We start from the raw sequence: 72,089 nt of genomic DNA, 5'->3' as shown, positions 1-72,089 counted from the left end.
TTTCTCGTGAATTGTGGGTTTATCTTAAATTCGCGGTAGCAATTTCTACACAGGGAAAGTTCGTTTATAAGGGATTATAAATTTAGTTGAGAAAAGGCAAGATGTCACCATTGTTACGAGGGACAAATTTTGTTTGAACAAATCTTTATAACATCAGCTGCCTTTTGATGGTAAACACTTTCATTAACAGTTTTGCCATTACAATGTACAGTACTGTACTGTAGTTATTCGCGATTCAAAGCCGGTTGTCGGTGTCGATGTTGTTGAAAATCTAACTTTTAAGTTATTTCACATGCAAATTGTATTTCCGACGCACTATTCATAACAAAGAACTATTTAAGTTCTATATCACCTTACATTACAGGTATCAGTAATTGATTTCAATTACTACTTGATCAAAATTTGTAATTAATACTCATGTTTGAGCTCGTATTATTTAGAGAACGACGGTTCGGATAAAGCTTCAAACAAACAAAAAGAGAAAATCGCAATATTACGAAAAATGTACACACTAGTGTGCGTAATGACTTGTAATAGGTGTGGAACTTAATTACGCATAACTAAGATAAAAACCTGACCTGGGGTCATTTTTGTATTACAGTAATAGGGATTAGCATACGTTTTCATTTCCACGGTTTAAAACGTGTTTTTAAACACGTGTTAGAATGCAAAACAACAACAAAAACATTTAAAACCCTCTACCGGACTTTCCCCGTCGGCTTGTTTGTCGTTCTCCGTGCTGTAAGAAGATGAATCCACTCACAGCAGTGACCGAATCGCGCATCAGTGGGGGACCTGTGTGTCTAAACCGGGTCAGACACAAGACCCCCAGTTTGACCTCGCAGCGGGTCCGGTTCAGCAGCGTTAATGACTGACCACAAACACACACGGGGCTGCCTCCTGACAACTCTAGTTTACAGAATACTGTAACCAAGGGAAATTAATGTTATTCCTGGGGCTCTTTGAAAAAAAAACCTCATTTTGACAAACTCATTTTTTATTTAAATACAAAAATACATATACTCTTTCCATAATGTATCCAGCTTTACCGACGTCCCGGCGAAAATGTAAATATGTTTTTAAAAACCTTAAAAACAGCTTTTATAGCAGTTCTGAAAATCTTACAGTTGTCTACATAATTTGTAATTGGACAGCCTGGATCCTCTCTGTTTACCTCCAATATGATAATGATGAAGGTTAAAAATATTTTAAAAGCATTTCCATGTTTTTGACTAAGTGCACAGGAACATAACTTATTGCACACCTGACGTTAAGACACCAAGCACAGTATTTACCCAGTAGGTTACATAAGAAGACATCTTCTGCGAACACTCTGCAACAAAATAATACAATATTAATATACGCTTAGTACCAATTCTCAACTGGCTAGGGTTTCACTTCACACTTAAATTTTCATTTAAATTTGTAATAACACAATAAAACCATGCATAGCCTTGTTAGAGACGGTATAAATCATAAATTAACTCCAAAGGTAATTCCGAATGGTTTATGCAGCTAAAACACTCTTCTAAATTTGCATCCTTCACGGTTCACGTATTCCGTGCGATGCCGAGTTATACTAAAGAGACGTTTTAAAACTGTATCTGACCACATTTGTATGTGGTTTCTTGAGAAGTACCGTGTACATGATTGCACTCCCCGCACCGGCCAACCCGAATCGCTGAGCGGTTTGTAAAACTGTGCCATATGCTTAGAGACAACCTATTGATTTTGGTTTGAACTTCATCGCAACCAAAAGGCTAAGACATGGCTACAATATGGCTTTTATCTTGACAGCTATAGAGTTTTTTTTTATATTTACCTATCTTTTATTATGGAATATCCGACACTTGAATTGAATTTAATTCGTATGCTCGTATATACTGTACAGTATATGTTGAACATTACAATAGGGTGCCCTGACGATATCGTGCGTCCATTCCTCCGCGTTGTAATCGCTTAATCCGATACCTGGTCTTGGGGGACCTGGGCAAGCAACGGGGTCAAAGCGGGGGGTACACCTTGGAGGGGACCGGTGTACTGGAAGGTCCATCACAGATACAAACACTCACCGCCATGGCTTTGAACTAGTGTGAGAGGAAAGCCTCCCACAACGAACAAGGGGAAAACACACAGACTCCACGCAGACAGCACCCCAGGTACAGAATTGTACCCAGCGCTGCGAGGCAGCAATGCTAACCACTGCACCGTGCTGCCGCACAGTGTAATTAGATAAGGTGTAATCATGCTGAATTTCTTCACCGACAACCAAGCTTTAATTTGTTGGAAAGTCTTTAAGAACTGAAATAAATGGAAATCGAGATATAAAAGAAATGTTTTTTTTTCGGCTGAGGATGAAGAGTTCTTCGTCCTGTTGAATGTTCTTGTAATTTACCTAACTTCCACTGACTGTGTAACAGCAATAGTTGTAGCAGCTTTTGGGGATTTTTTAAATCGTTTAAAATTGATTAAATACACGACTTGTATTCAAAACTACTCACGAGCGGCCCTTTCTTTGCGTGAAAGATGACGGGTCCGCTTGCCCTCGACGCACAGATTGTTAAAGATTGCAAGCAAGAGTTACAATTTATAGAGGATTCTTTAAAAAGATATCTCTTGCTGTGTAACACCTGGCAGTGCCATAATTTGCCGCCCTGTGATTGGCGACCTTCTTTTACCCTTATTTCAATGGAAGATTTTATTGTAATGTTTCGCTGTCAATCCGCGCCTTGCGCCCTCCCCGTCTTTCCAAATATGGCGCGTACAGCTGTCTTCTGGCACAAGCCTGCCAGTGTTTTCGTCGGTGAGCGCTGAGCACGCAGAAGGACAGCGATGTGTATAGCTTTGCAAACATTTCAAGTTGACGATGGAGCCTTTTAAACCGCTTGCGCTGGTCCTTTGGATTTTAATACTGGAAAGGAGGCGATACGGCAGCGCTGAGGAAGGTTGGTGTTTTTTGTTGTTGTTGTTTATGTCTAGAGTTGACCGGTTGTCCGCGGGAACTGTGGGATTCTGTCCAGCTGCAGGTGCACTGAGACAAGAGTTAAAATGGTTGGCTTTTATGGAAATAAAAAAAGTTAGAAACGTTACACGTGAAATCCCTTTGAGCGCTCGGCGTTTCCAAGTCCCTTCCAAAGAACTGCCTTCATACCAAGTGTGATAAACCGGCCATGTGAACCGAACGCCTTGATGCTCAAAGTTAGTGATTACGGTTGCTGTTAGCTTATAATACGCGTGGTTTACAATGGCAAAAAGTGGTTTAAGGCAAAAGTCTCGCGTAGAAGTGCACTAGTAGTAATAATGAAAGTATTAGATCATTTCAGGATTTAGTAAATTTTATACGACGAGCGGTTGATTTATACCTTCTGGAATGCATAGTATCTTCTGCACTCGTGAGGCATAAATTTGAGAAAAATCTTTTTCGAGCGATTTCACAGAGATTAGAGCACTTTACGCATCCTTATTGTAACAGAATTTGTTATCAGATATTTGATGTTAACATGGGATTTAATAAACGTAATCTGTAAACTATCACGAATGCACATACAATTGTATTGGTGATTTACAGATTCGTATAATGAACTCGTGTGTGTACTGGCTGGATAATCGAATTTTTAAATCGCCGTACTAATGTTGCAGGAGTGGTTAGAGACTATACTTGCAGTACAGAATGTGATGGCCATAAATGTAGCAATGACTAGAATTTAAATTGCAGCGTAGATCTTGAACATACACTATGAGTATGTACTAATATCATTACAATATATCATAGAATTATATTCCAGTACGTAATCGATATTCTGGGGCAAGCGCTGAGGATGAGTGAACAGAAGTTTGTAGTTCACCGTGAAGTCAGAAACGCCAGTCTGACGAAAACTTCTAAGGATACAGCACGCAATTTCCATTTTCAGTTACTGTTGACTGCCTGTATTCGTTATTCAGACATAAGCCTCATAAATACAGAGTCCATAAACTGTTGAAGGTCTAAGGGTGCATAATTATGTTGATTTAAATGTACACTGAAGCTGCTATGAAAGTTCAGTAGTTCTTGCGTCGAGGTCTGGCTTCTAGGAAGACTGGTGACTCCAGGTGAGAATCCACCAAAATACGCAAATAAAGGATGAATGGACTGAATTATTTTAACCCGTTTTCTGCGAATTCGATAATAGCGTTGTTTTTCCTGGAGGCTCTAAACCTATATAGTCTGTCCGATTGATCAGTAGTGAACAATGATCGGCATCTACAAAGTAAACCGAAACTTAAATAGTCTTGCATCTTTGTAACTTTTCCTTGTGCCCCATTCCCAAGAGAAAGTGTCGCAATACCGAATTTATTTAAACGCCGTGGGCACCGTATAGTGTACACCCCACTGCTCAATATTCACTATGGCTTTAATTCCTGTTTCCCCCGGAGGGTAATTTTGTAGGTCGACTTATTTAAAACACACCGGGAAGCACAAGTGTGTATACTGTACATATTGGGTTTTCCCGGATGAGAGGGGAGGAATCGAGCTGGTTTGGTAAATAAGACCGCTTAAGTTCAATGCTGCAACAGTAATCATTTAACAGTTAACATTGTTGTGAAAGATACGTACTGTAGACGATGAACGGACGACAGAGTACTTTAATAAATAAATCCGTGACTGTTTTCTTCTGGGTATAGAATGTTTTCTCTCTGAACATGGCGTTCTTGAGCATTTGGTGTAGACTCGCGGGGATCGGGGACACCACCACACCGCAGCCTAATCCTCTTTTCGCTGACTTCAATACATTTGGACGTTTAAAGAACAAAATGTCAGTTTAAAGCATGACTGTGAAGCTAATGCATTGCACCTACAGTATACAGATCAAAAGAGTACTTTGTACTGTATTAGAAAAAGGACAAGACCACTTTCCTTTTCTAATAGAAACTTGAACAAAAACACTTTTACTGTACATGTTCACGGAATTCTGAAAATGTGCAGTTTGTTCATTCTTTTTCCTTGTATATTTGAAAAAAGTCTTTCCCCAACCTCTAAATTCGTTCTTTCAACTCTTCATTGCTATCGGTATATTCCTAAAGTCGCTTCTAATCCGAACAATATTCATATCCAGTATTGAAACACTGTAGTCTTACGCGCAGTGGCCTGATAATCATGTCTAGATCCGTGTTAATTATGCGCCGTTATGACACTTTTTTCAACTACGTGGTTCAGAGGCTTGCGCACATACATGTAAATGTACGAGACAACCTGTGGTTGGCGCAGGAAACGACAGATGATAGTTCTGCTTGTCTGTAAAATCTGACATACTGTAGGCGCCTTATCCGACGACTGCATTGTGGTGGTGACTGGCTCAGAACAAATTGCTGTGTCAAATAATAGTTGCATGTTAAGAAAAAAAAATATCAACCTTGTCATTCCTCATACGATTTAGAGAAAACCTTTTTAGAGAAAATAATTTCTGTGGTACTGCCTACCTGAACAATGCCGATTTACGCAAGGATGAGTATATTGTGTTTAAATGTAGACATCTTGATAAACATAGATTGTAATTTAGTTACAATTTTACATTTTACATTTTTAAAGCATGCCACTTGATTTTTGTGTCAATGTGCAATCTTGAATGGTCCCTTCACTTCTTATTTTATTGAAATATCTCACCCGAAAAAGTAGTTAAAGCTGGAGATACATTACTTTAAAATTGAACTTCTTTAAATGCTGTACAGTTGAGCTAGCAGGATGATACAATGCAAAAAGGGTGACTGCAGGTGTTGTAATTTCTAGTTTATAATAAAATTTTATTAAAAACAAATTATGTATAAATATGTTTATAAATTATATATCAAAAGCCATCTTGCGTATCTATTTTACCATCAAGATTAAGTGTATTTTGACAGGAGAACATGCATTTATTCATCTCCAAATTAAAGTCTACAAAATGTACTTGTGATGTGAAAATATTAAACTATGCCATATGAAACATGTTAATTCATTTTGAGGAACAGTACTGCCATTCCATTCATTAATCATTGAAAGATTATTTTAAATATCAGGGATAAGAGTGACATTCATGCCCTTTATTTCTTATTTGGCTATCGCAGTATCTGAGAGTCAGAAAGTGATAGCTGTCCTATTTGTATAACAATGATTAAATTAATTTACGTTAACTGACGTAGACTAGTACAATTAAGATACTATCAAAAGGTATTGAGCATTTAATTAGATTTCTGTACTTAGGAGAAACTGGCTAATACTGGCAGATGGTAAGGGGCTCGATTTTCTTTCTTTTTGCATTCACCAGTGCCTGTTATGGGAGCTCCAAAATCTCTTTGGCTGAATCCACCATCATTTTTATTCTCAATGGGAGTGGAGCTAAGAGCCAATCCAGTCAGTGGTGGTCTGCTGCTGTTCTTCCTGTACGGTGTGTTGCACATAATTTTGCTCTCCTGAGACCAGCATTAAATAGCTGATATCAATCATTGCCCTCCATCCAGAATCACTCAGTCTGAAGACAGGGTTACTGATGCACAGATAACCTTGTGCTGGAGTGCACAGGAGAGCAGAATTCAGTCTTTAGATATTGCTTCCTATACATAAAAAAGGAACAGAGCTGTTTCTTGTACTTAGTTGTTAAAGGTAAGGCAGAGATCTGGCTTTGTCATTGTTGATAAAAAGGGACATCTCCTGAAATTATTTACAGGCACAGAGAAACAGAAGTAGTCATGATGGGGATATAGACGATTCAAGTGTTTCGGAGGTAATTGAGAAAGGCTTTGTCTCAGAACATCTTTGTATTTACTAGCAAGTTGCTTTCATAGCTGAAAAATATATATGTACTGTAGTATTCACAGCTGTTTTAAGGGACCACAAATAAAAGTCATGCTTCATTTAGAATTTGTATTTATTGTACAGTACACAATGTGAAAATAACCATTCATCCTTCGTTTTTTTTTCTTTATCAGTTTACCTTGTTTATAGTCCCAATTTAAACGACAGGTGGAGGGCATTGCTAGGAACTTTCCCGTTTGTAATAAAGTGGAACAACGAATCATTTTGCTCTATTCACGCATGTGCTGTGGATTCTGCATATAGATCAAATAGTCTCACCATTATTTTGATTAATTGATCATTCATATCTGATGCACTCAAGGGAAGTAGACTTTATATAAGCACTAAATCACTAATTAGTGAGAGAAAGTTGGTTGGGCACAGATAATGAGCTGATACAACCTTGAATGTCAAGCCTGGGCAAAATCAAGAAAGAAAAACACAGAGTGGAACCAGTAAGCCCTACTTATCAAGGGGCTGAGTCACATCACTTTTCTACGATAGATGGGAAGAGTTACAGGTAAGTGTGATGGTATAAGAGTGTCCAGTCACTACAGAACTCCATTTGTTGTGATGAATTGCTACCTCATTTGCTGCCCTCCCTCTCGATTTGGCTAATTTATATTATCATGAAAAGTCCAGGATCTTTGTTATATCAAATATTGTGACATTTTATTGAACGGATATGACGCAGATGAATTCGTTATGCTGCGTAAAATTTCTCATCAAGGGGGCTGATCAACAGGTTGTCTGTGGTGAAAGTCACAGGCTGTGTGAGAAGTAATCCAAACTGTAGTTTGTGCTACTATGTGCACTAGTTTGCAGATTTTTGTCTTGTGGGTTTCTGTCCCATTCCTCATGTTCATTTGTCTCTGAGCACCTGAAGCAAGTCAGTGTGTCCAAGGTCATACACAAAATGTTCATCGGGCCTTCAATTTAGTGAGAAGGGCATTCACAGCATAACTGTCACATTTTCATCTTACAAGACTGTTGTAACCGATGCAGCACGAGGACATGCATTGTCTTGATTTAGTCTTGTCACATTAGAGTGAGCCTGCAGGAAAGACGGTCACTGAGGTCCCAGGACTTGATCAGTGTCATATCATACAGTCAGGCTGGTTATCAAGCACTATGAATGGGAGTTCTGTAGTTACACTCCTGCCCAGACCTCAGATGAACTGGGACGTCTTTATTGATTGGTTGCACATTACAGTTAGCATAGCACTCTGCATGTCTGTGCTACATTTTCTGACACCCGTGAGCGCGATCCCAACAAAATCTTGCTGCATTGCTAAAGAGTGCTTAGTTGCAGTGCTGGCACTCGGGTGACGCTCGCACCACACCACATCTTTATGTTTCACCAATGGACACCGTGTGGTCATTTGTCCTGCAGAAGTCTGTTCAGCCGCCTTCCTACAATATAGCTGCTGATGCATGGGTTGTTATGACCTGGCATTTCTGATGCAGCAGCTGGCTTTGTGAAAGCAGTCAGGAGGACCGGGCGTGAGGCTATCCGTAACGTTGAGACACAGTGGCCTGTGCCCGTCCTGGATTGTGGAGTGTGTCTGTTTGTCACATATTGTTGCAATAGGGGGCTGTGATAAAAATCTAAATAGCAAAGTTATTTAATAAAAATCAGGTGCTGACCCCTGCTTGCACACTTTTTCTTTTATTCTCTGGCACAACGTTGATAATGTAGTAACAATCTGTCCAAAACTAATACAAGAAAATAAAAACAATTACACATTATGGGGACAAAAACATAACAAAAGGCTATAGGGTAGCCCCGTGGCCTAAAAAATAAATTTTGCCAAGGACTAAATCTCCCTCTTTAAGGCAAGGATGCCCACAAGTGAATGGGAACCACTCTCCCAATTCCAACAATCAGTAAATCATATATAAATATAGTGTACTTAGCCTGGGGTTACACAATATAGGAAATCTATCCTAATTACAATAAGACCGCAAGCTGTCTTGTAATAATGCCTCAGAGTCCAGCACCCTTTTCAGTGTTCAGATGATCTGATTCTGATTGGCAAGAACAGCTCTGGCTCAGCACACAGCTGAGGAAGAGGAGGATGAGGGCTGATGATGTGTGATGGAGTGTTCTCTCTTCTGATCCTGTGCTTGCAGTATGCCTTGATCCATTCCTACAGAGGCCAGATGAATGACCGCACTACGAATGGCCTGGTTGCTGTGAAATGCTTATTCCTTAATAGTGGTCTTTGTGATTTACAATGAAGTTATTAAAGTTAAGTAAATTAATACGAATATACAGTATGTTGATCATCAGTGGAACTGCAAAAACATTGCTAACCTTCCTGAAAGCCCTGGTTCCCCCTTCATAAACAATGATATGAAAATTGTAGGTGTGACTGCTTCAGACAGTGCACAACCGTTTAGATCAGGGGTATTGTTCTGTGGGTAAAAAGAGCATATTGCTTCCTTTCTGTATTTATTTTCTTGATTTAACCTGTTGAATGTCAAGACCGGTAGCAATCACTTTAACACCTGTGCTCATTCAACTTGCTCAATAATGAGGTGATTTCGTGCTAATGTAACAAAGTAACTCAAGTGTATCATGGTTAGTCATAAACGATCAATTAACACAAATGATGCCAAAAACAACTCAACAGTATCCAAAATCTTTATACTTTATTTTTCTCAAAACAAATAGTGCATACTTAATTAGAGTGCTGCTTCTATTAATGTTCATTATGCATGTGTTCTTAGATGTATATAGGAATTGCAAGGTACTATTTAACTATTCCTCTCCTATAAATACATATTTTGAACATTGAAGTGAATATACTGTAGATAAAGGTGCAAAACACCATTTTGTGAATCTCCTTGTGAGCTGCATGTAGGGTCTCCTGGAGCATCAGTGTCAAATTGTGACAAGTCCAGTCAAGTTCATACATATGTGAAGAAAAGCAGAGCACAGTAATATAGTAAAAATGTTAGGAAATCTCTTTTCCTCTATATGTATCATGTACTGTACATGCTGTATACTGTATAGGGCTCTGGCAAGAAGATATGAGCATTTTAAATTAGAGTGCTATATGTTTGCTTGCATTGCTCTGGTCATTTAACCAGCATACCATTATTTTCTTAATTCACCACATTTTTAGCTTTTTTTATAATAAAAAACCTCCATTGTCAAGAGTTTGGCTGGGACTCTGGACCGTAACCATAAGTCTTTTGGTTCATATTCCAAGTGGGACACTGCTTTTATCCCCATTGAGCACAGTTATTTCAGTTAGATGGCTCCTTTGATGGTCGTTTTAACTGATAATTCTTCCTTAGATTTACATGGATAAATAAAGGATTATTATCTTGAAGTGAGCTTTCTCTGTGGAGTGCGGAGTTTTTCCCACTCGGTATTTAAATTTAATCACTTCTTGAAGAACAATAAAAAAACGCCCACTCGCACACTAGTCGCTTGGGTTGAGAACTGCTTCTCAAAGTGTAGCACATTGATACCCACCCAGCTGATATCCCAGGAAAGAGAATTATATTGTTTCTAGAGAGTTCATGTGTTCCTCTACATTAGAAAAGACATTTTTTTAAACAGAGATGATTAGACTTCAGTTGTAAAAATCATGGCAATATCTGGGGAAGTACTCTCCAGAATCTCTTTCTTTCTGTTCAACACTGACAGGAAAAACACAACAACTTAGCTGCTCAGCCAGTCTGAAAAGTCTAATTACAAAAAATCAAATACGTACCATAAACAATTGTATACGACTTCATGCAAGAAATTCCAATAAATCCCTGCGAATAGCGTTTGACCTTTCAAACCCATTAAAACTCTGCAAGGATCGTGCTATAGTTATTGAACTCCTTTGCCCACCACCAATCTAGCCTTTGCGGAATAATGTAAATGAAGTTTATTCATTGGCCTTCAATGAGTGGCTCGTCCAGTGACCCAGCAAATTACTCAACCTTTTAATATGCTACTGCGCTGATCACAAATTGACAGTTAAATGCTGACCTTCAGCACCACTATCTTCCTTTCAGCAAATATATTTCTCTTTGTTGGACTGATATACAGTAGGCATGTTTTAGAGGAGTGCCTAAAATAAAAATGTGTGTGTTAAAAATCAAATGTCTTTGTTTTGTATGACTTGCTCTGTGTCCTTTCCCTTTGGTGTGGTTGTTGTGATTTTTATTAGGACGCTGCTAATTGTAGCACAGAAGTGAAATAGTGGGCTGTTCTTTTATTGCTTATCATAGTTTAGTTTTAGGTTTTTACATTAGATGAATTAAAATAGTCTTTGGTCCTGGAATTTATTTGTGGTCACCCATAGGGATTTCTTTTTCATTTGTCCCATCGTTTGTTTTCCTGACTTTGTTTTTATCTTCTCACTTGTAAAATGTGTAAACATTAGCAGGTCAGAAATAATAAAAAACCCCAGATATTCTTAATTCCCATAGCTGGGTTTAACGCTTTTGGTTTTGAAAAACAAAAAAGTCTGCCATGTGATGAACATTTAGATTTTAATTTAAAAACATTGCTGTATTTTTCGTGAGCCCTGTATTTAGAAATTGGAGTATCATATTAAACTTGTCACACCCTAGGAAAGTAGTCTTCTTTTTTGCCTTGTAAGGATTTTTAATAAGTTAAAGGTTCTTGATTAACAGATAAAAAGCAATAACAGTGCGAGATGTGTTTGTATCGGTGTATATTTTGCAGAATTATCTCTTTTCCAGTGGACGTTTTATCTCTGAACACTATAAGATTGTTAAGCACCTAGAGTTCAAGATCCTGAACTGTCTTCAACTCCTCTGCATTTCAGCAGAGTCGCAGGAACTAGTCAACACACATTACAGGGGGATTGTGTGCCCTCAGTACCAGCAGTGGCTACTGGATGACTGTAAGCTGCAGCCGCAGGGAAGGGCAGCACATTGCAGCACATTGCTGTCCCAGCATTTCCTTAACTTTCCAACCGTATTCAGGCTTGGCTGGAACCAGATCCAGGTACTGATGGGCCTGGAGAAACTGGGAGCACTGATGGGCCCTAGGATGAGTCTCCTGCTCCCAGTGAATGGGAGGGGGTGGTAGTGAGGGCCTCAGTTTTTAGTGTAGTGTGCACGAGCAGTAAGGAGTCTCTTAGGGTGTGTTGCAGACCTTTCCAAGAGCAAGCGCACAAGAAGTAGAGGATTGGGTTATGGGGCATTTAGGGTCTTTTGGAAACAAAAAGGACCTGTATGGTTTTGAAGAAGCGATGGGTTGTACTTGTACCAGAGGGGAAATGTAAGGCAGTGTGTTGACTACACGGCAGTTCTGGTGGGATCAGAAATGCCAAGGGCATAAAATAAAAAAAGCTTAAAATTTAAACTGTCCATTCTTATTTTCTTCTATTCTATTTTATAAGGAAAAAACTGCAAGAACCCCGGGCTACTGCATTAACAGGGAGCTATAGCATTATAGGAGTCTCTTGAACAAGGCTACAGGACGATGATGGGGACAAATGGTAAACTAATTGTTATGCATTTTCGCTAGAACGATAGTTCAGAAGGGGTGGTGGTGTGGGATTATACAGTATATCAAAATTAACCTGCAAGCTAGAGAACTGAAGCAGGACGGTATCGATACTTTAGAATCTCTACGGCCTTGAAAAAGTATGTAAACCTTTGCACAGTTTTCACGTTGTGTTGCTTTAAAAAGCTTGCTTTCATGACACTTTGAAGTAGCAATTGATATGTGTTGTTCAAGCAACCTGCTGCATACATTCAAAGCAAAAAATAATCAATAAGCAATCTTTTTTCTTTCGTTAATGTAAAGTCAAGCCTTTTACTGTAGCAAAGCTACATTAATTTGGTTGCACAAATTTACCTTAAAGAGCCACACAATTAGTTGAGTGGCCTCTGTGTACAATAATAATGGTTCAAATGTTTTTAAAATAAATGCATCTGTCTGTGTAAGGTCCTTCAGTCAGGTAGTGAGCTTCAAAGAAAGATTTAACCAGGCAAAACAAGTAGCTTTCAAAATAACTCGGGGATAAAGCTGAAAAAGGGCTTAGATCAAGAGAAGGGTATAAAAACTTTTCAAAGACCATTAATATCTCTTTGATCATGCTGCAGTTCATCGTTAAGAACTCAAAAGCACTCAGACACTGCCTGGCTCGGGCTGTCTCTGCAGACTGAGCAACCAGGCAAGGAGGAAACTGGTCAGGGATGCCTCTCTGAGGTCAGCAGTTACTTTGAAAGAGAGAGTTCAGTGGTTGAATTGGGGAAAAACTGTCTATGTGTACATGAATCAACAATATCCCAATCAATTCACAAAGGGGGCTTGTATGGAACAGACAGAAAAATTATCTTTTAGATTCCAAAAATCTCAGATTGTCAGATAAGGTTTGCAGAAAAACACCTAAATGATACTGTGAACATGCAGTATCAGGTTTTGTGGTCAAACAAGACAAAATGGAACTTTTGGGTATAACTGCTAAGCGTTACATCTGACACAAACCCAACATAGTGCATCACTGAGTCAAAAACTTGAGAGAATGTGGGCAAATCTGAAATCTGCCAAAAAGAAGGAGTAAAAAATTGCACCAATCCAGTGTGCAAAGTTAGCAGAGACTTGCCTAAAAGGATTTGAGACTCTAAGTACTGTTAGTGGTGCTTTCACCAATATTGATTCCATTGATCTGAATACTTATTCAATCAGCATACTGTATTTCATTTTTTTTCTATTTACTTTTTGCTGACATTTACTATAAGTTAGGTGACACTTGGAAATCTTCATTTTTTAGCATTCAGGTTTTGAGTAAAAATAGAACCTGAATAATTTTGCAAGGCTGTAAATTTTTCAAACTGGAAAATAAAGGTTTTAAGGGCTGAATGCTTAAATGAAGCTATAGGTAATCTAATGTAGCTTGATCATTTATGCACAAGTACATTACTGAATAATAAAATTAGGATGGTACAGTATTAACAAAACCAATATATTGCTAGAATATTACAACCTTTATACAGATCAATTGGGATTTACTAGTTGGAATACCAAGGGTGAATTTGAGATGTTTCAAATCTTTAATGATTGCTTCTTCATACAGTTTGTAAAGATAAAGAGAAGATGGTGATATATAAATGTGATACAAAATATTTTATCATAATGTGGTGCCTTGTGAAGTATATGCTAAAATTGCATAAAAGCCAAAAAGGTTAAGTATAAAACAACAGTATATAGTTTTAGGAAAGTAGACTATGAAGGAATAAAATAGGTTCGTGTACTGGGAATGAATAGGTACAGATTCATCAGACGAAGGATGGCCATGTTTCAAAAACATAATGTAAAGAGCTCAAAACCTGTTCATCCTCGAAACAATGATGTAGAGATCTCGCAAAATATGGCCTAAATGGTTTGATGCAGATATAAAGACGCATCAGAAGGAAGAGAGCATTCTATGGTCTGTGTGAAAGTTTGACCGTTTCCAAGATTCGAAGATTTAAGTTGAGTATACCAAGTTATGAGTGTAACTCATATACATTATGATTTACAGGTAAAATACATTAACACAGTACATAATACATTTAACACAATACAAACCTATTAACAATTAAGAAACATACACATAAGATGAGAAAAACAAGTTAGCAGCTTTAAGTAATCCTTGCAAGTTCGAAAGACAAAGAAGTTGGGTCATCAGTGTGTGAGACAGATATAAAGGATATACATGCCTGATGGAAAAAATAAAATGAGTAGTCATGGGAATAAAGGATAATGTATTTCTATTGCACTTAAATGTAGGTTTTGTAAATCCATGCCCAGATGGAAGGAGCTCAAATTAGCTCTGCAAGGGGTGGTCATGACTGTCGGTGATTATATTGGCCTTCTTCACTATTTGTTTGATGTAGATGTCTAGCAGCTGTAGCTGTTGTGCATCAGTAACTTTGCTGGCTTCCTTCATAGTCTTGCTCAGTCTGTCTTTATCACATGTATTCAGGTTACTAAACCAGGCTACTGCAGTGAATGTTAGAACGGATTCAATAAAAGTTCTATGGAATAAAGTCATCATTGTACTACACACAATAAAAGAGTGCAGCTTTCTCAGTAAGAACAATGGCTGTTGGCTCTTCTTACATAGGCATCCTTATTGTCCTCTAATGATGAGCTTTTTATAATCAATAACCGTCACTTTAGTTTTTGACACATGAAGTTGAAGGAAGGAGGAGTTATGCCATTCAACAAAATAATCTGCCACAGTCCAATGATCAGTGTCTACACGACTGCGTAACTGACTAATGCATGAGAGGGATTTACTGTAGGTCTTTATCAGTGAGTTTCCATTTGTTACAGTGCTCTTCTACAACACATTCACCACGACATTTTACAAGTCATGAGCACGAAACAAGTACAATGATGCTGCCCATGAGGTGTTGGACATGTATATTAGAGCAGGTGAGAACTCATGATCATCATGAGTTCATTAAAATAAAAGTGGAATAGAAATAACAATAATAATGGCATTTAAGATAAGATTAGACAAGAAAGAGAGACACATTGGATTTTTGAAGATAATACAGTAGATCTCTGGGGATGCAAGGTTAATGGTGAGTCTCCTCTCCAGGCTACGGGAGAGAGCTTTGTTGATTTTATACTGTATGAGGATTCTTTGGTTTTGATTTTAAGACAATGTGGAGAAGCAAGAAAAAAAGCAAACAATCTGTGGGTATGATGCAATAAAGTGCAAAATTCCATGGAAGCTATTCTCAAGCTTTACTATGCATTGCTAAGTCCTAATTTTAAGGACTGTGTTAAAATTGGTCATAACACATAAAGAATATTATGGCCTTAAAAAGAGTGCAAGAAGAGGAATCAGGATGATTCCTGGTTTCAGGGCACGGGCATTTGCAGACAAGATATGGGAGTTAAATCTCTTTGGTCTAGAATAAGAGATTCAGAGGGAATTTATTCAAAAAATGGGAAAAGACGCATATACAACATTCTAGATTTGCTTAGCTACTAAAGTTTCAAAACTACAAAATGAACGAGATAGGCAAAATGGCCTGCTTTATTTTGTTCTGGACATTTTACCAAGCAAATTTTGAATATTAACCACAGGTTAATAAAGTAAAAGCAAAGGTGATTTTCAAAAGCTGGAAGCATAGCTAAAAACTGAATTGAGAACTAAAGAACTGTGCATTGATGCCATGCTGATTGTTTACCAAGAACCTAGTATAAAGAGCAATTAAAATATAAAACGCTAATTAAACTTGAAATGAACTTTTTATTGTGGTGCCATCTGTTTTGATCTAAAGTAGAATGAATCATGTCCCACAGGTGATTTTTTTTACCTAAACGATGTTTTTTGGTTCAAGCACAAGGGAGCAGTCTCCATATCTGTGCTCTTAATCATTTTATCCCAAACTGCAATTACAGCACTTACAGTATCTGTGTGCAATCAGGATTCATAGAGCACGGGAAATGATTTAAGGCCAATAAAAAGAAATCATTAGGCTGAAGCGAAAGTTTTTATTTGATGACTGCTTTTTTTCTTTTTTGTAAAGAAGGTAATTCATTAAGGAAATGGCTCATTTAGTACAAAGCAATAAATTTTTGTGATACTAATGTCTGCAGTTTTTACACACTTGCATGGCTCCTGTGTCTGCATACTTGAATGATGTTTAGGCAATCATTAAAAGATGAGAAAGGATTCTTTTCCTTTCTCAAGAAAAGACTTCTTGATGTCCTGCAATCTCCAACATTCCCAGTGGATTCAGCATAGTGTTGTATGTTATGATGAAAGTGAAGTTTGATAAGGTATCTGTGTATTAAGGATGAATAACTAATGTCACTTTTGTTTAAATATTTCTATAACATTTAGATAAATCTATGCAGAAGCTGTTGAATTCAGATTCTTAGGTCTCCATTTCTCTCATCCAGTGCAGCGCAGGGGTTGGTGTGGCGCAAGTTTTGTTGTAACAGTAAATTGCGTGAGTTTAGTTTGGCTGTTTGAAATCAGTAGAATAACAAGGAGTCTGCACACAGATTAATAGCACACAGGACAAATCTATTGATACATAAAAGGTGTACATAAAAGCATTCAAAGGAAATAAGTAAAAACACTATACAGTAAGTGAGATCGGTAATGTGGAATATTGAACTATACTCATCCACAATTGTGCATTTGCAACGTCTGTGCAGGAGGATAAGGGAACAGCTGATGGGGTCAGCCTTGTCCAGTCCATGCTCTGCATCCACTCCTGGTGCAGCTCGAGGTATTGGGGAGAGAGAGAAATCCTGCTTTCCTGCTGTGGGAGCTGGGCAATGAGATTTGTAGGCTCAGCATCACAATGGCGAAATATAGAACGTGCAGTAACTGGAATGTCTGGAATATCAATGGCTGCAGCAGATTGAGGGCTCCAGTTGTATTGGTCCCCACGCCATCAGATCAAGGTCATGTATGTTCTATCCTCATATGTTTGAAAGCTGGTGCCCAACAAGTTCTTCCCAATAAAAGGCATCATGCAGAGGCATTTTTAATGCCCACCACATCAAACAAGACATTGGCTAATGATGATGGGGACAGAATAGTGATGTCATACCATCTGGCATGGAAGCTGTTATAACAAGAGGGTTGTTGAGCACTGAGTTTGAAGCAGAGGTCAATTTCATCTCGCCTCTTTTGGGTGTAAGGCTTGATTTGCCATCAAGAATGAAATAACCAATCAAATTCATTCACAAGTTCACCATTAGAATCAATGAGTGACCTGTTCTCACAAAGTAGCAGTGAACCATTACTGTATATGTTATTCATGTATAATCCTACGCTATATTCAAATTACAGAACTGTGGAAGTTTTCTATGTTGAGCTTCAAATTATTTTTCAGTAACACAGGAGAGACGTATTCTGCTTGAAACTAATGGCAGTGGAAGGATTTGGAAATCTCAACTCTGGTGGCATTTTTCTACATACCAAATCCCCAGAGCATAGGTTTAGATTTATATAGCTTATTATATTAATTGTATTATAGTATTATGTGAAATAGGCACAAATCGGCAACATCTTTATTCCAAACAGGTTTTACTTTATCTTTGCCCAGAATTATACAATATCATTGAAACAATGAGAAGAGTTCTTGTCTGCTGGACTCATCACACCTGATCAGTTTTATTATGTTGATTTGAACTGACTTTCCCGCATTGCTTGCAGAAAAAAGTAATATCCATAAATAATCGCCAATGAAGTACTGAAAAATCCAAACAAAAGTATTTGATATTTTTGAGTATTTTTCAAAAATGCATTATTCAGAAGATGTCGAGTCTCAACCAAGAACACAAGAAAAGTGTTGAAGACCCAAATATCATGACCGATATCACCAACATCTGAAAGTAGATGCATGGATTTTAGAAAAGGAAACGGTAGAACTGGTTTCATTAAAAATGACTGAAGCACCAATGAACTTATTGATGTGTACGAGACCTTCTATACTTGCCAGAGAGACCCATACTCCAAGCAACAGATGGTGACCCACCAAAAGACAAAAGCAGAGGATCACAGCTAAATGTATGACAAAAAGTACAGATATTGGATAGACCAGAAATTCAACAACATGCTGTTAATCCTTGATGTGTGGGTATCATTTCTGTTTCTTTGCCTGAGTACCCAAGAACCAGCCCTTTAGAGACTTATGGAATGGGGAGACCTGATTTTTTTTAACAACAGTATATTCAGTGTTATTCCACAGAACCTTTCTACAGATGGTGTGGAAATATCAACAGCTACTGGAAGGATATGATGAAATCCATCACACTTTCATTACAATAAATCACACAAATGAAGAACATCAAAGTAGCAGGAATCCCTGAATAATGTTTTAAGCATGGTGGACAAGTCTACATCTCCACACTACCATTTTTCAGATTTGCGAAGAGAATTCTCAAGAATCATTTCATTCCTTTTCCTGATTAATTTCTCCCAGAATCCCATTGTGGGTTCAGATATCAGGAGGCTTGGCTGACATGTGTAGAGGCTGTCAATTACAGGAAAAATGTCAGGAGTAACAGCATCCACTCTACTTGGTAAAGATGTTTAACATTGTGTGGGCACCTGGGTATACCCTCCTGAAGTATTTACAGTACGTCAGCATCCATCACATACCTCATGATGATATGAATGCTGTAGTGCTGCATAATGGATATGTTGTGTAACCCATGAAAACTGAATAGGAGCCAAAGAAGTCATCACTTTCGCTCTATTTTCATTATTGTTGAGTGCCATGCTCCTTTTTGGCAACAGACAGTCTCCGTGCTAGAGTGCAGCTGATTTACCGGATGAACTGTAATTATTTAACCTCCAAACACTCCAGTTCAAAACTGAACCCACTCTTACTTCAGCTATCAGATTCCAGTAAGTTGATTCTGAAGTATGTACTTTGACAGAATTGGATTTTCAGACATTGGTCACCTTATTTACTGGGGTAAATAAATACATGGCACTTAGATATAACATTCAGAAGATGAAAAGTTCTAAATGCACAAGGCCTTAGTGCTGTTGATACAGATTCAAGATGAGTGTCTGAAGAATGTTCAGCACTTCCCATATTTCCCACACAAGACCAATAGCTTTTTAGCTACAACCGCTAATGCTCAAATGTACTACGAGACCCATCTTGCATTTACATTTATTCATTTGGCACACAATTTTATCTTAAACAACATCTGGTCAAAATGCAAAGGGTTTATGTAACAGTAGTGCTAGGATGTTTCAGTACTACTTGACAGACAGGAAGTAGTAACATAAGGGCATAGTTAGTCAGTGAGGGTTAGTCACGGGCCACTGGGGAGAGGTATATTTTGAACAGATGAGTTTATAGTTTCTTCCAGAGGATTGCAAATGAGTCTGTGATTCTTACTGCAGCGGGTAGGTTGTTCATCACTGGGAGTCCAGCACAGAGAGCAGTTGGGGCTGGGACTTGCATGTGGTCAGCATTGGCATTGCCAGTTAGCCTAAGGCACTGGACCACAGTGCCCTAGTAGAACCCTAGGGCCTGACCGTGGTCTAGGGCTGAGCCTGGAAGCCAATATATTGCGAGACAACGTGGGGAAGAAACATGAGATTATTTCAAGAGATTGAAGACCAGGTGGGATACAGTGTTCTGTATGAGTTGATCGGTTGAATGAGCTGGGAGTCCTGCCAGAACAGAGCTGCAGTAGTTCTGTCATGAGAGCTGCGATCTCCAACGTGTTGAGGTTAGTAGGTGGTCAGGAATGGGAAGATCTTCCAGATGTTGCACGGGAAGGATCTGCTGGTTCTGTTTATAGCTGAGAGGTGTGTGAATGTGAAGTTGTCATTCAAGAGGTTCTTGGCAGTACTGGAGTTCAGTTTATCTGTGTTCAGTGTTAAATAGTTCTCAGTTAACTAAAGGCTGGGCCAGGATGTGGATTTCTTAGAGAGACTAGCAGACATCTCTTTCTGGGTGCCACACAACCATCTCCAGCTCAGAGATGCAGCAGGAGACCTCTGTATGTCAGAGGCTGGAAACAAAAGATTCAGTTAACCTCAATGTAGCAATGATATGATGTCATGTGAAGAGATGATGTATACCAAGCTAGCTGGTATATATAGAGAAAAGAAGGTCTAGCTCAAAGCCCTGTGGGTTTGCTGTTGACAAACACTGTGATTCAGAAACCACATTTCTCCATAAGCACTTGGTAGGACATTCCAGAGAGGTAAGAGGTGCACTAGCCTTGACTCAGTGCCAGTGATGCCAATATTAGCAAGAGGTTGTTGAGGAGGATCTGGTGATTCGCAGTGTCAAATGCAGTAGAGAGATTGAATAAGATCACAACAGAGAGGAGACCAGTGACTCTGGTACAGTACAAAGCTGCTGTGACTGGCAGGAGAGTAATCTCTGTGCAGTATCCTATCTTTAGAGCAGAGTGATACGGGGAGTCAAGGAAGTCATTCAGTGAGAGGCAATTTGAGAGTGGGTTAAATGCAGCAAGTTCACATCTTTAGGATAGGAAGGATAGGGCCAAAATGACATGTCTGTAGTTTTGAGGAACAGAGCTATCTATTGAGGGTTGTTAAGGTGTGTGAAAGGTGCCTACTTGAAAGTTGTGGGGAAATGTCCAGTATATAGGAAAGTAGCGAGAATGGCAGAAATAAATGGGAGTACAGTATGTCAGAGGGGATTGATTGATGCAGACGAGAGAGGATCATGTAGAGGGGTTGTAGGCGTTTGTGAGAAAATTCTGACACATTAACCTTGGAAGGTTGAAGGAGAATAGATTTGCCTTCAGGGAGAGCAGCCTGGGCTGAGTGAATTGGTTGTGGATGGTGAACACCTTTTCCTTGAAGAAGGCTTCAAAGTCATCAGTAATAAGAGATGTGGTTCATAATTAACTGAGTACCACCTGGTAGGGCTATATTGGCCTTCTGGCAAAAAATGAAACCTTTGACTTGCAGATTTGATGTTACGTTATTGAGAAGTGAACCACTCTGCCAATCAACTTCGTTTCAAATTGAATTCACAATTCAATTGTGAACTGAATTGTGGCTACCCAGGAGCAGAGTTGGCCACCCTTGATGTAGTCAGTCTGATAGCTGTTTTTACTGGTCATATGATTACAGGTACTTAAATATTTGAATATATAGTGTATATATTTAAAATATTAATGTATACAGCTTATATGCACTATATATACAGTATACATAGGCTGAGATTAGGTTACAAAATATGAGGCTGCTGGTTTTTCTCAATAATACATTTTTTGGGATAAAGATCAGAATATGTTTATCACTGTAGGCAGAATAGTTTAACTGTCCTAATTATGGTCTGCATTTAAGAGGGAAAAACTTGTGAACAACACTGAACTTTGGCTTTTCTCACAATTAAACAAAAAATCCTCTTATTTCCCCACCCATTGATTGGTGTGAAAGGTTGCCCAAATATTGTTCTAAACAGTATCTTATGGTGGCATTATTCTCGAAATGCTAAGGTTCAATTTTAGCGTTCTTCTGGAATTTCTGTATGACAGACCAGAATATACAGTAGCAGTGCATGAAAGAAATACAATGCTTAAATTTAACATAATAAATAAAAATATTTGAACTAAAGTTTACTATGATTGTGGTAAGTTTTCAATATTAAACATGACACTGTCATAGTGGAAATACCAACTTTCTGTTACACCAGACCTATAGGTGGAAAGAAAAAAAGGGCATGGTGAAGTAATTGTCCAAAGTCCAATTAGCTGTGAAGATGACAGAATTCATAATAAACTATAATAATAAACTATTTTATAAAGCACCTTTTAAAAGGTGGCTTCTCAAGCAGTAATGGGAAGCAGAAGGGGAACGGCAGGCAGCCGAGATGCGCAGGGGAAGCAGAAGGAGAACGGCAGGCAGCCGAGATGCGCAGGGGAAGCAGAAGGAGAACGGCAGGCACCTGAGATTCTCAGGGGAAGCAGAAGGAGAACGGCAGGCACCTGAGATGCGCAGGGGAAGCAGTCAGATCTGGGGTTGAGACATACTGTAGTAGATAGTTAGCAAGTGATAGTGTTGCAAATAGGAACTGGAACAAAGAACAAACATACACTCTTGTTAGTCAACTCAATCTCAGAGCCCTGAAAAATGGTTCCTTAGGGTTTAAATAGTGTGCGAGGTTCATAACGAGGTTGATAAGCCCAGCCTGATCTCGTTAGAGATGGCCCTGATGAGTTCCTTCCATGTGTGGAATGCACCATGGTGACTGAGGGTGCTGATGCAGGAGCACTGGAGCTCGTCAGGACATCACATCATAATGAAAGTCTGTCATTTCTGACATTGACTGTGAACCTCCCTGGGCATTAACATAATGTGGAAACAATGGTGCATAGTCTTGATCAGGCTCTGGACAGACTGCTGTGAAATGTTGAGCCCCTCTTCCTGTACATACAACTGGAGAATCTGTCCGGCGTATTAACATGATACACGACTTAATAAAGTGTTGAAAATGTATACAATTTCTGCAGGGACTGTATATTTTCAGGAATACTGTTTTAGTAATCTGTTGTTTGATGGTACTCTGGGAGAAGTACCTTGTACAAGGGTACAATACTAGTGGTCTCAACCTGCATTTGAATCCAGGACCTTCCAGTTACAAATCCAGAATCCACACTACTGTTCCAGACTGCTGCCCCTTTTACAGAAGAGCTGAATAAATCTGGGTTGTAGAACCTTAGCACCTGTTTACCAAAATGTGTGACATTTCTCCATTTAAGGTGTGTTTTCCCCTTTAACATGTCTTAAAACTGAAAAGATTGAAATTTCATTCCAAACATAGATGACGGTAATCCTTGATCTGTAACTTTTTTTTATAAAGTTCAGAATTAGTCTTTGCAAAAATGTCAAAGATTCAGAATTCATATTGAGTACAGCAAAATCAAATCATCTTTAAAAATACTTTTTCCTGTTGTATCTCTGATTGCAATCACAATATTAAGGCAGAGTCCGTTGAATATGTTACTTAATCATAAGACGTTGCAACCTCAGATGAGAATTTACATAAGCCCTTCTGAAGTGCCTGAAAGAAAAAAAAAAGATTCAGATCAAAAAGATACAAAGCATTTAGAGATTAAATAAGTTAGTTACCAGATTAAAAAAACCCCGCTGTTACAACCTACTGTTGGAGATATTTATTAGTGTCATTCTCTGTAGGTGCTTGGCAAATTAATGGCCTCAACCAAGTTATTCTCCTTATCAATGTTTTAAAAATGTCATCACATGAAATACATTTTCACTCTAAATTGCTCTCTGGTGTGAATCAGAGATGATAGATTTTTCTTAAACCGAAGTAACATCTGCTGTGTCACAGGTGTAGCCCTGAAGGTCATTAGGAAGCAAATCAAAACACCCAACATATTAGTAAAAGCCAAGGGAAAGAAACTGAAGTTATAAAATTAGAATTTTGTGCTGTTATACATCAGGAATGGGAGAAGAAAATGAATATCCTTTCCTTCGTTTGGCATGTTTAAGTGGTGAGATTTACATAGACTATATGGTACAAGTTGTACCTTATTTTCTTTCAGTGTTTCACACTTCCATTTTAGGAAATGATCCGTTTTAGAAAGAGAAAGATTTTGAATCACTGGTCAATAGCAATATACAGTATGGCTTGAGTTTTTGTTTTATTCTCAAGGCTGTGACAGGTGGCCAACCAAGAGCAAGCACAGGGTGGCTGAAGACATGTTAACAGCACCTCAGTCCAGGACTCCTGAAGCTGATCTGTGAATGAGGCAGAAAGGAAGGCTTCAGGACCTTAACCAGAAAAGATGGAACAGTTTCTTTTCTTTTGCTGTTATCTGTAGCAGTGGTTCCCAACCCTGGTCCTGGAGGAACAATGAGTCTTCTAGTTTTCTTTCCAGCTGAGCTCTACTTCCCCAGTGGTTATGTGACTAAGTGATTACTTTAATTGACCTGCTTCCTTGTTTAGACTCTAATTTAACTTTTATTCAGTCAGTCCCATGTGCCAGAAATAACTTAGTTCCAGGGTACAGGTTTAAATGACTTCAGCATACTGACCTTAATACAGTCTCTTCAACTTTCTGGAACGGGAGCCAGTCCAGGCTCCCTCGAAGTGTAGTTCAGGACCCTATGCAGACGGTATAATCTGGAAGTGAGTGGAGAAGGACATCAGGGAAGGAGACGAAGAGGATCATGATGGGTTGACAGATGGTGGGGGTGTGACTACGGTGATCCAGTGCTTGGGGAGCATGGCGATGGCAAATTAGTTCAGGCAGTCCAAAAGGGGGAATCCGGGGTGCAGTGCAAAGTCCAAAACCGAGGGATCCAACCAAGACGAAACAAACAAAAGTTAAAATCCAGAACGGGATCCGGAACAGGGACAGGGACAGGGAACCAGGAAGATAAAAACAGGATAATGAGGCCAGGCGCTCCGAGCCCCATTCTCAGATGGTCAGGATGCCGGGATAAAGCCTGTGCTGTCGGGTCTCTCCTGAACCCGCTGGTAGGCGGGCTTCCGGGCGTCCATCTCCCAGTGCTGAGCCTGGAATAACAAGAGCGCCAGGCTTAAATAGTGGGACAAAACAAGAGGCAGGTGAACATAATCAACTAAAACAGGAAAGGGTCGGAGCGCCATTTAAGAGGAGGGTTGCCGATCGTGACACTTGCTTGCAGTAATTTCCGACCAAAGAGCACTTATTCAGTCAGCAGCGTATGATAGACAGACACAGTGGAGAATGGTACTGTATCAAACACTGCCACAATACATGAATTTTCATTCCGTTTACTCCCACAATGGGACACCCAGGCAACACAATTAAATGAGGGCCATTCTGAAACTCAGAAATCAGTACAGGGTTGATACCACTTACAAATCATATTTGACCTTGAGTCAAAGAGCTGAATGCAAATTTACAATAATGCCCCAAATAGAATATTGAAATCAATTAACTAAAGGTTAAAAACCTGGCTGGAAAAAAAGATCAAGATGAGACTATTCCTCTGTTACAGTGTCCGTGGGTAGTATCTCTTTTTCTGTTTTGATGATGTGTGCAGTGGAGGGTTTTGTCTGTACAGGAAACACCATTGGGCAGGAGTTCTCGTCTACTGATAAAGGCAGAAAATGAGAGCTAATTAAATCTGAAAAGACTGTTTTTATTTTAACCTTAACGGCATGCCTCATTTGTGAGGTCCTCCCAGAGGTAAGAAGACAAAAGGAAAGGACTGTTACAGTATCTCATAATGAACAGCTGTTTATAGCATGAAGAGTCTCTTGTGTTGTGCTATAATGATTTAATAGTTGTCTGCTTAAGAGGTGGTTAGAAGTGAGAGGAGAGCATTTGGCCCATAAAGCTTGTGTGATTGCTAGTAGCTAATTCATATCCTAAGATCATCCAGCCATTTCTTGATGGAGCCAGTGTATTAGCTTTGACAGTATGCCAGAGTAAGATGTTCTAAGCTCCCATAACCCGTAGATTAAAAATGTGCCTCCTTTGTTTTAAGTGCATTTTCTATAGTTTGGACTCGAGTCCTGTGGTTCATGTTTTGCTATTGATTCTGCAGTGGACATTAAATAGTGATTTTAAATACTCGGATCAGGTCTACTGAAAAGATTCCATTCTTTAAGCTTAGAGTTTAACATTCTTTTAAACACTGGAGTATATACTGTACAGTACGTTTTCTCTTCTTTAGATTCTGCAGAAGAGCAATATTTTTTTTTTGCTATAACATAGTAACCAAAATGGCACACAGTGGTCTAAATGAGATCTTACTATTGCAATTTTAAACATGACATGCCTTGATTTAAAATGGACAGTTTTAACTATATATGCTACCATTCTGTTTGCCTTTTAATTTCCCCACACATTAAATTTTTTTGTAGTTGCACCTGGCTACAGTAATATATGCAGTGACAACTAGAATGTCTGTTTTCCTGTCTTTACCATCTTGTTTATTCCCTGTGTCTCTCTCTATATGTGAGTCTGATTTCTCTTTAACTCTGTGAACATCACATACCTGACAGCTTTCAAATATATGCTTTCGTCTTGACATACATCTATTTCTAATCTTTATTACATTTACGGCATCTTTTACCATTGACTGGTATTTCCTGTTTCATGTTCTCCTCCATAGCATTTGCAGTGCTTTATCAAGTATATGCACTGTGCTTTGCCTTTATACTTGGCTGATCAAGTTCCTTTCTGTCTTTATTTTGCTTCCTGCCTTGTCTTTGCATCCTGTCTCCATTGTAAAGCAAGGAAGTATAGTTTTGTAAAGAATTAAATCCTTCTCTTCAGTACAGATATAGCCGAGACCTATACAATTTGCATTTCTTGCTTAAACTCAGATGCATACATAATTCAGACTTTTGTTGCCATTTTTTATTGTTTCTGACTCTCCCTTCTATGGAAGTGCATTGCTGCCATCAAGGAAAAAAATACCGAGATAATACTGAGATACTGAGATATTATTATGAGACAGCACATAATCTCGTAATTACAAGATGGCAATGATTATTTGAGTGTATAATAGCTCTGCTGTGGGTTTAGTATTTGGAACAATGTACAGCACTGCAGAATGTATATGGACGTACTTTCCACTGGGGTTTATTCGTAATGAAATGTTACAATTTGTACCTAAAGTGAACACAGTTTGAACTGTGAGGACACCCACACGTATCCTTAAACAAGACCGAGTGGGAATCGTTCCTCTAGGAATCGATTCAGCGAATTCGAAATTCAGCTCATGATAATGTAGGCATTGTGTGACAATTGTGCTATTGCTTGATGATCACAAAGTACATAAATTATGAGATAATAATCTGTTATCTCGTATTTACAATAATTTTCTCATCATTACAAGATAACTCCAGGATTTTTTTTTTCGTTGATGGCAGTAATGTGCCTATATACCCTTCTGTTTATTTTTTATTTGTCTGTGTCGCTATAGAAATCTTCATCACGGCTGCTGTAAAAAAATGGGATTGTTTTATTTCAGATTTTTGGCCACATCGGTTAAGGCCAATGTGATTTTTTTAACACATGCCTTTTATTATTAATCTACTGTATAATCCAATGTTTTTGTAGTTCGATGAGCAACAGAGCCTTCCCGTGTGTATTGCCACGCATGTGGGCTTCACTGCTCAAATTATAAACTTCAAAACATGAAGACCGTTTCTGATTTATAATACATCATTTAGTGTTACTCTTGGTTTTACCATCTCAAGTTACTGAGCTTTTCTTTATACTTATGTAATGTGTAGTGTTAAACAGTACAAAAAATAATATGTACTGTAGTATAAAATTTACAAAAATAATTAGTGACCTCTTGTGGAAAATCTCAGGACTATAGCTAGTTAATCAATTAATGTTTTTAAGCCCTTTGAGCATGAGTAAGTGATTGACCCTGCCAGTTTCAAGTTTCAAGAGGCAAGTTTCAAGAGCATGAGACTTCTAGAAGTGACGGCTTCACTGGTCTGACAGAGCCCAGCAGGACTGGTGTTATTTCCCACCTATAAAAGTAGCAACTTCTTTGACGTACATCTCTTGCAAAAAAAACCCTGAAAAACGTATGTTTGCCTTCAGCCAGTGGTCTGACGTTTTTCAAACCATTCCATTGCTTGAGCTGTTTTAAAAAGTAAGCTGAAGGATTTATTCAATATTTTTTCAACTGTTTTGTCCGACCTCTTTAGAGTTTACTTATGCTTACTTATAATTCAAAAGATTTGATGGCAGATTTATAAATATTCAGATTTAAATCCTATAAAACAACTTAATGTTTATGATGTATAAAATTTATAGGAAATGCCATTTTAATCATTTTAAACGAGCAATCTTGCACTTATGACCACCACATCCTTGTCATAGAACATGTGACGAGTATCGTGTGTCGAGTGTTGACCTGAATGAATAAAGGTGTTCCAACTGCAGTGGATTTGTGTTCTAGAAAACGTGGTAACCCACAGAATCCACAGAAATAACCCCTCACTCTGAAGTAAATCCTTAATCCTTAGATTTATATAGCACTTTTTCTGGACACTCCACTCAAAATGCTTTGCAGGTAATGGGGATTCCTCTCTACCAACACCAATGTGTAACTCTACCTGGATAATACTTATGATACCAGAGTGCGCCAGTATGCTCAGCACACATCGGCTATCAGTGGGGAGAACAGAGTAATGAAGCCAATTGATAGATGGGGATTATTAGGAGGCCATGATTTGTAAGGCTTCAGTGGGTTGCAGTATGATTTAACTGCAGCCAGTTATAGTATTATGGGACCTACAAATCAGGAAAGTGTCCTTAAAAGATTCGATGAGCATTTTTGTGTGTTAGTGGTATAGGTTGGCATTCTAAACTTTCCAGTTCACCCTTAAACCCATTCTGTGGTGAAACAAATGAAGGCCACATGTGTCCAGTATGCCCCGTATGTGCAGTGGCACAGAGTCTACCCGCATCTGGAGTCCTGTAGGAGGGATGTGGCACCATTCACCCATGAGAAATTTAATTACTCATGCCAGGTTGATGGAGGTGGAAAATACAGTTTCAGGTGACTTTGCAGAAAATCCCATTAATGCTTGCTTGTGCTCAACTCTGGTGACTGAGAAGGTCACGACATGGAAAATGCACCCCACAACATTACAGAACCATTCATTGTTGGAACCAAGCACTAATGGCTGTATTGTTCTTCAGGTTGACAGCACTTGTGCACTCATCTGTTTGATGGGAACATGGTGAAGATTTATTCATCTGACCTTATCACATTTCTCTACTGCTCAGTAGCCCATTGCCAGTACTCTTTGGATCAGTGGACTAGCAAATGTGCACTGCCAGGTGTGGTTAGCAGTTTGTGCACTGCATCTTGACTATGGTATTGCGCTCTGTGGAATTCTTGGCAGTCGATTTTTAATTAAACTCGCTGCTTTCAAGCCCCAAGTTGAAATCTGCAGTCAGTGGCTTTGCAGTTACTCATCATTTTTGCCTTGCACTTTGATTGAATGCACGATTTCACAGTCTTGGAGTAGGTGCTTCGTTCTGTTGCTGCCCTTTGCTAATGATGTTTTCCTTAGAATTGAATGCACACATCGCTTTAGACCCTGTGACTTGCTGAGCATCAGCTAGTTGAATGGTCTTGGCCATTGAAGCTCCTGCCAGACACACCTCAACAATCTTTTCTTTCTCAACATCTGCAAACTAAACCAAAACAAAACTCTACATTACCACCCTAAACAAAATCCATGTTGTTTCAACATGCAGTACATACATGTACACATGGAAGGTCTGTCCTAATTGACACAAGTACTGTATGTTCTTATAGATCAACCCATTCAGCTTTACTGAGTGGAAACGTCAGGGACGATAGGGAAAGGCAAATGCTCCATTTGCTGCCACCCCCCACTTATTTCCAGCTACTTAATGCTTCTTCTTGACAAACCTATGGAACGTTTATTTTCAGGTGATCTTGCATGATGTCTGTGTTAGGAAATAACAGTGAGGACCCTATGCAGAAAACCAGGGCAATCTCCAGAGGCGCAGTCGCGATTATAATCCGAGGTCCGAAAGCCGTGGTAAACAAGCCGGTGCAAAAGTACAAAAACCAGAAGCGGAGCCGTAAGCCGTGAGGAAGCCGAGAGTCGAAACCAGAACCTTCAGTAAAGTGTCAAAACCAAAACCAGGAGACGTAGTCGGGGAACAAACCAGGGTCAGGAAGCCAATAACCAAGTAGTAAGTCGCAGCGAAAGAGATAGCAGCTCAAGCCAGGAAAACCCTAATACGCAGAGGAGTGTGTGAAGCAGCATTAAATAGGCTGGTAAAAATTGGCTAATTGGGAACCGTGCTGGAATGCAAGGTGGAATGACGAGTCCTCCGGGTGTAACAGTCTGTTGCTGTCCATAGAATATTAGTCCTTGGGAGGAGTGAGTTTTTTTTGCACCCATATTGACTTGCACCATCTTGCATGCTTTCATCCAATTCAAAATTTCCCAAACACGTTCTTTTGCCAAGAACATGCCAATACCAGTTGGCATACAATAGGAGCCTGTCATGCCCTCTGCAGCCAGAGGGCGCTCCTTCTCTGTCCTGTTTCTCATTTCCTGTTCTCTGCTGTCCTTCCGGTGTTTCTCTCTCTCTGGGGCTATATATTTCAGGGTCTTTCACTCTGCCTTTGCTCAGCATTGATGTTCGGATGTCCTGAAACCCGCCTAGCACCCGCCTAGCACCATGCTACCTGAGGGCATAGGTTTCTATACGGCATTTCCTGAACAGCTGAGCCTGGGCTAACCCCCGTCTCGCCGCTATGCATAGGGTCTTTTCGCTCTCCTGTCTTTTAACAGTTCGTCCTCTCTGACATCCATGACAGAGCCTTGCAGACAGAGTCCTCTGCTTCAGGAACAACTTTCCATGAAAAGATGTAGATTGATTTCTTCTGCCCCGCAGATCTCCATATGGCATCTAAGGAACTTCACCACATCACCGTTCAAACCAGGAAGACGTGACCATGAGTCACCAGTCATGCCACAGTCCTGTGTTGACTCTGCAAAGCATACTGCTTCACACTCTCCCTCACCAACCCGGGTCCCCTAATGCAGCCCATTTTGCTGGGCTTACTCCTTTACTGGAAAAGACTTTACTGGAAAGATTTAAAATCAATTAAACATTTTTCTCAAATTTCTTCATGATGAAATTCTTCAAAGGTACATGCAGGAATGTAAATGAGGTTCAAAAGCTACAGCATCGATAGAGAATTTGTTTTATAAATTGCATAGCTCTGTGAAAGCACCTGTAATATACTGTACTTAATCATAATACCTCCCAAGGACAGTACTTGCCTCACCATTTGAAAAAGCACAGACATTATATTTATAATTATATGGATAAAAAACATTGGGACATTTTTTGCTCTGTCTGCATTTAAACTCTTCTTATTCTCTCCCACTTTGTAGCTCCAAAAATTTTAAAAATGACTCTACGTTCAAAAGGCAGACTTTTGCATATGTATCCATCCAGTTCATCCTGCCCAATTGTAACCTCACGAACCTACAGTAATTCTTATAACATCTATTTGTATTTTTACATTAAATTCATCCAGTAGTTCCCATTTACCATAGCACATTATTTCACTCTTAGCCTTATTTCATGTTAGCTCTGAAACTTTACAAAGAATGTACTGTATACACTGTAGACCCCTTTTGACTGAATGAGTCTCTACAGACCATCGTTACATCATCCAGATATGCTATTCATTCCCTGCTCCCTCTTGCTGAAGTGTTGTAACCTCTTATGCTTTTGTCCCTTCTCAACACAGCAAGAGCTCTATGCAACATACAAAAGTAAATGAGACAAAGGACAACCTTGGTGGACACCACAGTGTATCACTTCTGTCAGCTTGCCATCCTTTCACTATGGTAAAGCGATCAGACAAGTAATTTTCCTCCACTTTTAATCCCCAACTCCTTCTGCAATATTTTTTTGAAAAAAATAATTAGCCTATTCAACGTAGCTACACCGCCCCCTCACTTCTCAGTAAGGTAAGACATACACGATGATGCCTCCACACACCCACTCCCACCACCCAGACCCACACACAAACCCAAAACCACAAAACAACTTCACAAATCAAGAGCCTTTACTAACTTAAAAACTCTCCATCCAACCAAATGGCACATCCATCAAACCAAAATGCTGTACATCTCTACATACAGTAAATACATCAATACCTAGACAAAACAATCTAGAAATACATCTAAATATAAATATATACAAGTATTCCCATCAAAAATAATACTTAGACAAAATACCTGCTAAGCTTCACTTAATTCTCTGACTCACTTGAGTAAATGTATTAAGGACAAACGTTTCAGTAGGTTCCTCATCCACCTACCCCTTGCCAGCTGTCCCCCATCTCAATCTGAATTTACAGGGTTGTCCCTCATCAGTGTCAAGCTGTCCATTAATCGTCTTCCAGGTACTGCCCAAGTTTGATCTACAATACAGTAGGTGGGTGTCATTTTCCCACCAAAATCTCTTGTTCTTAATGCTAAGATTTTGCTTAATAGCTTAATATCCATATTCAACGAGCGAATTGATCTCCAATTTTTCAGATCCATTTTTTTAATCTACCAATGATCCTAAAATCAATTAAAACATTGTTCTCAATGTTCACCCAATACTATTTCACAGGAGAAATGCCACTATCCTCCATTCCCTATTGGATCCACATTTAATTTTACCTCCATTTTCCATGATCTAGACCATATCACATCATCCTCAGTTACTATCATTGGGTCCATAGCACAATACAATACCTGGATTTTGGAAAAATCTAGCATATTAAATGCAGTCACACCACCCCCCCTTATTTCTTCTTTAGGAGAACTTAACTGGTGTCATTTTGCACTTACTGTTGTTACATCTTACTGCCACTCAAAGAAGAACTTAAAAACTCTTATGTTAGCAAAGGAAAGAGCCAACTCCATAGCATTTTCTTGTCCATCGATCTTTAAAGCATAGTATAATTTTAAACCAATTACTAGATGGCTTGTTTTAGATTATTATCACGTTGTAAGCTGCCTTTTTTGCCAGCTTTGTTAGATAAACTCTGCCCTCAGGATGATAACTGGCATTCCAGAGGAAAGCTTTCTTTTCCATTTTAATTTCACAGTTCAGGAAAATTGATTTCACAAATAGTAATTTGCCAGAACCCCAATTCAAACGACCTGACACCTGACGTCAAGAGATGTGTGTTCAGAGCAACACGTTTCACTGACATGTTTTGCCTGTTGGACAACTGTTTTATAATATAACTGAAATGACTGTATAAGTGCGTTTATATAAATAAGTCAGTTGTCTGCGCATACTTTTGTAAATAGAAATGCACAGAGGCAATGAAAATGTCTTTTATATGGGCAGTGTTGAATGTACTGTATGCAGTAATTATATATGAACCACAATTAACACAATCATATTGCTTTTTTAAGTACATTTCCTAAATAGCTTTCTAAGGTGATATAAATTACATAGTGCATAATCATGTAAGAAATTAGGCAAATACTTAATGTAACCAGTGTCTAAAAATAACTTTGTCATGCTCTTTGCTACAGATGAGCAGCATGACAAGCTAGTATTTGCACGGTAGGCAGTCACGTCATTCTGGTCTGGTTACTGTGGTAATAATTTACTACAGAAGTCTTGTACCACCTGGAGGCAGTCATTCACCATGCCCGCCTCAGGTGGTTCAGGACTACATAAGCTGTGATCAGTACTCGGGATCTCCGTCATAGAATTTGCTACATCTCAATCTTCTCCCTGAGTTATTGAGTTCTTGCCATGTTTGCTTGAAGCAGGATGGAATCAGGACTATGCTCTGGTGCTTGATACGGTGTCTCTTGGTTTTGAACTTGTCCCTGTTTAAGGCTCTTGACTGTGTTTGCCTGGACCACTCTTGCCTGTGCTTGCCTTTGCTCCCTGTCTGTCTCCAGTACCTGCTGACTTTTGACTATTTTTCTCTTGGTTGTTGTTGATGGGTTTCAATTCCACACCCAGGGTGTGGTCTGTCCTTTACTGTTTGCTTTTAAATTTTTAATTGTTATACCCTGAAATGTGTGCAGCTAAATTTGCTCATCAGAAGTCCTAAATGCCTAAATCGTTTACACTGCAAAAATGTTCAGATCACATTACTTCATGACACTCATCTCAAATAGCAGAAAGTCACATTTTGAAAAACACACTTCAACATCAGTGTTCATCCTTGCAAACTGAGTCAAACAAAGTGGGTTCTTCTAGAGGCTGATAAGCTTAAGTATTACTAGCTTTAGCAGTGATACTGGAGGTCTTTCCTGTCGAGCGATGGTAATGTGTTTATGCAGGATTTCAGAACTGTGTAAGGCTTGGACTTGCAGGATTGTACGTTTTATAGGCAGAGACTTTAATTTGATTGTTAATGAAGTGCTAGACACCTCATCAAGAACGTTCCTGTCCTTTCCTTCTGTCTCTAAATACTTCCAGACCTTGGGTTTAATTATGTATTATGGGAATTGGCAATTGGGAATTAAAGGATCTGTATAACGTGTTTTTTATCAAATATACTCTCGCGTCTATCGGTTTGCACTATACGCTGGCATCAGAATTAGGCCATCTTAAAGCATCTCTCTAAGGGCAAAACTGATTTTAAAGAGGTTAACAATAGTTCTAAAATGAAAGCTGTGCTTCTGGTTTCTCCTAACTTTGCAGGATTAAATGTGAGTTGCTCAATCTCTGCAGAAACAAAAAGCTCAAGACTTAAATGGTTTGGTGTTATCCATTTTCTGATCTCTAACTACTGTACTTTATCCAGTACAGGGTCACGTGGGGGCCAGAACCTATCCTAGCGAGCAGCGGGAGTAAGGCCAGGTACACGCTGGATGGGACGCCAGGCTATCACATTGCGCACTTGGACACAGTAACGCACAAACTCACACCAGGGCCAATTTTTTACACAAGGCAATTAACCTACCAGTATGTCTCTGGACTGTGGGAGGAAACTAGAGCAACAAGAGGAAACACACACATACACAGGGAGAACATGTAAACTCCACCCAGATAACACTCCAGGGCTCCAGCAGTGCTGTGGCATGGTGTGATCTTATACAGTACCTGAGGTTTTGATAGCAGTATGGGATCAAATCAGCCTTTTTTCCCATTAAATGTTAAAGTCTTTTGTTGCAAATTGAGACACAAAAATGACTTCTGATTTCTCTTCTTTACAATGGAAAAGACACATTGGAATACTCTAGATAAAGTTTATCATTGTTAATGTCATATACAGTACAAAACTGCTTATACAGGCTTTTTCTAAGAAGAACCATCATACATCATGAATACACATTTGTGAAGATCTCATTGTATTCCGATAGGCACAACACAGAAGCATTGTATTGGGACATATTTTGGACAGGTCCCTCCTTGCTTCTACTGCAGCACGTTCTTTAGACACAGAGATGCATTTGATAACTTGGAATAGAACTACTGTATCAATTAGCTTTTTTATAGTCTTGTTTTTGCCATGTATTACAATAATCCAATTGTTTGTGTGCATGATGTTGTGCTATTCCTGATATTTGTTGGCTAAATACATATTTACATCCACTAAAAAGTGTACAGTACAATCAACAGGCCTAAGACATTTAACAGCTGTAAAAATGTAGTGCATTTTACATTTATTTTTACATTAAATGCATTAAACATTAGTGCAGTAAGTACTGCTATAACCTCTGGATTGCCCTGTCTCTGTATAGTCTTCTGCATTATGATTATCACTTTTCTAAATGTTGTAGCATTTGTGTCACAGTGTGTAACATGCCTTGATTTCGGGCTGTAAGGCCACAACATGTGTTATTTTGGAAAGGGTGTATAGACTTTCTGTCGGCACTGTACAGTTTATAAGTCGCATTTCCTCTTGGGATTTTTGAGTACTGAGACACCTGCTGCGCACATGCATTTCTACTCCCTGATATTCCAGATTTTAAGAAAAAATAAATTGCAGGTCTGTAGCACGAGCAGGGCTTTAGTCAAATTGAAAACACATCATGCATTGCCTTTTTGTTGTTTTTATGTGTGTGCCATTCTAAAATGCAGACTTAGATTTTCTTTTGTGGGCTGTTACAACTCTGAAGAGCTCACTTCATAAGTCTACCGCAAAACAAACTTGTGAGTAGAAGGTATACACAAATAAGTAAGTAACATCACTTTATTAACCCTATACAATTTCTTGCATTAGGAATTTGTCTTTTTGCATACCCCAGCTTGCTCTCCAAAAGACACACAGATAGGGAGAGAGCATGGGGTCAGAGCGCAGGATCAGCCATTGTAAAGCACCCCTGGAGCAGTTGGGGTTAAGGGCCTTGCTCAGGGGCCCAACAGAGTAGGATTCCTCTGCCAGGTACGGGATTTGAACCGGAAAACTTCCAGCCACAGGCGCAGATCCTTAGCCACAGAGCCACTGCTCCGCCCCAACATGACTGTCCTAAGAGTGTAATAGGTTTATTATTAATTTTTGAGGCAATAGTTATAACAAACCTGTTTCACAAACTGTAATTGAGACATCTTCTGGGTAATGTGATAACTGCATCTGTTTTAAAGTGTATTTATAATTGCACTTTAAAGGAAACAGGGCTACAGCTTAAGGCACAGCAAGTTGGGCAGTGCAGATTGGACATTGTAAGGGACAAAGAATGAATGAAGTACAGTGTTCACAAGATATGAAATGAATCATCTTAAAATGGAAAAAAAATCTGGTAGATTTGAATATAAGACTTTCAAGTTTTGCAACTGTGTTTCGAAAACTCAGGAGCAAATCTTGTTCTGTTAGTATTTGTGCAAACAACTAGATCATTGATCTACAGTACCTGTGTGCTCTAAATCACATTAAAACCACTTAAAACCAGTCAAAGATAAGGAATTAACATTCAATTACACTGACAATAACAGTACTAATTCATTTGTGTGTAACATAAGTTGTATAGTGGCAATGACATACTGATTACTCACTACACATTGTGAAAAATAGGGTTAAGTACAGATGAAGCAAGTAGTTACTTTTTGCATATTATAAAGCTAATCAGCCCTGCAAAATTTCATAAGATTTCATCCATTAGTGGCATCAGCAATGACAAATGACCTACTGTATGTGCAGTGCAAGATGTGGAGATGTACTGGCTCCCTGGGGTTACCTATAATATGTGCCTGAGACCCTGCTAAGCCCTTCATGCCCACAGAGTGACATGACACACTACTTTACCTGCACACCTGGGCGAGAGTGTGTATGATCCAGTTGTTTCAACAGTCCATGCATTACTCTTAACTTGTCTAAAACCAGTCTACCCCCAGTTACCTGTACACAGAGAGCTGGGGAAGCTTAGTGGCAGTCCTGACTGGGAGAGAGTCCGGGACTAAGCTTTCTATTCCTCTGAAAACCTAGCACACTGGCTATAATTCTTGAACTTGCAAAAAGAAAATACACAATACCATACTGACAGTTTAGATGACGAACGTTTCTGACCCAATGTATCACAGGGCCACAGGGGAGCAGGGTGTACCCGCTATCTTCCTAGATATTTTGTGAGTTTCCTGTCATAGAGCACTTTTGGGTACAGTATATACAGTACAGTAGGGCTAAAACAGCATGTGTTGTAATGTACTGTAAGTAGTGTGACTGTGGCTGAGCCATTAACTGCTTCTCTTCGAGTAAAGTTTCCAGTTACCATCAGACTTTGTTTATGAGTCTGACTGCAGACAGTGCTCTTATAATCTGAAGATAGGGGGAGATTTCACTTTAGTAGGGCTGAGACCATTGAACGACTCTTATCATTTGCACAACTTGTGTATTTTTTATCGAACAGCAACAGGTTCAAGAAAATATGGTGAAAATTCAACACTTACATTAAAATATGTAAAATGTTTCTAAGCTGCCTGCCATTTTCCTCCTGCAGTATGTAGGAATGTCTGAATAATATCTAGGCAGTTTGAATTGAAATGCTTTTTCTTGAAATGTTTCTCCGATTTCAGACTTACAGGATCGTCATGTCATGTACAGCGTCAGATGTTAACTGGTTATTAAAAGAAGTTCAATATTATAATAATAATAATAATAATAATAATAATAATAATTAAATACATTATTATTTATTGTAATAAAAAATCTGATGGCGCAATTTCCAGATATAGACAGTTTTTCCTGGAGTGACAACACCAGGACTGAGATGCTTGTTTCAGTTTTCTAGCGTGTCTACAGTATGTGTATTATTGGGCTGCTTGTGGGAGTGTGGTATACGCTACCCTTCCATGTCATTCTAGCTGTTACTCTGGGTTCTTTCAAGCGTGGGGGGATTAGATATGAGGACAGGGAGCTGGAGATAAATCAAGTAGCATTTGTAACCGTTCTCACAAGACTCTTGTCTGCGGGTTTCTTGATAAGACCTACTCAGGTAATGGCTTTGGCTTCTATGGCCCTGAAAACTGCTGACGAAGATGGGCAATGTCAAGTGCTGGATTCTTGGCTGGTCTTTCTCCACTTGAAGCAGGGTTCAACACCAGCGGACGAGAAACCAGCAGGCCGTGAACGTTAGCCAGCGCTGACCCGTGCTCTTCCACCAGCAGGGAAAGGCTTGCTGGGACTAGGAGGCCTGTCAGGCAGCAGCGAGGCCCTGTGGATCGTAGTGTGCTGCAAGGTAGCAGTCTGACCAGAGAGAGCTGCAGCAGTCCTTCTGGAGCTCGGCCTGGTCATTTCTGACATAGGGGTGAGGACAGCAAGCAATTCAGAGGACTCCCATGTAAGCAGAAAAGTAACTTTGTGTTGAGCTGATTAAAAGTTCCAATATTTTGGACAAGTGGTATGCAGTATATAACAGATAATGAATAATTGCAAATTTCTGAGGTTCAAAAGGGGAAACAATGTCATGTGTGGAACGAAAGCATAAGAAAGAAGATCTGATTTTCGGTTGAAGAGAATACAGTAACAAGATGACGCAGCGAGGCGTAGAGTTCACTCTTCTTCTGGCCAGGATTATTTACCTCTCACAGATCTAACTGTTTATTCCGCAGCAGCCGAATTCTCCAGACGTGCCCCATTCAGCTTGCTTATTTATAGCCCTCTGCAGCTCTGCATACCCATTATTCCCTTAGTTGTATTCTATGCATGCTCGCTTTTCCATGTCTGAAATGTGTTTCTTGTTTGGATTTAGATCCTAAACTGTCATTTTAAATTCTCAGTGTGTGAAGGCTCAGTCTGAAACTTCTGTTTGTGATGTTTTTTTTTATTCTTCTTTATTTATCAGAATACACATACATGGGGGGGGAAAAAAAAGATCTGAAGACTGAACTTTTTTTTTGTAAAACATGAAGCTCAAGTGAGCAAAGTTACTATTTGCTACCCAAATGGTGATTTGTTCTATGACTGCATCACGAATGACAGGGTGGTGTATTTTATCAGAGGGGTAGAGGATATCTGTGGAATAGGCAGTACTTTAAAATATATCAGCCCACATCTCTGTATGCTGTGCCTGGAACTAGTGACATTATATTAACTTTAAATGAAAGGGGTTTCAATTTGCTCGCTCAGCCGTTCTGGGTGGCTGCATATTAATTACATGGAGAAAAAGGTAGCTGACCCTGCATTCATAGTTGTGAAACTTTTGCCAAAGATGGGAAACTTTGCCTCAGTCATAACCTATTTGCCACATCTGAGTTAATCTTTTCCAAAATTGTTTTAAGAATCTGTACAAAATAAGCAGTTTACATTTTTAAATTCTTTCCAATGTTCTTTTCTCAGTCTATTTGAACTAGATTATTTTGAATGCTCTTTTACACGTTTTAACTCACAAGTCTGACCTTAGATTTAACCTTTAGAAACAATTTTAATTGAATCTGTGCAATTGTTACTCTTCACAGATCACGCCCCAAAGTGTTTTGACTTGGTACAATTCTTTGAGTTCCTTTTTTTTTTTTAAGATTGACGTTACATTTTACACCCAGAAAATTGCTGTAGTGTCTTTGACAGTATTTTCCAGTGATGTCATTCATATTTCTTAGTAACGTCTAGCTGCTGCAGAACTTTAAAAAAACGTTATTTTTCTTCTTACTCGCGAAACTGTGAGAAAGACTCATTCTGACTTTGAGACTTCAAAATATTATCAGATACCTTTAAAAAAAACAGTATTTTTTTAATCCCAACCTCGCAAATGGCAGTGATGAAGATTTTCTAAAACGTTGGCAGGAGAGTACTGTACATGTGTTTTAGTTCCAGTTCCTGAAGGTCCCAGATATGAACACAGAACTCTAGACAGCATGTATTGTGGTAGCACCCCTCTTACAGACTGTTCAACATCAGTGCTTCATGTTGGCTAGAGTCCATGCCATTCCCATTAGACTGCTAATTTATCCTATTATTCTTTACTTTTGTGCTTATTATACGAGTTTTGTTTTACTTAATATCAGTCTTCTCGTATTATTTTTCATTTCAAATCTGTTGTCGTGTTGAGCACCGGTGAGTGAGGCTCATTTGGTCATGTCTGCTTGGCCCCTCAGCCTTTTTTCCCCCCACAAGTGTCTGGAGTTTTTTTTTCCAGAACACAGTAAAGTCTGAGGCACAAATCCAGCAAGAGACAGTTGGTTCACAAACTTCTTTTCCACTTAAAAATGGCTTTTTGAAACTTTGGTGGGGTTTATTTGAGTTGCATGCAAATTTTGGCAAGAAAGGTTTAAAAGTTGATTGTCTGTGTGCTATACTCAGGATGGGAGGCCTTACAGTATAAAAATGAACCAATTTAGTCATTCCTGAACTATACAAAAACTGAGGAAACAGACTTTGTATCTTACAGTATATATTCATCACTGGATTCTTGTTTCTTCATGAATGGCCTTTCTGGGGAATTTGCTACTGTGTTGTGTGTTTTGTTTTATTTTCATGCTAGTCTCTGACTGACTTCATGTTCCCACAGTATATGGCTGTATTGTCCTGACTTATTTTAATTTTTAATTTAATTTTTAAAAAGTAAAACTACTGCAAGTTCAGTTTCAGTCCCTGCTCTACGATCAGTATTTCATACTTCTTAATTTCAAATCAGCATGAAACAAATGCATAGTCATTTCTTATTAGGTGTATTTTCTTTCATGGTTTGGCATTGTGTGATGTTGGTGAACAGAAATTAGCAATATGACTCGGGTCACAGTGCTATTGTATTTACAAACCCAACAGTTGTTTTCAAAAACAAGTTCTGAATTATTTTAGATCTAAAATGTTTGTTTTTTATGTCATAGAAGATTTGAGGTACAATGTTGGCTAGAGTCCATGCCATTCCCATTAGACTGCTAATTTATTTGTCATCTGAACATTAAGTTTTAGAGTTTTGAGCAAATCTGTTACTTTTAATGGTAATTAGTAAGTAACCTAACTTCTCATTCCAAACCTGAAATTACAGTACAGTAGTTTTACACTTTAAATGTCGGGGATTATGACAGTGTAGGATTGAATTTTAAATCAGTTTTTCTTTTCTATTTTCTTGATTATCTTCAAAATAAAGATTTCATAGCACAACTGGTCAAGAAGTTTCCTAATTAATGATGACAAACACACAGTGTACAGTGTGTCAGTTAAACAGATCTTGAACTGTAATTTGATACGGCCATGGGTATTTCAGAACTGCAGATGCACTCAAGTTGTAATTCTGAATGTGGATTTTTTCTATTAATCAATTAATAATAAAATATAGAAGATGTTTGTGTGGGTGCATTGGATGCAAAAGAGCAAGTAATGGCTAATTCCATGCTGAAAGAAAGGAGAAATACAATGTTTTGTCTTTTAACAGCAGAAGAAGGATCAAATTCTTAAATTAAAATGAAATATTCAATGGAAAGTGTAAATGTTTCAGTACAGGTGTAAATTAGTTTTGAGACCAAAGTCTCAGTAGGTACCTTTAGTATGAAACTAGGACTCGGGTGAGAACAGTGTCTGAGGTATCCATTGCAAGAACAGCAAGAAATAGAATAATAATTAAATGTTATCTATTACCCCTGTTGGAGAGAATTTTGACACATTTTATTTTTAAAACAGATTTTATTAGCTATCCCATATGTCTTAAAGGCTGTTTCAGAAAATTTGAGGAGATATAGAAATTCCCAATGGGCAGTATTTACATAATGTTTCTCCTGTTCGCAGAGACATGAACCTTCTTAAGTGACAAAAAAATATCTCAATCCTCAAACAGTTAAAGGAGCTATTCAGCTGCAGACATGATGGTTGTAAAGTAGTCTGGGGTTTGAAGAAGAGGGAGATACGTTCAGTAGCACGTGACGCAGGCACTACACAGAGCTTAGCGTAGGCAACAATAATTTTCCAGATTATCACTCCAGTAAACAATAAGACAATCAAACAATTCTCTTTCATCCAACCTACCCCCTTTCCCATTACATCTTTAATCATTATTTTTGCTTAATTATAATCCATTCTCGGTAAAGGTGAGGAACCTTTTTGTTGTAATACCCAGGTTGTTTTATTCTGCTGGGGCCCTCTTAAATTACAGGCGAGGAACCAATGTTACTGATACGTTACCTTCACATAGAGCAAGAGCACCTACTGTAAAACCAGCTGCTGCCAACGTATTGCCCATGCAGTAACTTTCCATACGGCAACTGACACATGATACCACTGTAAATAAGGTGTGGTGCAACAACCTACTCACCCCACTTCTAAGGGGGCACCCCAGTAAAGTACCTCTATAGGCCACCCACACCAAATACCTGTACAATTCAAGTCAAAAGTACTTCCAGGCTTCAGGCCCTAACAGGTTGTGTACACAAGGATTAAAACTACCTTTAAAATCATACACAAGTTCCCAGCAAATCCAGTCAGGTGAGCATAACAAGTCAAACACAACAATTCCAGCCTTCACCTTACGCGACACTAACAAAAAATCTCTTTTTCGTGCTCATTGTTATATAGGTTTTTGTCTGTCTTTTCTGTGCTGCAGTAATATACCATTTTTTTTAACTGAGACTGAGGGAGTTCTTACTGTTTTTTTCTGTGAGACTATTAGCTGTGATATCTACTGTACTCTTACTGAGCCTAAACAAAATTCTTAAAGTTATTACATTGTACAAGGAGATGTATTTTCCATCTGGAAATTTCTCTTTGACGAAAACAAATATACTGTAAGTAAGAAAACAATCGATTAGTTTTACAAAGGCAAAATTACTTCTGAAGTCAACTCCACAATATTGGCCCCAGATTGCACTGTAAAATTTGGAGTTATTAGAATTGTTACATAATTGGATAGAAGTGTTTCATTCAGGTATTTATGAGGTGTAGCTTTTTCCTGCAAACTGAAGCAGGAAACCACATACCTTTGCCATTTTGACTTTACACATTTACTTATGTAGAGTTATATTAAAACATGACAAGCCTGAAATATTCAGCACTTCTTGTCTCTTGCGTTGAAGCCTACAGCCCTCAAAATTTGAAATGGATCTCTCTGCTGCGCAGAACAAACATGATCTCTTCCACTGATCTTTCCTCACACTTCTGAGTGAAGGAAGACTGAATACCAGCAAGGGGATTTGTAAGTATTGGCTGTAAAAGGTGTCTGCAGTTCTCTCAGCCAGGTAGCGCACTGTCCAAATATCATAAATCTGCCTGCAGAATGGACGTGGTGTCTGCAGAGCTGTCTGTGGCAGAGTCCTGCTGGGTGGAGTTGGCTTCAATGTCACTGATAGCAGCTGTCACTGCTGAGAAGGGCGAGAGGGCTTTCTTTTCTGAACCATGTACACGACCAGCGTATTGTCACATAAATAATATTCAACCCAATGACTTTTTTTCCATAAACTAAAGAAAACCAAAAACGGTAAGGTAAATTATAGTTCAGTGTTCTGGACAGTTACTTACACCTTTTTTCAGCCCGTAAGGTGTAAAATTCATCCAGATCAGCAGGCACGTTTTTGAGTAACAAATGTGTATTATGCTGCTAGTTTGGTGCTACTTGTTCTGTCTTTTTCAACACTTTCTATCAATACAGTATATATTTCTCATGTTGGGAATGGTGCAGATATATGGCTTTATCAGTAGGAAGAAATTGCTTTTTCCTGCTTGCACTGCTGGAGGTGGAGAGATGCTTTTATAAAAGACACAAAATGAACCTGACTTATTTATAGGAGTGTGTTTTGATAAAGATTGGCAACACTACACACTCATCATTTTACTATAAAGCAGGTGTTCTCTCTGTTTGTTTATGCGAGTATACAGGAACGAGAACTATGACTGAGAGGAAGCATAGTTCTATCAGTACAATAAATGCATTGTTTGATCACTATCAATAGTCAAGTCTATGCATCATTTTCTCTGAGTTAAGGTTTCAATAAAGGAGCACCTTGTCTTTGGAACAGAGCTTCCTCTCCATCTCCAAGCTAAACCCAATGCCTCTGTCCTCTTTGTAGATTACGTGTATTTTATAGCTGCTGTATCATGATCAATTTCATTGTTTCTCTTACTAGCTGTGTTGTTCTGTACTGTTGTTTTTTTCCCCTTTTTCATAGTTGTGATAAACATTCACATATTTGGAAAATTAGATGTCAAAAAGAAAAACGGATCACTCCAGCTGTACCACGAGCTGCTCATAATACGATCATTTCCTTTTTTACAATTAAAAGTGCTTGCTGTTCTTTCAGCACCACTGTCAGTGCAAGACTTCCTGCTCTGTCTGGTCAGTTTTTGCTTATTTTGATTCTGATTTATATTTGTGCAGTGCTCAGTCTTGACTGCTGACCTTAGCCGTGATTGGTAGCGGGGTTAATTGTGCACTGGAGGGTGATGGAGGGAGTAATGAAGAGTCCCACTGAGCTCCTGCAGAGATTGGCCTTTTCAACACTAAACATTGTGGATGGCTGTCCGTTGGGGGTCAACTTTGTTCTGTTTTCAGCATCACTTCAAATTACGGATATTGACAAGATGGTAAAATAAAGCAGGGAATGCTGACCTGCTATGAGGATGGTCTTAGATTACTGACACCATTATTCCATTGTTACATAGTTATATATACTGTATCATAGCTGTTAATAACATTTAAATCCAGTGAAATGGAATTTTAACGGTTTTGTGTTTTCCTGAAGTTGTGCTTTTAAGTGATGTAAGCTTACAAGTATGTGCAATCTGAATCTGTAAAAAAGTTAAGAACAAACTCTGTCCCTGTTTTCCTGCACATTTAATTAAATTGAAGTATTTCTGGAAACTAAAAAGTTAGTCAGGATAATAAAATGCGTAATTTCTCTTATGACTGTTACCCCTCTCGAATGTTGAAAGTGTTCTGAAAGCATGCATTCTGAATTCGCATCTTGGAACAGCACCCCCTTTTTCCTGAAACCAAATAAAATAAGGAACTTTTCCTTTGTGTGTTTTTTCCAAGTCAGTCGGATTTCATTTTGCGTTACCATGAAGTGTCTCTTGTGCTTTTGCCAGGAGAAGCAAGAGTGGAAAAGCAAAGGAGAAGCCTGTGCTTCCCCAGGGATTGCGAGTGGAAATAAGGTGTGCCAGTGTTCTGAGAGTCTTGCTCCTGCACCATGATGCGTTTCTGACTGTCTCTGGCACGAAAAGAATAGCAGACAGTGATGGAAAGTGGAAATAAACTGCCATAAGAATCCGGAGTGGGTAAATTCACACCCAAATACAATGTTAAGAATACTCCTTACAAAATCGTCTGACATTCTTTAATAAAAATTGTATGAGTTTGCCTTTTCTTGTTTAGAGTGGTAATGTGATTACCATTACATGTACAGTAATCATTAACATTACAGGTCATTACATGTCCTTTCAGAAACGCAGTTGTCACCATGCTTTTAAAAAAATTCCAACGTGTTTTGGCTTCACACATCAATTATGTTGTCATGGTAGCTCTCAAAGCGTTGTTTTGGAGTAGTATCCATTGGCTGCTAAGCAACAAATGTAGTAGCCAGAGAAGAAATGTTACTGGCCAGCTTCTGATTTTTAGTAGCCAGATTTATGTTCATAAGGATTTAAGTATGCAAACTCTTTTTTATGAGTTCATATTTATTACAAGAAAGTGAAATGTTAGTTGTGGTCCAGTAAAAAATCACCATTCTTTAGAATCATGCGACTACAGTCACTCAGTTATTTTACCCAACATACTGTAGATACAAACTGCATAGTGATTTGAGGTAGATCTAGATGCTTAGATCTGCTGCTGAGGCAGCTATTGAACATGTTTAAGCAATTATTTTTTATGAAAGCCAGTTGTTAGTATGCCAATATACAGTACTTTTTTCTCAGCTCTTGATCCCCAATATCATCCTGGATCACCCTAGAAATGAACAACGGGCTCATCTGGTGAAGGCATCCAGGTAGCATGGATCGTCACATTTTTACCTTGCACAAACTTCATGAGCAGCATGAGGATGTGTGTTTTCCTACTTGGAAATTGTCACATCAGGATGGGCCCGCAGCAAGTGAGATCGCAGGATTTGAGCAATTCAGCACCATGCTGCCAGGCAGCCATCAATCACTACTAGTGGAACTCTGCATACAGTATGCTTTGTGTTCTGCATGCCCTGATTTCCATGAGAGTATCTAGATAAAACCTTGATTTGTTGCTTAAGAGGACTTTTTTCCCTGCTGGTGAGGCTCCCTGTTTTGTTGCTCCAGTAGACCAATAGTATGAAGGTGCTTCTCTTTATAAGCTGGGCATATTGGTTTCTTCTTGTGTTTTTCATCCTGCTTCACATTCAACTCCGCCAGCTCGATCCAGCATTACCCAGCAGCCATATCACCCTGTACTCACAACTGGCAGCCCACTGAAGCTCAGCAGGTGTGAGCCTGGTCAATACCTGGATGAGAGACCTCCTGAGAAAAACTAAGGTTGCTGCTGGAAGAGGTGTTAGTGGGGCCAGCAGGGTTTCTGTGCTCACCCTGTGGTCTCTGTGGGTCCTAATGCCCCAGTATAGTGACAGGGACACTATACTGTAAAAAGGCAACGTTCTTTGGATGAGATGTAAAACCGAGGTCCTGACTCTCTGTGGTCATTAAAAATCCCAGGGCGCTTCTTGAAAAGCGTAGGGGTGTTACCCTGGTATCCTGGCCAAATTTTCCATTGGCCTTTGCCAGTCATGGCCTTCTAATAATCCCCATCTCTGAACTGGCTTCATCACTCTGTTCTCCCCACTGAGAGCTGGTGTGTGGTGAGCGTTCTGGCGCACTATGGCTGCCAAAGTGTCATGCAGGTGGGGCTACACACTGGTGGTGGTGGAGGGGATTCCCATTACCTGTAAAGTGCTTCGTGTGAAGTGTCCAGAAAAGCACTACATAAGTGTAGGGAATTATTATCATCATCACCTGGGCAAAATCAGCTTTTTCAGTAGTGACCTAGTGCGTATGCAACATTTAGTTGAGTGCATCAGGTTAGTTGTGATCAGTTAATGAAAATGATGCTGAAGATAGTTACAGTAATCAATATCCAAAATCAATACACTTTATTTTTTTTACAATAACATACAGTACATGTAAAAGCTGATTGCAGTGAAACATTTCTTTGGATACATCCATATTTCGTACTTTTTGTCTGTAAAATCCAAATGGATGTTAGTCAGTTTTGACATTATTTTATTTGTAATCAAAACAAAATGCCGTGGTTCAGAATACAAACACTTTGACTGAGTTGTCTGCTTATTAGTTATCCGAAGAAAATATGGTGTTCTCCTTAGGTCATATTTTGCAACTGTTGACTTAGTTTCAGGGTGAGAATTTTATCCCAACAAAATAATGTAATTATTTCAACAGTAAGCCTAGGGCACAGAAATGCCAGAAACATTAGTAGTAAGAGGGCGTATTTAAAGCGCATAATTAAATTATAGAACATTGACTAAAATATTTCAATTTAACAATGTATTTGAAAGCCGTATCTGAACAATAATTAACTGAATGCTTTTTGTCATTTAAACAGTTAAACACGGGGATAGAGATAATGTAGGACAAGTTTTCAAAGTGACAGCTACATAAATTAGAACAAACCGCAGCAAAATCAACATTTCAAAGCGGTGTGCTTTGAATGCGGGCCGGTTCAAAGTAATCAATAAAATGCACCTGTTATCTTTTTATATTACTAGCCTGGTTTCTTTGATTAATTACCAATTTGCAATTGTGTGTTTTAAAAGATGAGACTGAAATTTCAGATTTCATGCATCAGTTCTGATGTTTGCTGTGTATTGATAAGAGAATTAATGCCGAAAAATCCTTAGGATTGTTCTGCTTGAATTCGGCAGAAGCAGATACTAAACAGTCCACCATACCGATAAAGAGGATGTAACTGTGGAGGTTTCTGCTTGCTCCGAATATAATGATCTTCTTTCCATGTGGTTATTGCTGGATTCGTTTATTTTAAAACATCACTGGAACTGAAATGGTATTATATTTTTGTCTGAAGTTTACAGTTTGTGTTTCTCTTTGTCTTTTAATTCAGTGATGCTACAGGATAATCTTTAAATATGCCCAGGTAAGCAAAATTCTTAGAATTAGCTTGGCACGGACCATGTGTCATTTTAACTGTCTTCTCGTGATGAAGTTGTGAATGGATATATATATATTATATAGGGCCAGAAGAAAATAGAAACCCAGTGACCAACTGCAAATTTCACTTCCTACAGTATGTGTGATTTGGCCTTCCTTGGAGGAGATGTAATTTTTCATTGCTAACAGACAGCAGCTATAACATGCATTTTTAATTTGTATCTAATGAGTGGATTGATGTTTAGATTGAATCTAGGCTACAATAAAATTTAACATCCAAGAACCTTAAACCAGTACTGTTATTATCAAAGTGTAAACATGTTATTTTGGCTCTTGAAATGCAGTATTGTGAAAGAATGCAAAAACAAATGTTAATAATTCCTGACAGTGGTGTCCTTCAGGATAATTTGATATACACTATGTGGAAATGCATCTTCTTCTGTCTGGGACATAATGATATTTTTGAGAACTGTGATGCTACTTTTCATTTCAGATGACATTTCGTTCTATACAAATTTCTGTCAAGATTGCCTTCAGATACAGTTCTTGTGCACGGCCACAGGTTCAAAGTTAACTACTGTATAATTATAATTACAGATTTCATGATGTTCGGTTGTCCAAACGTTTGTTTTACATCTAGGCTGAAGAGTATGTTTAATGCATGTAATGTAGTGATACTTGCAGGGAGCTCTAGAATAAAAAAACAAAAATTGTTCCTAGAGTTTTTGAAGTGGATGAGAACATTTATAGGTTAAATAAACCTATTTCTAAGATTATTTAGGATGCAATCTGTCATAGCTATGAAATAAAGTTTTTCTTCAGTTAGCTTTTTTATTGATTGATTTTTATACTTTTGTGTGCTCGGTAACCTCGGTGTGTTATTACCTTTTTTGTACTTGAAATGTAATCATTTATCACGAAAAAGATCTATTAATATTTTCAAAGCACTTTTTCAGGACGTGTTGTTAGGACCTTGGGCTAATATCCTTTTGATATTATCAACAATTCCTAAAACCACTTCCCTGTAGGAATTCATTTGTACAGGTAGTACATCAGATTTGGAAATGCTCTATGCTACAGACAGATAGGTGCAGATTATATATTTTTTCATATTTCTATGTTTCTGTCTATGTTAGGCTTAATGTGGAATGTAGGCTTGTGTGCAATATATACTTACTGTATGTGGTGTAATGGTTTAATAACAGAAATGACAGATTCTACATTCTCTTATCTGCTAAAATGCTTTTAATTTATGGCTACAGCTGCTATGACAGTTTATATTTAAACACCAGTGCAAAATCATAAAAAAACTTAAATAAATGCATTCATTGCATTTTAAATAATATAAAAAAAACCCTCACATCCTGATTTGCAACTGTGACTCACTTGGTTAATGTTTTTTTTTTTAGCGTGTCATTAATATCAGCAGATGGTACCACTAAAAACAAAAGTAGTGGTATTTATTACAAGACAGACATGATAAACACATTTCACTCTCCTCCCTAAAACTATGGAGACTCACCTTCAAACAGAAATCCAATGAAAGTGATAAAATAGACAGAATGACATTCTTGGAACCATTGACTTCACACTGAAGCAGAATTTGGTTGCATATGTATGCAGCACATTTCACTTCTGGCTTTGCACAGATTTGACTCCAGTGGCAATCAAAAGTTACAGCCATCTGCTTTGAATACCATCCTCTAAATGGACTTTAATAATTGATAGCTTTGTTTTTGGTCTCTCAGGAGGACAAATGGGCCCAGGAGTGAAATGTTCTCCTGCTGAGAGACAGAGCCTCCCCCAGGCATGGCTGAGACATAGCGGCTAGTCTGTGTGAAAACACTTCCCACAATACAGCTGGTGGCTGTTCTTATTGCTACTTCAAGCCTAGTGATTCTGCTTTCTTTTGAACTTCCTTTGAAATCTGTAAGGCAAAATCACATGCACCACTCGAGAGCTCGTGAAAGTGCGAGAGATTATTATAATACATGGAAGGAAGTTACAGTGTAACTGCATTCCGTGTTATGTTCCAAAAATTGTAATGCCTCCCGTCCTGGCATTAACATGCTGAAGTCTGACGCATACACCTGATGCGAGACTGATGTGATTTAGCCACCTCAAAAAAAACCTCTCTTCTGTATTGAAATAACACCCCAGCCAAGCCCTTACGGATATATTTAGGGATAAGTGGGCAACACTGCCCTGGTAAACAGATATTTGTATTTGATATTTTTGCTGTGAGGTAAAGAGTGATGAAAGTCAGATATTGCCAGCAACATATAAGTATGTAGATTTGCTATAAGATGCTGATGGTTTCTGCTCCTGATTGATGGGGAGAATACTGACATATTATAAATAGAGCTAAAGTTAACAGCCGGATCAGATTCTGCTGCATAAAATTCTATTCCTTGACTAATTGCATTTGTTTTCTGTACATATTTACAGTGTTTTGAATAGAGCACAGGTAATCGTATTTTAAGAAATGCGACTATAATCTGATTATTCTAATTAATGGTAAGCTTTAGTGGAAAAAAGTTCTGAGTTATTCAGAAAATGGGATTTGTGATTTTATAAACCATTCAAGCTAACCACTTTTTCAGTTTATTACATCACAGTATTGCAATATTTTTGATAATATGTTGCTGTTACATATACTATAACAGATTTGTTAAAGCTGCCTGGGTTTTTTTAGTTCACTTACAGACAACAGTTTTCAAGTCTTTCCACAGCCTCTCAATAGAACTCAGGTTTGGACTTTGACTAGGCCACTCAAAGACACTTTTTTATTCTTACTCCAATCCAATGTACAGTAGCTTTGGCCTTGTGCTTTGTATCATTGTCTTGCTGAAAGGTGAATTTTCTTCCTGGTTTGAAGTCTTAAACAGGCCAAAACAATTTTTCCTCTAGTAATTGCCTTGTACTTTGCTCATTCCTTTTCCCTACAATTCTAACAAGTTTTCCTGTCCCTGCTGAGGAGAAGCATCCCAATAGCATGATTATACCACCACCATGATTGACTGTAGGGATGGTGTTGAATGAGTAATGCGCTGTTTAGGTTTTGTGCCAAAATGTATTACTTTTGCAGTGATACCAAAATGTTTCAATTTGGTCTCACCAGACCACAAAACATGCAAACCACATGTAAAATGTGAGATGGGGTTGTCCTGTTGTCATACAGGACAGCTACAGGTGTGGGGAGTGAGTAGAATATTGTTCACCTATTAAAACATTTCTTCCATCTTAGTGAAATCTGTGGCTCTGTCAAAGTTGTTGCAGATCTCATCTTCGTATTATGACATTTCACTGAGAACATCAGAATGTTTTTATAACCTTCTCTGTCTGTCTCTGATCTCTGTCTTTCTACAACTTTATTCCCAAGGATTTGAAAGCTCCTTTGTGTTCATGATCTGTACTTGAAATTCACTACCTGACTGAGGGACTTAACTGAGTTATGTGTACCACTATTATTGCACATAGCCAGAGACTACTCAATTAATTAGGTGGTTTGTCAGGGTGGTTTTGTGTGCAAAACTTCATTTTGGTTTGTCAGAGTAAAGGGTTTCATTTTCCATTTTCCATTTTTGAATTTTCCCTTTTCTTTCATATTATATACTTCTTTTTCTTTGCTGTAAATCTGTGGATTTGTCTGTGTATATAACTGTTATTAATTTCTGCTTTGATGTGTCACGATTGCTAACTTTAAAGCAATAGAATGTGAAAACTGTGCCAGGATCTGAATACTTTTGCAAGGTGCAATATGAGCACAGGCTTTAAATATGCAAACATTAGTGAGGAATTACACAGGAACAAGTAAAGGCTAATTCTGTGCTGAAATGTTGAAAAAAATATTTGACAACATTTTGTCTGAGCCTTCTAAAAGCTTGCTTGAAATAAGTATACTTTTCTTTGCATATTAAGAGTAAGGGCAGATAGGTTTATGGATTTAAACAAACTTTATAAACAAACTAATACTCAGTATTATTTAAATTAAAATTAAATTAAGGTTACATACCCAACAGCATTTTAGTATCAAGTCTTGAAATTACTATGAACTCCAAAGTCATAGAGTTTTCAGCTGATCAGATGGCTACTAAAATTGTGATGTGTGTGGCTATACAAAGCAGTCTGTCTAAGCCCGTGTATCTCTCTTCCTCTCTGCCTCTCTTTATCTTTAGAGGAACTTGGCAGTGAAATATCCTTTTTCCCCTTCTCCAACCTTCAAATTGTTCTTGACGTAGGTGGCAGTGCCTCCTTCTTGCAATAACTAGCTCATGGTGGCAGGGACAAAGAAGAGCATTTTGGGGGATCTAATTTTTTCTGGCACCATCAAGAAATGGTTCCCAATCCATTTCCACAATCGGGAAATGGACAAATTGTCCTTCTTTGGACAAAAAAAAACTGTATGGATGCCTCCTCAAGTCATAATGGAAACATACCTGCTCACTGAGTGGGATAAGATCAGATTTCAGAGGCTAGGTATAAAAAGCTTGGCTTGTATCACCATCCTCCTGGTTTTCCTTTAGCATTAACACACATTAAATAGGAAAAAAATGAAGTCAGCAGTTTTTCACTTAACACAATCTCCTATTTGGTGTCAGAATTTTGAAACTGTAATGAAATTTTCATATTTCTCATTAGAAAGGGGGGGAGTCAAATTTGCCTTGTTAATAGAAAATGAAAAGGTCTCAACTTCTGTGATCATGGTTGCTTGCACGGTGTGAAGATCACCTTGGCACTTGAGCTTTAGAGTGACCCCAATTTAATACTGGGACTATAGCATTATTCCAAAGCCATCTGAGCATAGAGATGCCCGGCTGTACAAAGGCATTTTGCTCTTTAAAGAGAGCCATGCTATAGAAATAAAACTGCGCCAATGCTAATTCATCAAATTGTGATGTCTTCTAGAAATGTTTTTGTATTCCCCAAAATAAATGCATAAATTGAGACGTTCAAGAGACATAAGGGTTTTCAGTGTACAAGGCTATTCTTAACAAGGCTTTCAGAGGAATCATTCAATAATTTAATATGTATAGGTACTGTAGTTGAATTGCATCAATTTTTCATAGGCAACTGGAGTGTTCAAAGTTTTATGTAATCAAACCTACAGTATGCTGAAGTAATTTTTTTACTGTGCAGTATGATCCTTAAGTATCGCTGCTATTAATATAATTTAATCTTCTACATCTCTGTATCCATCAACTGAATTGAAGTTAAAGCACCTTTTAAATATCGGGTGACAGTGATTATTTTGTTTGGATTTTAAGTCTTTTTTTTTGGTCAAAAACACAAGATTAGATACTGTATCTGAGTGCTTTCCAGCGCTCTTTCTGGATTAACCTTGGGCTTCATCCAAGATGGAATAGAAATATATTTATCAGCATATGTGGCCTGCTCTTCCCAAAGCACACTCCTTAATGTGAATTTATTGGTCACACTTAGAAGCTGTAAAACAGAATTTATGTAAGGATATACTTAAGAATATACTTAGTACATAAATATGATTTATATGATATAGTGTTTTTTAGTTTAGACGATGTGCATGTACTGTAATGTAACTATTCTGTTTAGTGCATGTTAGTGGTACAAGGTATATCATTTTAAAAAATACAGTATATTAAAATTGGACTTTTTAAAAAGTTCAAGTACACAGTACATTACTTGAGATGTATTACAAGGATTACTCGGATTTTAATTAATTTTAAAATGTAGGGTAACTCGCAGACAGTAAATGCATTCCCACATTTCTGTCCCTTTTAAATAATGAAATATGTTTCTCTGTCTGTTATATTAAAATGAAAGAGACTAAAATGGGTTCACGTTTGTTGTTGCCACAATACATTTTCCAGACATTTTTATTTAACCCCAGAATTCTTAACCGGTCTGGAAGCAGATCAATTGTCATTATATCGAGCTGAGAAATGCTATACATGAGACATGTCTCCTATGGGAATTGACTGAGCGCAGGGGACGGTACTTCGAGGGTCACACTGTCAGAGGACGTCTGAATGAGCTTACTGCAAGGCAACAGACGAATGTCACAGCTGCACAGCTTTACTGGTTGTATAATGTTATTAACCTTTGTGAAGGTTTTAGAAACTCCTCCCCCTAAGTCAACATACAGTACAGTAGCACATTCAAATTCAATGCCCTGCCAAGTAAATCAAACTGAAATCTGGTTAAATTAATCATGATACATTTAGAGTAATTGCAATGTGTGTGTCATTTCTGAAATACAACTGGATGTTCCTAGTTGGGTGACACGGAGGTGCAGTGGTTAGAATTGGGGCTCTGGGTTCAATACCAGACCTGAGGTGGTGTCTATGAGGAGTTTATACTGTATGTTCTTTCTGTGTCTAAGTGAGTTTCCTCTGGGTGATCTGGGAAAACTGTCCCTGGTGTGAGAATGTGTGTTCTGTGTTTGTATCTGCATGTGCCCTGTGATGGACTGGTGTTCTGTCTCGCGCCCATTGCCTGACAGGATGTTCCCCTGTGGATCTGTATTGGATAAAACGGTTAGAAACTGGATGGATGGAATTCCGTAATTATCACAATGTCAAACACACTAACTGATGAACAAGGAAGGAATTGCAGAACAAAGATTTAAGAATACAAAAGGAGACTACAGAAACCCTGCAAAGCTATATTCATTTCTATAAATTAGAATTGGAAATTTCCTAGGGGAATTCACAGCCGATATTTCGCATCTAATATTTTGCACCTGAAAGTGAATATCACGATGCTATCACTGTGATAAAGGTCCCGCAAACAAAATAAATGATTCATATTGTGAAATATTCCTAGCAGTGCTGTGGATCCAGGAATGAAGAGGTGGATGATGCAAGCTGGGACCCATGGTGATGGTGCACACTTACTGTAAGTCCAGCACCACTGGGGCAAAGTGTTAAGTGAGCTTCCATTGTTATTGGCAAGACCTGTGTCTTTCTTCTGTCTGGTGCAGCAATTCTGTCAAGTCCTGGCATTGAACAGTTTGGAGGACAGGTGTATGAAGTGTTGATGTCTCCTGTGCTACTGCAGCGGGGCATAACAGTAAGTTTGAATTGATCTGGAGCCCTAGCTTTATTACCTTCTGAGGTAAAATTTGTTTTACAGCGCTAATCGTCTAATACAATACAACAAAGACTGACAAACTTTGCCAAAAAAGAAGACAATGCAGCATTGTTTCAGGAGATAAGACAGTTACTTTAATAATAATAATTGCTTACGCTTATATAGCGCTTTTCTGGACACTCCACTCAAAGGGCTTCACAGGTAATGGGGACTCCCCTCCACCACCACCAGTGTGCAGCATCCACCTGGATGATGCGATGGCAGCCATAGTGCGCCAGAACACTTTATAGCGTTTGTCAGTGAGGAACTGAGGTCAAGGAAGGACAACTGAGAAATTGTATGTTTATTTTTTACATTTATAAAAAAAATGGACCAGCTAATAATGGACGGTTGGAAAACCCCACAAGTGTGGAAATTTAATCAACACAGCACGGGGTCGGTCTGTCTGCATGAGTGCTGTTTGAGATGTGCTTCAGCCCTCTCTCAGACAATGCAAACCAGAGCAGGGAGGATACTGTGTACAGTAGATCTTTTACTGATGACTCTCAGAAAATGACTTTGATGATTGTATTTCTCAGGATTAACGCAGAGAGCATACCTCTGTCTTCAGGCACTAAGGAGGTGTGCAGATTGGTTACATTTGCTCAAACATGAAGGCTTCAAGATATTAAAAGACATTACCGATGCCAATCAAAAGAATGTTTTCTTGAATGTATCAGAAATAGTTCAAAGACAGAAGAAGCCTTTACATGATTTAATTATTTTCTTTTTGTGAATTGTATTGCCATATTTACAGTATATATTATTTTTTGAGTTAAAGTTTCTACCATTTCTCCAAACTGTTTTTTTCATGCTCAAAAGTTATAATTCCCGGTTTTCACTTTAGGCCTACCAGATCTGTACGTCCTTTAAAAATAAACTTACACATTCTCTAATATCAATAATGATAATTCCTTGCATTCATGTTGTACGTTTCATCCCATGGGATCCAGAAATCTATTTTTGTATGATTTTCTGCAGATAATGTAAGTAACAAATTAGGGGGGTTTAAATTAAACTTTGCTGTGAAAAGATGCACAGAAGGTTATGTGTATTTATACTGTATAAGATGGCTGTTTTCCATTGATTTAACACAGATTGTGATTTAATAGTAGTTTATCAGGTTTAAAATGAATGGAGCACACCATAATGCAGTCTCAGATGTAGAATTTGTTTTGGTTTAATTGTGGTTGGCAAGAGCTATCAAAAAAGAGCACAGTCTGTGCTGGGAGCTCTTCCTTTTTAATGAAGAACAGGGAAACAGAAGTTTAAGAAGAGCTATTGCATACAAACATGAGGCTGACCTTCCAAAATTGAAGTGTGAAAATAATCCATTTTCCGCTCCACAAAAATTGTCTCAATGAGTGAAGTTCGACAGATATTGTGACAGGCAGGATCACAAAGTGGAATATCACAGGGAGATACTTGGTCATGTCTAGAATTTACAATTATGAATTTAAATGCATACTGTATGGCCTGAGTTTTTGTGGACACCACTGAAAGCTAAAAACCTTTAAGTGTATGATATTGGTGGTAGTCAGACTCTGAGGCACAGAGGCACTAAGTCTTGATGTTCTGAGCTATCCTAGTTTTGGCTGTGTTAATTATATGACTGTGGGCCAGGAGCGTTCCAATATCAAGGACTAGTGAAGTGATAGGAGACATTATAGACTGTAGGTCATTAACTTCATACTTGGAGGGCTTTTCTGGACAGCTTTGAGGCCAAAAGATTTATTTAAATAGTTCAGATCCCATTTAATAGCAGCCTGATTCCTCACACCTGCTTGAACCTTGACAAGTTAATAACTGCTAGAGTTTCAAATACAGACCTAGGAGCTGACTGCCTCTGTCTTTTTAAACTGGTACAGGTGGCAGGGTATTCATTTCCCTGCTAGTGTCACTCTTGTTTCTAAGCCTAACTAAAGTTCAACTTTCTCCTCTGCGGACAGCATTACTTCATGCAAATTTGGTTGATATAGTGGCTCCCCATAGACAGTACACAAATATAGCAAGATGGTGCCCAAATTAAATTAACTCATTATAACTAAGACCTACTATATAAATATCATATTGTATAAACATCAACCATAATTTATAATCATAAGCACTGGATGCAGGCATTTTCTCTTTTGCAGGCTCCCTGACATGGCACAGTTTTTAAAGAATGCATAGACAGAATTTTATTAGGTTTTGAAAAAGAGAGGGTAGCATTCTGGTTAATAATCTCTACTGTCTCCATCGGACTTTCAGTCTGACAAACTGCTTTCCTGCCTTCAGCCTTTCATACATAAGTTTAAATGAACTCTGTTGCTTTCATAAATAGTCTTGTGTTTGAAGTAGAATATGTCTCTATATGAAGCACTGACTTTTTACAGTGAGAACGTGGTTATTTGAATTCTGTAGTTATTTCAAAGTGGTTTATAAAGGTTTATAACCATTTACTGAAAGATGAAATTCCAGAGGAGAGGTGCAATAGTAGGATTAAAATTAAGGAGAATTTTAGTCCTACCATGGCTAATAGAATTATACCAGAATAAACACAGGCTGATGGATACATGAAGGATTTGGAATGTAAATGCTCAAAGCTAGAGGTGAGAGTAATTTCAAATCCTTGCATTATTCTAATAAACAGGAGTACATTTTGTACCTGGATCAAAAGGTTTTTGTCTTGTGTAGTTTTATTCCATGTTTGTATTGTTTTCTGAAAAAACATTTTTTTTCCAAAATACATAACCTTCTCTCTAGTTTCTGATTAGCACAGTGCAGACATACTTTTGACAGCAGTTGTGTGAGTGTTTCTTCAGAAATGCAGATCCTAAAATGTTTTCCTTGGGTTTTTAGACAGTGCAGTGTCTAAAAATGCCACCACGATCCTAGGGGATCTAATTGCATTCACGGATCTACTTAGAATATGTACAAAAAGGCACAATTCAATAAATTATCCAAGGCTGGAAGAGCACTGCACTTCTTGATAAGACCTATCAGTCGGTTGCATACATACCACTTCTTAATGTCTTTCGTTATTCCAGTACCCTCTCAAGAAGCAAATATTTACTTTTTTTGCCTTTCTATCTCTTGAGACTAATGTGTGTCATCGGTGAATAAAATATTCTAAAATCCCTCTTACTGATTTCTATTGCTCTTCCTCAAGTGTGAGGGTATTTCATCTAAATATGCAAAGTGGAGGATTTGCAACAAGTCTTCAGATTTATTTTTATCAGGGCCAGTAACCTTTTTTCCCACATACCGAGGACGTAGATGATTAACTCATTCCTCAGAAGAACATTCTTTAAATACCAGAACAGCAACTGCTAAAAAGGGGAAAAAGAGAAGTGTTACTTATTGTATAGCTCTCATTCTTAATTAAAAAAATCTAAATGTCTGTGTTTGTGAAGTGAAATAAGTATTATTTTTACTGCTTACACCCTGAATGAACACTTTGTAGATGTATAACTTTTTAAATAAATACCCAGACACATTGAGAAAATTGAGCTTTGGAGCACACAATTTTGAAAATCCCCTGGAAATACTGAAATTCTGAAACTGGATCTGTTTGAGCTGGTTTCTGTCCAAGGTGCTGAACCATGTTTTTGCTAAAGATGACAGGCTGTACTACTGAGGACCTTATAGACTACAGATCAAGATTACATAGCTTATCTCTGTTTAAGGGTAAATGCTGTGATCTTTGAATAATTACTGTGTTTGGGCTAATTGGGTCTACATGATAAATGTGCAGTATTTAGTTTTTTGCCTTTTGCACGTTAGGGGTATGTGACATTTCTGGCAGGCATCCACCATATGCACTATATTCCTCCCTCTGCCAGTCTGACCCTATGTGCTTATAGTCTTTTTCATGGTGGGTGTAAAGCACATTATAAGACGTTTTTAGTTTATTCATTACCCTCTCTGTAGTGTCTCAAACTAGAAATGGGATTCATTTGAGATAAATTGAAAATAAATACATTTTTCTTCTCTAGGTATATCTTTATGACTGAATCCAAATATCCAAGTGACTATTATTTTATTGTACTGAATTGCAGTAGAAAAAATGATTCTATTTATTTATAAAGAAATCAAGAAATCATGTAAGGCTTAAAGATTTGGGAATGCAAATAACTTAATCTGACCTTGCAGGAGTGGGTTCTTGGACCGTGCATTTAATCTGTTTCACACAGATACCCATCAACAGAGGAGAATGCTTAACGTGGAAATCCATTGTATTGTGACAGTATGAGAGAAATGACAAAAGGGGGTTTAGAAAAGGGAGCTTATCTTCCCAGATATCGTATCTGTTCATTGGTTCTGCAGAGTCACAAGTATTTTCTGGAAATGTTGCAAAAAAAAGACACTTAAAAACCTTGCAGTTTTGCTTCAATAAAAAAAATGAAACTAGGATTGTGATTTTCAGATTTGTTGTATTGACTTAGTGGATCTTTAATCATACTGTACAATGCATTGTCTAAATTAGCTACCACTGTTATATTTATTCAGCATATTTTCCCCAGAGGAACACACATTTTATACACCTACTCACCAAGTTAAAACTACGGTATTTATTTAGCACCCAAGGATGAAAGACATGAGATGAATTTAATAAATGTGGGAGTTTGCTGCCCAGTGGAAAGGAGAACACCTTTGTGATTTCTTGATCATAACTCACTGATGTTTCCACTGGGACCAATCAGTGTGTCCACATCTGATATGTGTGTCGGTGATGTCAGTATAGGATGATGGAGGCGTTTTTGGAGTACCAAGTGTTTATACAATGAGCTGATATTAATTTATATACTGTATATAGGTCTATATACGGTATGTTAGGTTTTATTTTATTTTTGTACATTTTGTGCACAAAGGGAGGTTTTGGGCAGCAGAGGTACTGTCACCTTGCTCTCCAGCTGGTATGGGCTTCCTGGGAGCAGAGAGACAAGTGTGTGTGGGGTTGAAATGTCAGGAAAATAATGAAGCTTTGGTTTGGGTTTCACACTGTGGTATTATACTGCTGAGAATAGCTTTCTCCGTACTTTTTTCCCATTGCTCTGTGAGCCATTTCAAGCAACTGGAAAAAGCTTTTTACTTAACGGCTGTTAATGCAGAGTCTGTCCCTGCAGGCACACCATTCACTCACCTGCAGTGCTCAGTGTGTCTTCCCCATTCAGTATCTTATCATATCTGTTCAGGACATCCATTGTATGTGATGAGAAAGAAAACAACAAAATCCATTCAAAATGATGAAAGCTATTTATATTTCAAAATTGCACACTCTTATTCCTGGGTCCTTTTTATTAATTTTTAATATATAGAACTTTCAGAAGACTTTGTAAAATGTATATAACAATGATAAAACGTATTTTAAGTGAAATAAGTATTCTTTTTACTTGTTACACCCCTTTGATTTTATGAAATGGTATTATTTAGTAGCTTGACACAAGCACATACTCAGGCTCTTGAAGTGAAACAAAATTCTCTAAAATGAGAAATTAAAAGTTAGGTCTTAAGAATTCAATAGGATGCTTTGTTACTCTTAAATGAATAGAAGCAGTGAATAAGATTAAATCTCTAAACTTCTAGAAAATATTTTTCACAAAAAAGTAACAATGTAACTTGAAAGTATATATAAATTATATTGATTTTTTGGGGTTTTTATTTATATCTTTGAAAAGTACATACTTTATTTAACTTAATTGGCTCTTCTTTAAATTGGTGCATGTGTAAGGCGGTATATTTGAAACTGATGGCTTCACTTAAGTCACCATTTAAATCTTCTGTGATTGTCGTGAAAAATATCCTGATGTATCCTCTGTTTACATTGTAGTTCTTTTGCTGAATTCAAAAGAGTCACAGGCAGAGCTGGGCTGGACCTCCCACCCATCAAATGGAGTAAGTGTTTATTTTATAACTCTTAAGCCACAGTGTGGTAATGTTTGTTCTCAGATGTATAGCTTTTGCACTGCTGAATCTTTCAAGTGTTGTGACTTAAGGCATCTAGAGGACAGTCTTGGCACTGGAAACTTCTATGGTCGTGTCACTTTTCATTGTGGCCTCAGTTTTATGTCTCATTCCAGTGAAGGAATGAGTGTTGCTCAGGATGGCAAAGCCAAGGTTGACCTAGCAAGAATTCCAGAATTTTCCAGACCCACCAAATCTTCCTTCTCGTGCTACCATTTTCTATTTGTATTCTCTTCATCATTTGCTTATTGTCTTGTGCTGGTGTATTCTTTTTTGTCATTTACTTATTTTGCTGTGGTGGGAAAATTTTAATGAACTTCAGCGAATGAAAAATTGAATTAAATGTTTGTTTCTTTGATTGAATTAGAAGAGTCATAATATATCTATAGAATAACCCAAGTTTGTTTTCCTACTGTATATAGCAAAAAACATTTTTTAATCTAAATGCATTGTGTATACTGTATGTCCTTGTCCAGAGTTTTACAATTTTTGTTGGTTTGTGGAGTGTGTCGTATTGCTGATTGTTGTTTATCCTGTTAATTTGTCATGCAACAGCAACTGAACACAATCTGAGCTTGTGTTGCCGATTAAGGAAATGTATTTAGGGCCTGCGGGGTGTACAGTAGGGAACGTTTGTAGTGGGGACTGAAAGGTTTGCATGCTCTCTCCCTGCAGTGGGAAGAGATCAGTGGAGTGGATGAAAATTACAAGCCGATTCGGACATACCAAGTCTGCAACGTCATGGAGCCCAACCAGAATAACTGGCTGCAGACGGGCTGGATTGCTCGGCTGAATGGCCAGCGCATCTTTATTGAGCTCAAGTTCACACTGAGGGATTGTAACAGCATTCCAGGAGTGGTGGGGACATGCAAAGAGACGTTTAACCTGCACTACATTGAGTCAGACACAGACTTGGGTCGGAGCATCAGAGAAAGCAAGTACATCAAAATCGATACCATCGCCGCTGACGAGAGCTTCACTCAAGGCGATCTGGGGGAGCGGAAGATGAAGCTCAACACCGAAGTCCGAGAAATCGGACACCTCAACAGGAGGGGATTTCATCTGGGGTTCCAAGACGTGGGGGCCTGCGTGGCTCTTGTGTCCGTGAGGGTCTATTACAAGAAATGTCTTTCCACAGTGCAGAACCTGGCCATATTTCCTGATACCATTGCAGAGGCAGCCTTCTCTACCCTGGTGGAAGTCAGGGGGACCTGTGTCAATAACTCGGAGGTGGACATGGATAACCCACCTAGAATGCATTGCAGTGCAGAGGGGGAGTGGCTTGTTCCCATTGGGAAGTGTAGCTGCAGCGCCGGCTACGAGGAAGGACACAGCAGCTGTGAAGGTAAAACCCCCTTTGCTTGACTACAGGGTGCTTTCTCAATGGAGTGTGTAATGAAGGTTGGGGAAGAAGGTTAGATCCCAATCTTGCACACTTCTGCTCACCTGCATATCCCTGCATGTCTTGCACCCAGGACTTCCTTTGGCGTATCTCTTTCGCATCCCCCCTGCCTCCCCATCCACACCTTTGCAGTTCCCTAGCTCAGTTCTTGCACTAGTGAGGTTGTGGTCCTTCAGACAGTTTGCTATTCTCTGAGCTAGGTGAGTCACACCAAATACTTTACACATATTTAATTTTTCCCTTGCATTCATGGTTAGGATCTATACTGAATTATAACTTTGTAATAAAATTAGAACTTCAGCTCTCATAATGGGTATAGTTAGTGTTGATGATGAATAGTTAGTGTGATGAATCAGTCTTAATGTTAGACCTTTTAATTTGCTTTTTTCTTTGACAAGGTGAACTGTCAAAAACAATAGCTTTGATCAGACTGTAACTGTGAGTGCTGTGACCTATGGTGACTCATCAGTGTGTGACTCAGAAACTCTTGTGAGTCCCCCTCATGCAGTGTGGGGTGGCACAAGTAGAAGCCAAGATCCAAGTCAGCTCTCAGAACTGATGTCACTTGATTGTTGCGAAATTGACACCATTGTAGAACTCTGTGGTAAGTTTCCCTTGACTTCACAATATACAATGCCAATTGTTCTACTTTAGAAGTCCTGTACACATCTTGGTCCATCTGAACAGGCCATCTTGTGTGATTATGCAATGCAATAGGTGTAAATATCACACTAAGTTGTACATTTCCTGCAAGGAAATTAAGTCTAAAATTCTGATATATCCTTCTGTGAAAAGCACCTGGAATGAGGCCAGTGTTTTTTACTGTGGCACTGGTGAGAAACCCTGTTTAAAACTTTTTCGTACTGTATCATTTATAGAAGAACTTGCGGATGGCTTAAAATGAGAGATGAAAATAATATCCTTATAAGATAAAATACATGATGTCTGTACAGATGAAACACATGAACAGGGGTACAATTTATAGGATTTTCTGTGCTATATAATATATTAGAATACACATTTTTATTTCACATTTTTTTTATCTTTTTACTTTTAACTTACTCTGGAATGCTTATCCCTTTGCATTGTGCATGCTGACACAGCACCCAGATCTAATGAAATACTGTGCAAAAAGCTGACATCTTGGACACAACAGGAGTTATAACAGATATATGTTATAAACTTAAATAATTTACTCAATGTCTCCACTAGTGATTCTTTTCATTTTAACGGTTTTAAATAATAATAACTTCTTCCATAGTACTATATATTGCTTTCATCTCAAAAGCTCCTAGATCTCTATATACTGTATATGGAAGTGGTCCCACTTCATCCACCACTCAAATGCACATACATTGGCATGGCAACCATTCTGCACAAACAAAAACAGCTCCAATGCATACAGTGCCCTCCTTATTGATCCATACCCCTGATGCAGGAGGATCAAAAAGCCTCATACGGGTGAATGAAGTGTGGATTGTATAATGTTCTCACTTAGTTTTAATAATTCAGGTGGGTAGCTGCGTCAGCATGCGTAGGCTTCAAAGGAACAAGTAATAGGTTTATTCCATGCTGAAAAAAAAGAAGAAAGAAAACACAACGTTTTGGCCGTGGAGCCTTCTTCAGGTGTTGTCACACACCTGAAGGTGTCACACTTCTAAATTTTCCTTTAAATACAATTCAGCAAAACAAATGTACAGCAACATTCCGCTCTTTGGAAGTACAGTAGAAGACTCAGAGCTTTTTGTTTTCCATGAGGTAGAAAAGGAGATAATAGAGAACATTGAGTAGTAGCATGCATCATATGGTTCAGGTCAGATAGCTCTTCAGAGACTACAGGCAAATGGTCCTTGTCTCCCACAAGTTGGCTATAGAATGGCTATAGCTATAGAATGGGATGGCTATAGAAGAATCCGCCAAAAAACTGATCGGCCATTATCTGATGTAGTGTCCATTATTATGACATACTAAGACTACTTGTATAGTGGTCATCCAGCATACCAGTGGCAACCATGAATTCCAAAACCGCAGATGGAGATCTCTAATACACAATGGCATCATCAGATTACAAAGTGTCAATATCGCTTCTAGTCACCTGCGTGAATGTGGCATGTGCTACTGGTTTGCAGGGCCTCTGCTGAAGATGAGCCACAATACTGTATGTGGTGACTCAAACCTGCCATACTGTACAGGACCATTGACACAATGTTTCATGGTCAGGGGGAATTAAAATTAAAACAGAACTATAGCATGGAGAAGCCAAAGATCAGGCTGAGAAAGCATTCATTCCCACAGAGACAAAGTATGATTGGTCTGTTGTGTTTTAGGGACGTTGTGCATTACCAGTCCTGGAACCCCTTTCAAACTCCCAAAAGGTTCCAGGTTCAAGAATGTCAAACTTCAAACTTCCAGAATGTACCAGGTATCTTTGCCACTTCGTTCATTCTGTAAAGAAGCTCAAGCTTGGCTGGAAATGTACCCTGACAATTATCCAAACAAAGCCTCCAAATCAGCAAAGTAGTGGTTGCAAAATGTTGTTGACCGACCATCTCGATCTCCATACAGTACCTCAATCCAACTTAACACTGTCTTTAAACTGTCTCTAAAGGAGGCAGTTCACTAAGAGAAACCAAAAGGTCTGAAGAGCAATTCCACATGAAGCAATATTCATAAATTCTCACTGTGAAGGGCCTGAACCTTATAGCCATGCTAAGGGAGTCTAGTGTCTAGTGAGTGCCTTTCTTGCTAGAGTAGAATTGACAAAATACTACCTACATTGGTGTAACTAAAAGTTACCCATATGTTTTCTGGACCTTAAATGTTTTTGACAGGTGTGGCTTATCTCTATGCAATGCCTTAAGACTAGCGTAAAGCATGTTTAGAACTTTTTAAGCTTTTTTTATTTGATGTACTTTGCTCCTATTTCATCAAGAGTGTGAATACATTTGAAGGGCACCGTACGCAGGTCAGATAGGAAATTTATGCAGTTCAGATTTAAGAAGTGAAAGCTGAAATTTAGCCAGGACACCAGGGTTAACACCCCAGCTCCTACTGTACAAACACTGCTATGGGATATTTTAACAATCAGGCAATCAGAACCCTGGTTTAGTATCTCATTTGAAGGATAGTAACTCTAATAGTCCAGAATCCCCTATCATAATACAGAAGAATGAAATGCAAATTCAAGTTCAGAGTTTTGTATCTAATATTTCTGCACTTCATTATCCCTATAAAAGAACATATAAAGAGGAAAATTGCATTTCAAACAGAATTTTTCAAAGGATGGAAATGGCATTGACTCCCATTTAAATGAAGTGCATGTTATTTGTCAGTGAGCATTAGATTGAGGCCTGTGTGGGCTACTACTGTTAAACATCCATTATTTAAAATAATTTAAAGTTTTATAAGGATGTTTTAATAGCATGAATATACAATCATGTGCAGCTCCAGGATTTTAGATGGCATTGATCTTCAGTGATGCTTGATTAAGCTTTAGAATTAGAAGTGAGCTAGTCCTGTAGGTGGTTTTTCACAAGACTCAGACATCTTTCTTTACAGGTTCAATAATGTATTGAAAAGATAATGATGATCTTTTGATTTTATAAGAAGGTTGAGGCCATGGAGCTTGTTATTCGCAGTCAATTCCCTCATTAGTTTTTGTGCCATTTTTTCTGATGTTAATGATATAATCCTGAATAATTGCACCATAGATCAACTGTCCATAAACATATTAGGTACATAATTAATGCTTTTAATCTTGATATAGTGATAGATGACTGGATAGAATTATATTAATAGAGTTTACGTAGACCTAACAAATTGCTGGCCCATCTACATTATGTACTGCAAATTGTAACAGTTGTTAATTGTAAATGCTGGACAGTGCTTGATTGCAAGTAGCCTCTTCCTCTTGACCAGGGAATTAAAATTAAATTAAAAATTTAAAGGGACTTCTATTATCTAAGAACAGGTAAACTAATGTGTAGCAACACCTGGATGTTGCGACAGCCGCCAGAGTTTGCCAGTACGCTCCACACACACCAGCTGTCAGTGGGGAGGAGAACAGAGTAAAGAGGCCAGTTCATAGTTGGTGATTATTAGGAGGCCATGATTTTTAAGGGCCAATGGGAAATTTAAAGACCACAGAGAGTCAGGGCCTCACTTTTACGCCCCATCCGGAGGACGGCGCCTTTTTAGGACCCACATAGACGACAGGGTGAGCGCCCCCTACTGGCCACACCAGCACCTCTTCCAGCAGCAACCTTGGTTTTTCCCAGGTGGTCTGTCATCCAGGTACTGACCAGGCTCACACCTGCTGAGCTTCGGTGGGCTGCCAGTTGTATGTTGCAGGGTGATATGGCTACTGGGGCCAAGGGAAATTACGATTTATTATAATTCCTAAATATTTTCAATAAAGATGAAATATTTACAAAGGAAATTGTCAGATAGCAGTAATGGAAAAACTGAATATGTTTACAGTTATCCCAGGGGGGAGTTAAAGTGATCCAGTGTAGTATTTGTGTTAGTGTATTATAGGGAGCTAAAAGGATAGAAGAAGTGATACTGTAGCTTGATAAATAAATGATGAGGCATAATGAAGGCCTTGTTATTCATTCAGTAACTAAGGGGAGGGATGTCAGTATGTTAATAAATACACAAACCTGAAATGTAATTAACCATCAGAGGCCAGTGATTTGGGTGTAGAATACAGAAGGCATTTAGTGGTAATGAGTACAAACTTGGAAAACAAGTACTTATTTACGGGTGTACCTCAAAGAGAAAAATCACTCCTGAGAAGAAATAAAAGGTAATTTATTGTCTCTCGTTTCTTTTCCTCTTCCATTTCTTTCTGTCATTTTTAATTATTTCTTAGAAAATGTCAAGCTTCATGCATTTGTATTTTTATGAATAAGAACTATCCCAAGCGCCAAAGGAAATATTTATTTTTTTATTATTGTAAACTTGTATTAATAAATCTTGTATTCATAAATGTTTGCATATCAGACTGAATAAAAACCAACATTTTTTTGATTGTTTGTTGGGATAGCAGTGACATTACATTATTTTTTCTGAACATGTTACGTTTCAAGGTAAGAAAGCATGAGTACTAGGGCTTATAAGAAAATAAAAAATAATCACTATTATGTTTGAAATAAAACAATCTATCACAGTTTCATTACATTTTTAAACAATAATTGGATGCAAACATAAATTTTCATTTTTTACTGTATGTTGAATCAATAGTGCCCACTTTAAATGTAACAGCGATCACACAGAGACTGTCACTGTAATACTGTAGGTTCAAATGAGCCCTGTTACAATATTATTTTTGATGACAAATATTGATATTGATTACAAATATTGGCATTGTATGAATATAGATCAATTAAATAGAATTTACCTTTATATGTCCTACAAGTACTTTACATCTTACAATTGTATAATGCATGTAACAAAAGAATTAACCCATATTAAATTTAAGATCAGCCAAATTCACTTATTTTATGTTATGAACAATAAATGATAAAGAGCAAAACATATTTAACTCATGTCTTAGGAAAGTGCTCCCCGTAATATAGAACTTTACATTTGTCACTGACTTTCCAAAGCTATAGAGGTATATTGTATTATGTTTGTGGAATGAATGAACGGTGCTTTTTAACAGTATTCAGTATATGTAAATTAGTGTACTCAGCATGCTGTTAAGGGTTCGGTAAGAGGGACCGAACCAGTGAGTGAACCCACTTGCAGGAGCGAACAAAGCCAAGCCGTAATCCAAAAGCAAACCGTAATTGTAGGAACGAGCCGGGAGTCCAGGGGAAGCCAGATATCCGAAAGGGAACGAGTACTGAAGCCGAAGCGTAATCCGAAGTCGTAGTCAGTAGAGCAATCCGATAATCCAGGGGTAGCCAGTGATCCAAAACAGAACGAAAGTAACCAATCCAAGCCGAGATCCGAAAAGCTGAAGTCCAAAGAGAAAAACCGCAAACCGAAAGCCAAGACGAACACAGAGTAGAAGTAGCGCAACCAGGAAGCTCGAACGGAAAAACCAATACTGAGCAACGAGGTAGGGAAGGACAGGTGTTTAAGTAGGATGAGACGGGGGTGTGGTGGTGAATGGGAAAACTAATAGGTGAACTGATGGATAGGGGCTACGCCTACTTCTGCCTCCTCCGTTGCCGGGAGGCAGGGATCGTAACACATGCTGGTATTTTCTTTCATTGCATGGAAAATTCTGAACCTACAGATCAATAATTAAATCTACAGTATCAGGTACAGTTATGGAAAGAGCCATGAAACTCCATTGTACTCCATTTTAGTGTTTAGGGTTTCTTCTAACCTTGAAGAAAAATGGTGATTTCTTTTCTCTTGTATGTAATTGGAAGCATTTTGTGAATAATGATTTTGAAAACTTTTGAACAAAATAGGAACTACTGTAGATGAATAACAATTTGTCATATGGTAAATGGATTTTTGCATTAGCTGACTGAAAATGTGAGTGGGTCATTAGGTTCATAGAAAAAAGTATTTAACTTTGTCATTTTCATGGGCCATAAAAGGTTCTTTCTTCACAATTTTATACACAAAACAATTCATTTCCCCATTTCTCTTCTTGACTGGAGGACGACTGCTTGAATTAGGCTATATCCTAAAAATAATGATCTCACTAAAAGAGAGTACAGGGCTGTCATCGTGTACTCGGTTAAGGAGGGTGAAAAACTAAAAATGAAAAGTATAAAAAAACTTGAACTTGACAGTAACAAAGCAGTAAGCTGAGTTCCAGTGTAGGCATGAGTCCCTTAATAATTGCTTGGGTCAAGGCTTTGATGCAGTGGGTCAGCACATTTAGAAAGATGGGAGGATGCCAGAGGCTGTCGATTTCCAAGGAAGTGTCACGATGATCACCCCTGAACGTTGGGATATATTTAATATTTCTGCATCGTGGCTGCTCAAGACTGGCACCGGTGCAAGAAATTGTGCTTTTAGTCTGTTACAGTCCAGCGAAACGTCGTGACCATCTGATCCCAGGTGAGGATAAATTTACCCTAAATGTAAGCTGTTGATGTTCCAGGAGTCTCCAACAATAAAAAAAAGCCACACTCGCCCATCTGCAGATCAGATCAGAGCAACCTTTTTTATACAGTCCTGAGAACTGATTATATACCCCCCATAAGACTACCGCTGCCGGGAAATTAATTCTGATTTGAAAAACATAACTTGAGCCATGAAGCAGAAAGGAAAGGGAGGGTCATATAGGTCTGAAGGGAATTTCTGTGTTATTCAAGCCAGCGTTCGTAAGAGTGGTTTGTAAGAAACTGTTTCACTCACTGCTAAGTTCAAAACTGGTCCTGAGCGAAGTCAGACCAAAGTCAGACCGTCTTGGTATATGGCTTGCAGAAAACCTGAAAAACCCACAAAGGTCCAGCTCAAGTGGCAGCTTGAAGAACGCTGGTTTTCCTATTATGAAATATTTGAAGGTGAAATGATCACAGTGATGAAAGTCAAGGGGTCCTAGTGGCGAAGACTTTCTGATTAGAGCTTACCCTTGTCTCTGCTGAATAATTCCTATTGAAGAGATGATTCATTTCCTGTATAACTTTGAATGTTCTTTTTTTATTGGGTTGAAACATGCCATGTTGGGAAAGATGAGGAAATCTTTAGGCACATTTGTAGACATTTACATGTTCTTTAATCCGCATTTTGTTGTTAAATGCATTGTACAGTGTTCATTAAAGCTCATCTGCATGACTGCAAGGAGACAATATGTTTTTCTAATATTTGGCCCTACTCTCTGGTTATATAAGACGAGCATAAATCAGTGTGCACACCTAGAGCCATAATCACAGAGCACCTTCTGCCTGGCTGAATCTGCAAGACTGCCTCCTTGGGAATTCTAAACCAAGGCTACCACGCATTAAAATAAAACAATAAGAACGGATTATTTTGGGAAATACTTTCAGGACCTCTCAGAAACAGCTCCTTTTGATCAATTTTGATTGGTTTGCGGATACCATGTTTTGAGTTGTGACGTCTTTAATTTATCTTTCTCGCTTAAGGCTTAATTTCCTAATAGATCCGGTGTTTGTTGGTAGTTATCAGATAGTCTGAGGATGGTTTAAAAACAGTTTATGGTCTAGACAATTGGGGGCTCATTCACAGAGATTTAATGTTCCAATGTTAAATGAAAATACAAGCTGTAATGAGATGGGTCTTCCTATTGGATGATGCCTCTAAGTTTAATAACAGTACAGGACAACGGTGCTAAGAATTTTATCAATCTTTTGATGAGGACAGGATTGGCTTTATTTGGCGAAGTGCGGTTAAGTGCGGTAAAGTGCTTGAGCTCAAAATCAAATTCCAAAATGTCAGCACCTTATGATTCTGTACAGGCAGACAAAAACAGCCAGAGAAGCCAGAGTTTAAAAGCTGCAGAAGCAGTGTTACACCTGGGCCAGGTTGAGCAAGTGCTGGTCTAATGGGTGAGTACTCTCTCTGACATTCTGAGTAGGGTTTGCCTTGTCTGATAAAGCACTTCAGTATTCCCTTACAAACTGTTACAAGATTAACTCCTCTTCTGAATCAAGTGTAAAAGAGGGCAATGTTTTATCAGTGCAAGTCCAAATTGTATTTTAAAGTATTTTAAAAAGATTGAATGTCTCTTTACTGAGCCATTATTGAAATAACCTTCTATCTAAAACTTAATTTACCTGCTACAAATGGCCATTCATGGTGAAACAAGTTATATTTTTATCAATGGCTTTGGATCTGTGATGGCCAGACATTTATCATTCTGTACAGTATATCAGCCCTGTTATACTTTACAATCCGTACAGTGATCTGTTTTTGCCTCTGGGTAAAAACAGTCACGTTTACATAACTTGTGCTCAGGTAGGCAGGCAACATGAGCAAACTGGAATTTTGAGCTTTTCCTATAATTTTTCTGAAGAATTCAGCTGTGCTTTGACCAGCCTGACAAATACTGTCCAGAACAAGATTTGATTAATTTTATGTACAACAGTCCAAAAACAGCCAAGGCCATATTAACACCTTTTCAAACTGTGCTTATCCAAGTTGAATTAGGAGCCCTGTGCAGGTGAACAGGTTAACTGGACTTGTTTATAAAATCACTTTACTTAATTTGCTATCAGAGAATTAACTGTAAAAGCATTTGCTATCTAACTGCCTTGGTGAGATCTTGTTATTGTTCACAGCTTTCAGTGCCTTGCCTGGCAATATGCCACATTTAGCCATCTGTTTGAAGTTAGGAATTTACATAGGTAGTCCCAGCAGACATTTGCTAATGTTTCAGATTTCTTTGTGTTGAATTTAAATAATA

The 72,089-nt window shown here is 38.4% G+C and overlaps 1 protein-coding gene across 1 annotated transcript; it reads left to right on the top strand.

Annotated features, from left to right (window-relative positions):
- The first annotated feature begins 22,135 nt into the window (after positions 1-22,135).
- On the top strand, positions 22,136-62,715 carry epha10 (EPH receptor A10). The gene is made up of 3 exons (XM_088933394.1): positions 22,136-22,271; positions 61,217-61,281; positions 62,026-62,715. Exons 1-3 carry the CDS (start codon positions 22,136-22,138, stop codon positions 62,713-62,715), a joined length of 891 nt encoding a protein of 296 aa, XP_088789520.1.
- The last annotated feature ends 9,374 nt before the right edge of the window (positions 62,716-72,089 follow it).

The sequence above is a fragment of the Atractosteus spatula genome, chromosome 14 (genome assembly GCF_055471065.1).
Source record: "Atractosteus spatula isolate fAtrSpa1 chromosome 14, fAtrSpa1.hap1, whole genome shotgun sequence".
Classification (NCBI taxonomy): domain Eukaryota; kingdom Metazoa; phylum Chordata; class Actinopteri; order Semionotiformes; family Lepisosteidae; genus Atractosteus; species Atractosteus spatula.
This window is presented reverse-complemented; position numbering and strand designations above follow the sequence as displayed.

Bases quoted from the DNA above. Each gene is read 5' to 3' on its own strand.
- epha10 (XM_088933394.1), top strand. From the start codon at position 22,136: ATGCGCAGGGGAAGCAGAAGGAGAACGGCAGGCAGCCGAGATGCGCAG. The intron at 22,272-61,216 runs GTCAGATCTGGG...TTTACATTGTAG, and splicing joins TGAGATGCGCAGGGGAAGCA to TTCTTTTGCTGAATTCAAAA. The intron at 61,282-62,025 runs GTAAGTGTTTAT...CTCTCCCTGCAG, and splicing joins CCTCCCACCCATCAAATGGA to TGGGAAGAGATCAGTGGAGT.